Genomic DNA, 72,089 nt, shown 5'->3' on the forward strand with positions numbered 1-72,089 from the left:
AAACACTTCCTTGATCCTAGCACTACCCGTAGATGAAAAAGTTTAAGGAGTAACAACAAGTTGCTAAGTGGTTGTGAGCACTAGGTACTGTTGTGTACATTCCCACCCAACTAGTGCATAGTGCTATAAGAGGTTGAGTATATGTTGAAATTATATTCTTAATGAAATGTAAATTCTTTCTTAGTGCTTGGTCCTATAAAGGTTAAAGCGTCTTCACCTATATGATCATAGAGTGGTGCCGCTTCTAACAAAAGTTGGGTTTGCTTTTGCTTATGATCATGAATCTAGGATGGAGCATATGACCAATAATAGTGCTAAAGTATTTTGTGAATTGATTAATGTTTATAATATCATATGTGTAGTATATCTAATCTAATTTTCAAATCATGGTTTAATGCTGTATGCAACCTTGATTTTGTTAGATTTGGTGGTGTGCTTACAATAAAAGAAAAGTTTAAATCTAACGATATTTATCTATATGCATGATTTATATGTGATTGTTTATTTCATTCACAAACTAAGTGGGGCATTGTTGGAATAATTTCTAAATCAAATAGAAATTAGGCTTGTAAGAACAAAAAATCTGGTAGCTTAAGGATCTATTGGAAGCCAAAAGTTTCTGAAACATTTTTGGCATTTTCTATCCATTGAAGGGGCTTAATGTTGCCTATCAATGTCCATAAATATCCATAAACATGTGAAATAGTAGCTAAATAACTTGTGACTGTTGGGTTATCTTTACACTATAAAAATGACAAGTCTCTAACACATAAACTAACTAAAACTTTGATCCTTTCTTTGTAAAAGCAAACTTGACGTTTGCAGGAAGAGGACATGAACCAAAACCTCTATCAATAATGACAAATCTTAAGACCCGGAAGTCATTTTTAACTACAGAGACGCCGCCTACGCACAAAAGGAACACCTTGCAAGTCCATTCTTAACGCCACTCTTGTTGAAACCGACAATGCAGAGTGAGAGTCGAAAATACAGAAAGATGAAGCAATTGCACCCACTTTAGACAGAGCATCCGCCACTTGATTTCCTTCTTGAAAACAATGTGTTACTTTGGAAACAAATCCCATGAATCCCTTAATCTGTTCTATCTCCTCCAAGATTGTCTAAGGGCAAACCGCTTTCTTCGGCAAAATTCGCACCAACAAAAGAGAGTCAACCTCCACATGCAGCCTATCAAACCCATAATTTAAACATTGTTGTAGTCCAACAAGTAAAGCTTTCGCTTCAGCCTGAACACTTGACATCTCCCCAAAAGGAGCTGCAAAAGCAAAAATCATACCACCATTATCATCACAAAGGATCCCGCCACCCCCACTTCTTCCTGGGTTACCCATAAAGCATCCATCCGTATTTATCTTAACCTCCCCCACCAACGGCTTCACCTGGGAAATCAACTGAAACGAGTACTGAGAGCTTAACAAATGAACCCTATCACGGAATTCCTGCCAAGAACGCATCTTCGACAACCTATTGGGGAACCTTAAATCGAAAATAGTCTTTAGTTCCTGAAAAATCTAGATACAACTTCCTTGAAAATGCGGCTCATGCCCTTCAAAAACCTTCCTATTCCTTGCCTTCCAAATTTGCCAACAAATCAGAGTTGGCAAAATCTCAAAGACAAAAGCCAAAAACCCATTGGAGCTACGGCAAAACCACCAAGCCGCTAGCTTTGACCTCACTCCCCTTCCCAAATAGGTAATACCTGCCACCAAACCAAAAAATTGCCACAATTGTAATGCAAAATCGCCTTCCAAGAACACATGATCCAGCATCTCTGCTTGCAACTGAGCACAACAGAAACATTTTGCTGGTCCTTGGACACCAAACTTCACGACGAAAGATGCAACTAGAAGTCGATTCTTCAAAAGGTGTAGCATGAAAAAGGAGATCTTGACAGGCAAATAGGAATGCCATATTTTCGAGAAAACAAAAGAGGATGAGGAAGCAGAACGTAACTCTTGGAAACCTGCAACAAAAGAAAAACACCTGATTGGGATGTCTTCCAAATTATTCGATCGGACTGATATGACGAAGGGGGATCTTTCCTCAAAATTTTTGCTACTACTGGAGAAGGAACCCATTGCAACAAAAGTTGTTGATTCCATTGACCAGAAGACACAAAATCTTGCACCTGGTGATTCAATAGATTCTCTAGCCTTTGGCATAATGGCCCCGAGCCCAACCAATTCTTGAACCAGAAATTACTAACCCCATATCCCAATAAGCTAATCATATTCGGCTTTGCCTGCTTTTGAGTCGCTAACATTCTCCTCCAAATGTGCGAGTCTCCTCGGAACACATCTACCATACAAGGATATGCCTGGGGGCAATATTTTGCTGCCATAAACCTTGTCCAAAACGAGTCTCCCTGACGAAACTGCCACCACAACTTCATCGAAAATGCAACATAAACATGTTCCATATCTCGAAAGCCCACTCCCCCTCCATCCTGAGGCAAGCATAATTCCTTCCACCTCATCCAATGGTATCTCAAACCTCCTTCATGCATCTCCCCAGAGGAAATTGGCAAATAGCTTCTAAATCTTATTCAATACCCCCTTAGGAGGACAAGATGCTGCCAACATGTGTAGCGATAACGAGGAAAGAACATGTTTAATGAGAATAACCCTTCCACCAAATGACAAGAATCTGTTACTCCACAAAGATACCTTATTAATCACCGCTTGGACCATCACCGAAAAATAAACCCCCGTCCGCCTACCCGAGAAGAGCGAACAACCCAAATATTGCACTAGAATAACTTATGAGTAAACCCCGTGACTCGCTGCACATGACTTCTATATATCACTTATGCTTTATCATGAATCAGGAAACAACTCTTCTATTTTTATTTTGTCCAAATCGATGGCTTGAAAACCAAAAAAAAAAAAAAGAAATGCTGAAAGTTATATATGAACTTGTTTGTGATGTTTTTGAGTTGATACAAAAAGTTATTTTCATCGTTACAAAATATTTCAAGTTATCTTTACAAATATTGTAAATTATTTATAATTTTAAATATCTTAATAGTTCTTGTCCAAACCAATGATATAAAAAAATTATTAAAGAGGTCTTTCCACCCTTTATCAACTTTAAAATTTCAATTAAAGAACCAAATTGACAATTTTACAAAAATTAAGAAATACAATCAATGTATTATGACAATTAAGCATCCACAAGAAAAGGGTAAATCTAGGATGAGATTATATTTTCTTATATTATGAAATTAATAAAGTGATAAGTGTGAATGTTAATTCATCTCCCCAAGATATCTATTGAAATATTCATTCCCCTACAAGGTTCATTGGTACATTGATAAATCTTCTTGTTGTTTGTTAGTTTATTATCGATCTACTCAATTCACGTACTTGAAATACTAAATTCATGTATCTATATTAATATTGGTACATGTACTTTTGGCCTTGTATCACCTATTCATGATGCTTATGTATAACCTTGAGAACTCTAAATAAACTAGTTAACAAAAGCATAAATTTCTCTCTACTTCTCACCTAGTTTTATAATTTTTCTATATTATTCTAGTAGTTTATAATTCAGCATACAACCACTACAAACCACTGCCTACCAAATATAGATTAGCATTAGTTTTACAACATTTCTTCCAAAATGACCTTCTTTTAAGATTATAGTTTGACCCTTGAAGTGGATTGTAAAAGTATTTAAAAAAAAACCCAAAGTAGAGGAGGCAAGTGAGATTTTATAAAATTCTGAGGTGTCAAGTGATACTGTTAGAAATCTCATGGGAAGTTTCTGAATTTATTTCTTAGCCATCTCCTCCCTCGACTCTGCTTTTGATTTTCCTTTCCTCCCTCTTGTTTCCAAATTTCACCACCACCCCTGCATATGATATGAAAGCCTCCTCGTCTTCTTTGCCCTTTTATTTTTCCTTCTCCTTCTCTTGAATCTCTGCAACCCACTTGCTGTTTAGTGAAGAAGAGGCCTTCAAAGAGAGAATTTTGAGTAAAAGATTGATTTGTGCAATTTCTCATACATACGATACGGGTAAGATTTTTTTTTTTTTTTTTTTTTGTTTATATCCTAGAAGTATCTGAAAATCATGGTGAAAGCCTCCGTTCATCGATATCTGATGAGTCAATATGGTTGACTCAGTAGACTCGGCCCGAATCTTCCGAATCTTAATGAGCTTCCACCGGATCTACCGTCTCCGTGATATTGCGGGACGGAAGCTGAAGTTCCGGTGACGACTTGAACTCGGCCACAGTCTTTGAACCATGGTCTGCTATAGTATCAAGTTACTAGGTTCAGAAATTTGGGGAAATTCAATCTTTTTCCACTTTCATATGCATCTGATTGGGTTTACGTCAAGTTTTAAGTGACTGGCTGTTTGATTTAGCTATAGCAGGAATACATAATCAGGCTATTCAATAGTCAATACTAGACTGGAGCTCTGTTCAATCTTATGCTCATGAAAATTTAATCCAGGCTTGAACATGCTGTGTAGACTGATTAGGCTTGTGGACACCCTAGAGTTATTATCACATGAATTTTGCTTGTGAGTTTCAAATGGCAAAGCTCTTTTTTTTTTTGGTGTTTAACCACTTAGGGAACAAATTCTCTCTTGCTTTACCTGTTTGGCTAGCAGATTATTGTTCAGCGCTAGCTTTAATGAGATAGTTTATGTTATCTGTTTTGTTTAACCTCTTAGGGAACAAATTCTTTCTTGCTTTTCCTGTTTGGCTAGCAGATTATTGTTGAGTGCTAGCTTTTATTGAGATAATTTATGTTAGTGACCTACCAAGATATGGCCGCACTTAGTTACTGATTAATCTGGATACTGTACAGCTTTGCTCAACCAGGAAGAAATGATTATTGTTGAGTGCTAGCTTTAATGAGACAATTTATGTTAGTGACCTGCCAAGTTATAGCCCCATTTAGTTACTCTGATTAATCTGGATACTGGACAGCTTGCTCAAGCAGGAAGAAATGAGTGCTTACCAGGCTTTTAAAGCATGTGTGCCAATTGAATGGAGTGATAAGCTGTATATAACCCTTGTTAGGGGTATGCCTGGAACCAGGGAGCTCCATAGGCGGACATTAGAGGCGCTGCACCTCCGCAAATGCAACCGCACGGTTGTGCGGAAAAATACTCCTACAGTTCGTGGAATGCTTCAGCAGGTTCTCAAATTAGCTTTTGCTTCAACCACATGTTTATTTTATATGGTCAAATTCCTATCGTTGTTTGGCAACTGACAGTTGTTGAATAAGATTGAAAAATAGAATTACATGGTATTTTTGGCATAACAGGTGAAAAGATTGGTTGCGATTGAGACGAAGGAAATGTACGAGGCTCGGAAACAAAGAGAGGCTAATCAGAGAGCTCTGCGTCCACCATTGGTTATCAGTCATCATCCTGCTCCAAAGACTGATTCCTCTCAGTAATCTTAAGAGATTCTTCAAGGCATGTTTGTTTTCATTTTTTCTGCTTTAATCTCTCTCTCTCTCTCTCTCTCTCTCAGTAATCTTAGGAGATTCTTCAAGGCATGCTTGTTTTCATTTTTTCTGCTTTAACCTCTCTCTCTCTCTCTCTCTCTCTCTCCATGTGAACTACTCAGACACAGAAGCACGCATTTGAAGGTTATGATCTCTGTTCTGTAGGTACCTAGCACAGTTATTGTCTGAAATTTCCCAAGGCACTGATTGTGATTCAGATCTTTTGATAAACAGAAGTTTCATTTGTAGCTGAGCTTGTGTTAAAGCTGTAATGTCCTGGAAGATGAATAGAATTTGAGTTGTTGCAGATTTGGATTCAGGGAGCGTAGATTGCGGAGACTTAGGCGGTTAATGCTTTTTCATCAGGGGGTTTTCCTTTTGGAATGAGATCATTAGTTAGTGGATTAATGGATTTTTGCACTCCTGTTTGTAGAAATACTTTCATGTTATATTTTAGTTCATTGCTTGATGTATCTTGCTTTGATGCATCAACATATAAACAAATCCCTGCCATGAACTTTAAAAGTTGTCTAGTTGCTAATGGTCCAGTAATCTTTGATAGCTTTCTGGTTACTTGGCCTTTCCATAAGCTGGTGAAAGGGCTTCTTAAGTTAATGCTTGATCAAATTTCTGAGATCGCTCCAATGCCTAGGGATTGTTGACCAGTGGTAAAAGATTACAGAATACCTACCATGAACTGAAGGACACCTTTTGTATTTGAGTAGATCTCGCTCAATACAAGGATATTGAAGGAACCCTTTGTATAGAAAAATTTTATTCATCTTCAAATGAAATTGGAGGAAAATACAAGGACATTGAACACCAAATTTGGGCACAAGGATTTATCACTCTCTTATTCTTTGCCATTTGGTTTCGTTCTGAGTCTACAAAAGAAAACCAGATTCTTTGACTCCTCTACCGTACATGATCTCTAGCTTGAAGCAGTTAATGGAGGATAAAAAACACGTGGCTACCATTCTGTTCTAATGCATGCAATTTAGCAGAAACTCCAAACAAGAGGTGCAGTATTATAAGTGCAGGCTTCTGTCTGCTTATAATTTTCCCTTCCATCTCTAAATTGGTCCCTATTATCTGGCACACCTGCTAATGCTCCCAGCAGAACATTAGGATTCGATTCCTGGCGTCCACACCAGCTATTGCAGCCTTGGATGCATCCTCTAAATCCCTTGCTATTCCTGTAAGACTCCATGGATGGTCCTCTGTGATGCACCCTCTGAGGGTATCTTGAACCGTAGCCAACCAAGTAGCTGGTGGCCATTGGACTAGAGCTTAAGACAGAATCAACCTGTGATCTTGCAGATCCACTAATACTCCATGGCAGTTGAGGTTTTGATTGGCAGCTCAGAGATGATCAGAGTAGGACATAAGCAAAAATGTTGCGGACGAAACGTATGTTCTACATGCTTCTCCTTCATTCCAAACTGATTAAAAGAAACGTGTTGATAAATTGTAGGGAAACCATTTTAATCAGGGAAAGGTATTTTCACTTTTGTTGAAGTCTTCTTATTTAGCTGTTGAATTTAGTGCTTCATAATTCATATCATAATCACCGTTAAGTGTCATTTATAACAAGATGGGGGAAATTTTCTTATTTTCCCTAAAAGATCATTGGTTCAAATTCTTTTTTTTCCTCCCAACTTCTTAAATCTCCCACTTCCCCGTTGGAAAATGTTTAAATTCCCCCCTTAAATGCCACCCTCCCCTATTGGAAATTATTTTTCTAAATTTCCTCCTCTACTGAAAACTATTTGTTTTAAAAATGTCTATTTAACACCTTAATACTATAGATACTTATTTTAAATTTTTATTTCAAGAAATGATCATGAAGTGGTTCTTTTAGGTACCAAAGTAAGGTACGGGTACTGACTTTCGGAAAATTCGATCGGTAGGAAAGAAAAAAAAAAACACTCTTGTTCTACTATGGGCTGGTCGTTCCATTTCTGAATTGCTAATAGGAATTATCTATGGAGGTCTTTTAAAATAAAAAATTCTACATAATCTAACAGGTAAAGACTCTTGTACATATTAAATTGTTTAGATGATGCTACCAGTCCCTTTACAATCCATTTACAACATATTAGTGCTCTTAACCCTTCTCAAATCTGCAAGACAATCCTTGTTAAATGACAATTCTATTTGAAAGTGATTTATCCTTATCATGTGATTTATCCCCACACTATTGGAAGAAAGTGACAACAATTGTACTCAAGTCAATTGTTTTGTTGTGGTCGAGATGTGAATTTGGATTTGAAATGATTGTTTTCTGCATTTTTTCAGAGATGATTACTGATTACTACACATAAATGACAGAAAATAATGCCATTAGCCAACTAAAACCATGCTTTCATTGATACATATTCATATGCTAATTGTCAGCTCACTGCTGAATTAGATGTAATATGATAAATAAACCTATGCTACAGACAAAAAGGATATTATCCTTGTACGTATTGTTGTCAATAACATTCTAATCTTTCCAGCAAAATTTCTCTAATCAAACCCTAGATTGCAAGAACCCTCAAATTTCCAACGACTTAAAAGACCATCAAAACCGAGAAAGGCAAAACATGAAAATGAACAAGACAACATGACCTGCGAAAAGTCATCATAACCTTCTTAGATTTGAAATCATAAATATAATCCTAAAACTAATTGGTCATATAGATTACATCAACTTCTTGATAGTATGAGTAGAGAATCAGAAAAATTAAATAGAAAGAATACTCAAATGAAGAGAACTTGAAATTCTAAACAGAAAAATTTCTTTTCTCCAAAACTTTCGTGAACAACTTAGATCATCTTCATTCTCCTTGTATCAACACTCAAGATCGTATCAGTCAGATACAAATGCTCTTGCAACCTTCTCAACCTTTGCACAATGAAAATAGAAATTGACTCTCATATCTCTGGGGTTAACAAATGCAAAGTAGGTTGCAAAATTCTACCTTAGCTCACTATAGTCAAATCTAACAATGTAATATCATCACTGCTCCTCACTGCTCATTCCTCCTCTGTGCTCCTTTCCACCAGAAACATGAAATATACAAGTGATCTTGCAACACGTGCGCCTCCACTTCTAACAAGAAATTCATTCTGAGTAAAAAATTGAAATTGATTTACATTTAGTTCATTGTCAGAACTGTTTCTAGATTAAGGGGGAAAAACTCTAAAAGCCCGTATGATTTCTGTTTGGTTATCCGCAATATTCAAGAATCTCAAAGGAGATCTTAGCAACCGATTGAGAAAAAATAACAGGTATGGATTAGCAACTTTCCCCAAAGATGTTCGTCAACAACATTGTCAATAAATCTTTTGACAATGGCACAGAGTGAGGATTCTAATACAAATATTACTCTATTGCTCATCATAAAGTACAAGTAAAAAGACTCACCTACACCCAAAGTGGACCACTATTCTAGTACTACTACAGCTTTAGTAAATCAAACTTGAAATCTTTTTTGGATACATGCCCTAAAATTCAATTTAAGCATAGAATTTGGGGTAAATTAACAAATAACTGCAATACAGTGAAAACTTAACATAGCAGGTAGAGATAAATGCTATATTCAGCAAAACTAAAAGTTAAAAGCTATAGAAAACAAGCCAACATCGGAAACAGCAGATTATACAACATTTGAACACAAAACCTAATGAAAAGACAGGAGGAAGACAATATACTTTATCAGCAGGAAAAGGATCTCAAATTCAGAAGCCTCAGAAATATCTCTATATAATTCTGCTGTCATTTACCAGATCCCTACCTACAACATGTCCAGACCTTATAAAGGGAAAATGGCATTTGTTCAGAACATATGAAAGGGATCAAATAGTACCTAATTTCTATGTGGTTTAAAAAAACTGACAACAAATCATATAACAGTATTTATCTTTCCACATATTATCTTTGGAATAGTTGAAAAAACAGGGACAGTATTTACCTTTCCACATATCATCTTTGGAATAGTTGAAAAAACAGGGACTTTGTTCATTTGATTTTCTTTTCCGTTTATTGTTCTAGTCCAATGAGATTTACAAGATAGAAGCTGACAAAGTTCTGCTACAAAGATTTCTATTTTGACAAGAAAAGGAAACCAACTGAAAAAAATGATGGAATAAACTAAACTTCTTCAGTAAGAATAAGGCATGGAAATTAGAAGGCAAATCGAACTCCACACTTTACAACATATTTATAATCACCACTTCACCAAACTGCATGCAACAAGCCATTTTGTTCCATGAACCATCTCATAACCTAAAACTTTCCTGAAACTAAAACCTAAAAGCAAAATTCCAAGCCCTTCTCATACAAAGCATCTCCAAATAGCAACTTTAAATTTGGCATACATACTTTCCATTCAACATACATACTGGATGGTCCAAAGCCTCAACAAGAATATATAAAGCCATTTTCATTGAACACCAATGCTTGAATCAACATAAAGCAATGCAAAAATAACAGTAAATTACAATCATTACTAAGAAAAAAAACTGAAAGTGAAAAAATAAAGGGATTGAGGAGCCCGAAAGCATTTACAGATAGTACGTACTATGTTTACATTAGAGACAGAATGCTACGTTGACGGAATACAACTTAAGAAAAGAACCAGGGGATTAAGATTCATCACCATGCAGAATTATGTAAAAATACCATAAAAACATTACGTCAAAGAAAAACCCCCAAACAATTGGAAACAAAAGGTACAACAGCAATTTAGACAATTTCAATGTCACGAGAGTAGCTACAGAAAAGGGCACAAAACATTATGTGCATCTAGGAAAGACAAAAGAATAGATTGAGTACAGTATTCTTTGGCTACCATCCATTTCCTTTTCTCCTTCCAAAATTACTTGAGATTAACATCATTTGGAAACTTTTACATGAACTCCTTGATAACTAAAAAAAACCCACAAGCAGCAAAAGATAAATCTGAAGAAATCTATAATAATGATGATAATAATAATGATAATGATAATAATAATAATACTAATGATGATAATAATAATAATAATAATGATAATAAAAGTAATAGTAATAATATACAAGTTACAAAGGAAGAACACATAGCTTTGATAGAGGATTATTTGAAAAGTTTTGCAAGAATAATAGTGTAGCACTAGTTGCGATATGATCTCGATATTTGTGAGATGAAAAGGTGGTTGGGAAATAAAAAGGTGATTGGAATACTTGTTTATAATGCAATTTTTTTGCAAATAATCATCAATCCAAACATGTCTTCTTTTAAAGAAAAAAGGAATCAGGGACGGGGAAAGCAAAAAACAAAAAAACAAAAAAAACAAAAAAACAAAAAAGAAAGAAAGAAAATACAACTTTTCACTGAAGCAAACCCAAATTGGCTAACAAAAGGTTGACAAACAATTTGAGGAAGAAAGAAAAATAGAAAAAATGCACTCTTAAAATAACAAAGATTAAATGAAGTCGAAAAACTAAAGGATCAGGATGGGGGGAAAAACCCAAAAATTACCATATGTTGAATAGTAGAAGCTAGGGAAAATGAATGCTCAATATGTGTCCTTACCCCATTTAGTGTCCCAGTAGTTATAGTTCAGAGTTGATAAGCTCTTCAACAGAGTTTCTATACTTGGAAATAAGATCCCTGAAATCAGACAAATCAAAGACGAAGCTGGTAAAAAGAGAGCCAAAGGCAATAAGAACAAATATAAGGTATGTATATATTGATAACTGAATGATGGAGAAATCAGAATCTAGGCACCTTCGCTGATTCAATAACTGTTCAGTTTCCTCTAGTTTATGCTTTTGTCCCTCGACTGTCTGTCAATATTGGTACATCCTGGGCTCAGCTTTCCACATAACAAATAAAATCCAAAAGGATGCAAAATCTAAACAGAGTATAAAAATCCCCAGTGGCAGGACTTAAAAGAATGCCAAAATCGTAGAACAACACATTTAAACTCCACTTTTATCTATTTAGTTATCTTGAGGAGGAGGAGGAGGAGGAGGAAGGGGGGGGGGGGTTTGAGACTGAGGGGGTATGCCAAAATCATAGAACAACACATCTAAACTCCACTTTTATCTATTTAGTTATCTTGAGAGTTGGGGGGGGGGGGGGGGGGGGGGGAGGGGGGGTTGAGACTGAGCAAGTGTGCAAAATAAGTCTTCATGTAGCATTACAACAACAATCTAAAGAATCTGCAGAAAACTTACCATGGATCTGGAGTTGATTGAACCCGAAATTGAGTTTAGCAGCTGTTGACACTTGTCAAATTGGCTGTTCAATTCGGTAACCTTTAGAAGAAGATGGTGAAGAAGAAGAAAAATGTACACAGAAAGCGTCATCATTTATGGTTATAGAATAAAAGAAGAAGGTGGTATTAGTCTGAGGAAATTCATTATATGGATTAATTTTGATAGAATCACTCACTAGTGCATCTGAATGCTGATCTCGAGTTCCATTCTCTATAGCGTCTGCTAAGTTTTCCACTAGCTGTAAACATACAAATCAAAAGAAAAGCATATTAGAAAAAGAGAGAGCTGGGGAACCAAATATTGCTATTTTGCCAAAAGTAAATTCGGGGTTTCTGACAGAAAACCTACGTGTAGAAGATGGAAATGAGATGCAAGTGACTGGTGCTGCTGCTGCTGCTGGGAAAAACAATGTTGTTGCTGCTGTTGTTGCTGCTGATACAGCGGTGGCTGTTGTTGGAGGAAGAGGTGGTGATGATCCTGAGTGGAGGAGGGAGTAGAAGGGTTGCTACTGCTGCTGAGAGTCTGGACGTTTGGGATCATTGACCAATTTCCTCCGTAGTGATCCATTGACAATCCTCAGCCCACAGCCCTCAATGTGCTTGCTAAAATGCCTACAAAAGGTCTATATATTATGAGTACTTCCAAGCCGAGAGGGGACCCTGGGCTATTGTGTTGCTGCTGTATTATTATTGACATCAATGCAATTATGACTATAATCTTGGAAGACAATGTTTGTATTTTTCACATTAACACTGAATGCTTTGCCTTCCCTAATACAAACATGTTGTACCCTTCCTAGTCGGAGCCCTGAACAAAAAAAAGATGATTCACAGAAATATTCAACACCATGTACCTCTTAAGTTAATGAAAGATTCCTTTTATCCTCCATCTTCCCCCCCCCCCCCCCCCCCCAACAACCCAAGCCACCACCTGCCCCTCTTCCCCAACACTTAGAAATGATGCTAATATTTTCAACAAGAGGCCAAAGATCACATATATTGCCCATATAACAACATTTACCATCATCACATTACAATAACTATATATGTGCAGCAGATTCAATTAAAACTAAGAATGGTAGCATCATTTCTAGTGTTTACTGAAAAATTAGTCCAAAAATACAAGTGTTTTAACATAAAAATGTAATAAGATCATAACAATAATAATGGTAAAGCACGTTGGGAGATTCTAAGCACTAACTTAGATCTGAAACTTTTTGATAGAACAATTTGGAGGGATATTCTACCTTACTAGCACAACAATTTGATCCAATTATTTGCCTGATTGTTTTGACTAACTACAAAAACTAGGAAAAGAAACAGAATCCTGGTTGGGATATTAATACTATTACTTGTTAAGGCTTGCAACGAGACAGAATGCTACTGCTGCTGTGCTACCCGCACCCTCCTCCCCCTTCACCACCACCCCGCAACCCCACTCCCTCCCCTTCCCCTCTATCCTCCATCTCCCCCTTCCCCCGCCACCCATCCCTTTTCTCCACCACCTCCCACAGCCCCCTCCCCCCATCTTCTCCCCATTCAGCCCAACCCACCCGCTGCCACCCTCACCTCCCCCCAAACCCCGGGCAGCCCCTCTCCCCAGCTTCTCCCCCTTCAGCACAACCCACCCGTTGCCATCCTCACCTCCCCCAAAACCCCAGGCAGCCCCTCTCCTTCTCCCCTTTCCCTCCCACACTCAATTCACAAACCCAGAAATTTAAAGAAGCCCACAGACAACCATATTCAAAGACTTGAATTCACGGACCCCGATAATCACAAACTCCACAAAAACTTGAATTGATAGAAACCCAGAAATTTTACCGACAACCATATTATGCATTCTTAACAACAAAATAATTCCACAAAACAACAAAGATTCACACAAAATCCTCCCATTCAAAACTTAAGTTAAAACTTACAACCAAGAAAAACGAAGCCATAAAAAAATAACCAAAAAAAAATTCAAGCACTCAAATCAGCATAATCCTGTAATCAACAAAAAAGAAAATAAGAATAAGGAACTTCACACTGCTTTGTGGCCAAGAAATGTAGCGATATAATGGCGGTGACGCTGGTGGCAGATTCTGGCGAAGTCGAAAATCCACTCCTATCCTCTTCTCCTCTGTTCCATTTTCCTGATCGGGATTTGTTCTTGGTTTTCCAAACTGAAATCTTCAATAAAATGTTCTATCAGTTCTTGGAAGCCTTCTCGTCCAGCTGACGAAGGGAAAAAAATGATGAAAGGGGTTCTGAGTTTAGTTTTTGATATTAAATTGCGCGATAGTTAGAAGAAGAGAGAAATGGTACGTTAGCTAGTATAAGGATAAGACTTGGGTTAAACTCGCCTAATTTACAGACCTTCGGATCTCTCCTGTTTCATTAGAATCAACTCCCATTTACAACATATTCCTCGATCACAATTAGGAATTTCATGAATAGGTCTTGATTGATATAATTTAACCAAATCAGGGACGCTAAAGTGGTTCAATTTACCCCAGTTCGTAAAGTTTGTTTTTGTTTACAATATCAGCCACCAAAGTTCTTGTTTTTCCATTAACTCTTTCTCATTATAGCATTTCTGTAGCATAGAAAAAAGTCTATAGTATAAGAATCAATTTTCAAAAGTAATTATACAAGGTGATGGTCCAAAATCTTTGCTGATGCGACTAGCAACTTTTTTCACAATCCAAAATGCGATGAATCAACTACCAGACATTCCAACTTAGAGCGGTAAACGAATCGAGAATTTAACAAATATTTTAAAATTGACTTGTTAAATATTCAATTCAAGATCAATTTTCAACGAACTCAAGTTCAATTAAAATTCATTTATAGTTTTAAATTGAATTCAAACTTGTAGATATTTGACTTGTTAAAACTTAATCCGATTCGAATAATTTTTATTTTTTAAAATATTTGTATATTTTATGTAAAATTATATATGTATTATTTTATTATTTAGATATTATATGTGTAATAGTGATAATTTAATATTAAAAATTAAAAAATTAAATAAAATTTTCGAGTCTCAAATTGAGCTCGACTTTGCAGCAGATTCTATGGCATTGAACGTAGAGGCATTCATTTTCCGCTTTACAAGAGAATGCAAAAGAAAGTTCACATCTTGGGTAAGTGCATATTGAGCGAAGAAAAAAGCCTGTTTTACACAACTCTCGTGCCAAAATTTCAAGAAAAGTGCTTAGTAGTCCCTCGATTTGATTAGTAGAAATGAAAAAAAAAACAAATGTGTATGAAATAATTTCTCACAACTTAAGCTGTGAAGTCGAAGCAAATCAGTACTAAATTTCACCCTACTTCCCCACTCCTTAGGAGAACCTAGCTCCATTCACTAAATTTATGGCTGTCTTTATGTTTTTGGCCAATTCAGCCGCTGCTCCAACATAAGTTTGGGGTGTTAAATTCAAGAGCATCATCTTTGCATCTCCTGGTATATCCAGGTTCTTAATAAATTCTCTCATGCTCTCTTGGGTCACCGCTCTTCCTCTTGTTACCTCCTTTAGTTTTTCATAAGGCTCTGGGACACCATATCTTCGCATGACCTAAAGACCAAACCAAAAAGATTATCATGTGAGTCGATTCTACAAAAGCAATAAAGTTAACTGAAGATAGTGAAATGAAAACCATCCACAATCTGAAGAAACAGTAAACAGTCAGCCATTCAAAACTGCAGTGAGTTCAAAAGGTACCAAATTAATTGTGAATTAGTCACTTAAATGCTAGAAAAATTCCTCCCCACTGCCACCTTAGACCATTTCTTGTTAGGGGAAAATATCTGGATCACTTCCAAACGATAGGGACTTGTCTCTAGTACTTAATCCAACCCTCTACAGATTATCTGTTTGCCTCCACATCACGGTATCAACCTATTCAACCACCTAGCTAGGCCATCTCTCTCGAGACCAACCCACATTCACCCCTTACCCATATAAACCTCCCCAATCTTCTTCCTCTATCGAATCTTACCGGTCATCACTTCTTCAGTATTCTAGCTCTATCCATCTTGCCCAAATGAACACCAGACAATGACTTCCAAACCCAGCACTTCGCATGTAAAAATCAAACTACAAATCAGATTAAGCATACCCTGAACCAAGTAAAAGAAGAACTTAAAAAATGAAAGACACTTCCACAAATCCTTCAGGTCTCTATATGTTAGTGAAGAGGGAGTTCCCTGCTTTTCTATTACATGTCGGTGTTCTAGAGGATGCATAATATTTTGGGCTCGTGTGTCATGAAAGTAAAATTGAACAACTGAGTGCAAGTTCATCATTGGCAGCTTTTAGGAGTGTGCTTTTATCGTCTATGTAAAGAGCTCAGGAATCCTCTTACTAGATAAGCTATTGGACTGATTCTGCTCACAGAAATTACTCAAATTTAGCAGAGAATCCTGTTGCTCCTGTTGCTGTAGAAAGGCCAGTTCTTCCATCCTCAGAGGGATGGAAGGCAGCTGTCAATGTGTTCTTAGTGTGTGCTACGTAGTTCAGTCTTTTATGTTTATTTATATAAAGAACTAAAATTTTCCTTTCCAAATCTTCCTTGAGTTGTCTTCTTCATTTTCTTCCTTTTGCTTGCACTCTTCCTAGTTTGAAAAACTGCGAGTCAATCAATTATATGTTATAGCTCAAAGCATTTAAAAGAGTTCCTATAATAAATATTTTTCCTTTCAGGTAGACAATAACCATAGCCATGAAGACAGTACAGGAGTCCCTATTAATTGACCTCAGGGAAAATGATCTAATTATATATTTCTTTTTCAAATCTGAAGGTGTTAACAGTTATATAGAACTCATTAAAGATGTCTAAATGTAATAAGAAATTAAATTCGTACTAGAATCTTTCCCGTTAACTCTTTTGCCCATTTAACTTGGGATCTTTCCATCACAGACATTATAAGACTTTGTCAAGTTATATACCAACATCTTGCTAGGAGGAGAAATTATGGGACTAAAACTACACAGTTTTTCTGCCCAGCATGCCAAATAATACCAACATCTCATCAATATGCCAAGTTACTGAGTACCAACTCCTCAAACATGCAACAAAGAAAGTAGACACCAAGTAACTGAAAGCACAAATTCAATATCAATTTATTTAGAAGATATCAAATGAAGATATTCACGCACAGTTTGTATTGGTTCTGCAAGCACCTCCCACGTGTGGTCCAATTCTTCACTCAGGGAAGCTTCATTGACCTACAATAAAACAAAACCAGCCAAATTAGAAGCAACAAAAATGATGCCCAATTACCAGTTTTGCAAAGTTCTTAATATTTAAATAAAGATAAAACTGCTTTGATTCTTTCATCTGAGAAAAGAAAAAATAGAAAAAGAAAATATATGGAAAAGAGTACATGGCTTCCTTCTAGAATGGATTCGTCAGGGGAAAAGACAGTGAATTTGCCACAAGAAGCTATTATTCCAGTATTGTCAGAAATGCATTTCTAGTACAGATGTGAGATGCATTAGAGGCCACCAATTGCCAGCTGAGGTAGCCGACAAAAATCAACAAACTACAACTTTTTAGAATAATAAAAATAAAACTTTTTAACAGGGTTTGATTGAGAAGGAAGAATGGAAGAAAACAAGGAATAGAGACACTGATAATCAAAGCGTCAGACCAAGATGACACATATCCATGGCCTATATCCGATTCTCAAACAACTTTCGCCTTCTGATAAGCCCTACCTAAAATACTAAAGCAACCCAACAGTTTTCAATAAACTATGTTCTACAATTGGCCTGTGAAAGCCACCACAAAGACTACTCTAACTGAAGACCCTAAGAATCTTACCATGCTATTCCCTCTGAACTAGTAATCATGAAAAACCGATTACTGAGAAAACTGGTTGAGCAACTTCACAAAGTATAAAGCTTACTAACAACTATTCCCTGTGAATAGATCCCAAGACATCATCTCTTTGACTAGTTATTCCCCCTTCATTTCCTAATCAGCCATACCACACCAATGAAGCAACATGAGCATGAGACTACTAATTCCACACAAGCGTCTTTCTTATATACAATACTCAACATTCAATACCCCTCTGGTACTCATATTTCTTGACCATCAATGAGAGAACTATTGTGGAATACCTGAAGCTTCCCAATGCCCATTAACGTACTCCTGTAGGCTAGCAGAGAATGTCCTAAGCCTACACCCATGTTTCTCAGAACAGTAGAATCAGTCAAGTCCCTCTGCAAATGACAAGCACAGAAATCAATAAGTAACTTTAAACAGATAAAAGTGCAACTACAAAAATAAAGCACAAGCCAAAGTAATTACACATACATATCAAGCACAACCTTGGGATCTATCTAAAACAGTGTCTAATCAACTTTGTTTAAATAGAGTAACAACATCCCTAGCCAGGGTAAAAACTTCCAAGTACAATGATGAAATGGATATTTGCATAGAGCTGAAGATGACACAATTGAGAAGGAAAAAATATTGCACATTTACCTGCCAGCGTGAAATAGGTAACTTCATGCTTAAATGGGACAACCCTGCATTAGCCACTCCAAGATTTCCTTCGCTATTTTCAAAATCAATTGGGTTAACCTTGTGAGGCATTGTAGAAGACCCAATCTCACCAGCTTTAGTTATCTGCTCAAAAGCATGTACAAACACCAATCTTTCATCAAGAGACAACACGTATGTAAACATGAAACACGTGTACATATATATAAATGAGAAAAGTGTTCATATAAGAACATAGACAAAAATTGAAAACAAAAGATTTAAAACAACAAAAAACAGCACTGACCTGCTTGAAGTAACCTAAAGAGATATATCCCCAGATGTCTCTATCAAAATCAACTAGAATGTTGTTGAACTGGATTATAGAATGAAAAAGTTTGCCCATGTAGTCATGAGGTTCAATCTGCATTGCAGAATAATTAAATCAAAACCATGAAGTATCGCATAGTGTCATTATGTCAAAGACATAAACCATGATACTTATTTTCATGAAATTGTCATCAAACCAGAAGATCAGTCATTGGGAACCAGTATTAAAACTTTCAAATGAGGCAAGACCAATTGGTAATTCTAATAGTCAAGTGGCAACTCAAAGCACTGGGTGGCCTAATGCATGACTCAAATACCTCTGAAGAATAAGCTTCTAAATCTGCCAAAACCAAGCCTTTAGGATCAAACATGACAAGGATCCCATAATATATTTTAATAAACTAGTCAAGGACAAAAAATAAGGGACAAGAAATGAGAAAATTTGAGCCAGAACATGATTAGTTTAGGAAAAGTACTTGAGGCACATAGGGATTGAAATCAATTCCAAGAGATGTCACAAATTCCTCCGCAACTTGCGGCCAATTGATATCAGGATACGCCGCAAGATGTGCATTATAGTTGCCAACAGCACCAGCAAACTTCCCAAGTATTTTAACTTTTGAAATATCCTGCTTTTCCCAACTTAACCTGAATGCGAAAATTGCCATTTCCTTTCCCAAGGTTGTAGGTGAAGCTGGCTGCAAAGAAATGGCAGATGTGAACAATTCATTCGAGTTTTCAGCTGTTTGAACAGTAAAGAATCAGCAACAGATCCAGCAATAAGTGTCATAAAATATATTGGAGATTCATTGTGCCTTAAAAGGGTAGAATAACTCTGGTTGTATTCCCACGCCCAATCCCCGAACCTCCTCAGGCTCAAAGAAAAAAAAATTAAAATAATAAGAAAGAACAAGTGATTGTTACCTGTCCATGGGTGCGAGAAAGCATAGGAATGTGAGCATTTTCCATAGCCATGTCACTTATGGCTGAAATCACTTCATCCATAGCAGGTAACATCACCATAGAAAGAGCTTCTTTCAGCATAAGTGCATGAGAAAGATTGTTAATGTCTTCAGACGTACAGGCAAAGTGGAAAAACTCAAGCACCTAGACAAGCGACAAGAAAAATACTGAACATATGCAAAACATGCACAGATATTATTTTGGGTTCCATAATTCTTTGGAAACATCATGCAGGGAAATCAAAAGAACTGAGAGTCCTAATGAGGCCATCATGTCATGTCTATAGAATAGAGTAGAAGGAAGGATGACATTTCCATTCAGCTAACATCAAGGTTCCAAACTGATACCTTTCCTATCTCTGGGTGTGACTGGCACCTTTGCTTCAAAAAGTATTCCACTGCCTTAACATCGTGGTTAGTCACTTTCTCAATTTTCTTGACTTCCATGGCATCATCCAAGCTAAATCCATCAATCAAGCCTTGCAGATAAGTCTCAGCATCTTTAGAGAAGCTTGGAACCTCAGGAATTTCAGGAACTTGAGAAAGTTTTAACAACCATTTCACCTACAAAAAAAGGGTTTCTGGCTATGATTTTGTTTGAAATTCATGAAGGCAGAGGCGACAGCAAGGCAAAGAAAGAAATAAAGGACATGAAACACTCATGATCATCGGTGAGATGTTAAGTGTTAAAACTGCTCATCCAAATTCAAAGAATAAGCATGATCAAGTTAGCATGAGAATTTTGAGTTGCAAAGTAATTTATTAGATTGGCACAGTAAACTTGGAAGTGTGTACATAGCTCACCTCACCATATTCACACACAATATATATGACTGAAGAGCAAAGGGTCCCCTCTAAGAGATCTCTGCTCGTGAACTGAACCATCTATCCCACCACATAGATAAACCAACACACTTTGCCAACAGCCCTTGTACAGATCTCAAGTTAGGATGGCCAGAATTTCATGTCATGCCACATTTGCAGATACAGGAAGTAAAACTCCTCTGTGGATTGTTAGATGACAATTTATGTTTTGGACACCACTTGCATGTTGGCAGCATTTTGAAGCCTCACGACATGATAAAAACCACAAATTGATAATACTATCCAGATCCAGCACTATCTAACATCATTCCACCATTGCAGTCTCCATCAACATACAGAGTGTAATATAATATGACAAACTAATCTCTCTTTTTCCTTGTTAGAATATTTCTGCTGCATGATCAATAACTGTTTAAGTTTCAAATTCAGATTTCTAGAGAAACTTTGGTACTTTCCTTCCTCGTAACAGCATTTTGTGGTAGGAATCACTACTACTCTTAAAATTCCCGAAGTACAGCTTCAGCAGCCAAATTCAGCATGACTAACAACACAAGGATCAAATTTTAATAATTCCATTTCCTTCCAATCTTACAGAATTGTGGGACAGACTAAAATAAAACTTCCAGCAAATGCCAAAAAAAATTCAAAAAAAAAAATATGATTTCTGTGCTCTGAAGTTCAAAATCAAGATAGTACAGAAAGTAAAGCTCCAAAAAATTTAAAGTCAGTCATGTCATGTATCTGCTAGTCCACCCCTTTTGCCCTTTTTCCTCTTACTTTATTTGAAGCCGACACTAATTAGATAAGTTACTTCCAACAAGAATGCGAAATCAGGAGACCAACAATTTTCATTATGCTCTGAAAACTCAAACAGTACATTTCAGATGGTTTGCAGCAAGAATTATCTATAAGTCAGGGAAGCAATTTAGCAATATTACCAGTTAAAGAATTGCAGTATTAGAAACATACCTCAACTAAAACCCTAAAGCGAATTAAACCATATTCACTCATAAAAAAAGCTAGCTCCTTGACCTTAGCCCAATAACGTCCATCAAGAGGACACAGAGCTGTTAAGCTTGAGAGCTTTAAATCATGTGAATCATCAGCAGACATCTTCCTTCCCTATAAAAAAAATTCACAAAAACCCAATAAAATTTCACTAACGAAACTCCATAATAAGAACACAAAAATTTATTTGAAAAAAAAAAATTCCAAGTTCCACCTGCCCTTTTTAAAAAAAAAAAACACACACAAAAGAACTGTAATTGCGACAAGGAAGAAGTTAAATAAACATGATGTTATCAAAGTTTCATCAAATTAGAAAAGAAAAAAAAGTAGCCATTACTTTTTCTACAGCTTTGGTACTGCTCTCTTTTGCAGCGGCTTTGCAGCAGCAGTTTTTGAGTGTGTAAAATGAAGCATTTGAGAGGTGGGGAAGACGGTGATGGTAGGGAAAATGGAGGTTTAAGGTTCGATAATTGCAGATTGGATTGCAATACGGCGCCACTTGGCAATGAATACGAGATACCACCCTAAAACTAGCCTCCACTTCCATCAGGCCAGACTTCTTCCCTGAATGAAATGACTAAGGGGATGCTTGGTTGAAGCTTCAGAATCCTAATTGTAATTGGAATTATCCTAGGTGAGTTGCCCTCACGCAACGCATGAGGCTGCCCTGATCTTGATGCTATGCTGCAATGTAGTAGCACAAAGACGATAAGATGATAATTTTCAGGCTTGCCCAGAAATGTCCAATTATTCAAATTGGGATATTAAATATAAAAGTTACATAAAGGTGCACCAAAATCTTTGCAATTATTTTTTGCAATTTTATTAAGCAATGAAAAGAAGCCACAATTTCAACCAGGTTGCTAAATGACACAGTCATTTTTGTTTTGCTGACTAATTGGACAGCAATGGCAATGTCATTAGTTTGAAACTAATACATCACCGCATAATGCTGCCTTACATTCTCTATGTACACCAAAAATGTGTTGCTCATGAACAAATTCAACAGGAATTTATAAACAACACTAAAATATGTTGGGCCAGAAATCCATATAATTGTAAAATATAGGAATGGCTGCAGCATAGCAAGAGATATAGGACTCAAAACGATAAGGATTGGAGAATTGTATATGCTTTCTTGTCTATGATAAGATAAACAAGCCATTATCTCATACTTAGAATCTTCTCAACACAACATATGCCATTTAATTTTTGTACCAGCAACTCTTAGCATCATAGAAAATAAACATAAAATCTTACAGACTAAAAAGAGAGAGGGAAGAACACCCCCAAACAAAAAACTAAGATTAATTAAATAACAAAAAGTTAATTGAGATTAAGCATTACGGACTCAGATTGTATGCAATCTGAGCACAATAATAGTAGAAAGGTCCACAAGTGCAATAGCATGGCAGTTCCGTTTTTTTTTTCAATCCAACCAAATCAAACTAACTTTCACTAAATATGATAACTCAAGCCAATCCCCTGGGAACAAAATCAACAAAAAATGTAATGAAAGAACCATACTCTAGCAAAAGAAAAAGGACAAGCAAGATTTATGTAAAGACATGAGCAAAGGACATCAATTATACCCGTTTATTTTGTCACAAAACGGTGTCTTCAGAGTTCAAACTATTGTTTTATCAAATGGAATAAAAAAGTAAAGTTCACTACATTGACAAAATATACATCCAGTCTAACATGAAAACTTCATGAAGAAATGTCATTGAAGTTGGCAATATCAAACTACATCCCCTAATAAACAACTAAAAAGTTGTGAAATTTGCTTGATTGATGGCTTGATTGATGTTCTTTAAGGATCATCATCATCACAAATATAAGCTTAAAAAATAGCTTCATTAGCAGTGGCACTGGTAACTAACCAGGTTGGCATTCCCAACCAAAATAAATTTCAACAAAAGGCAAACTACAAATTGCCTAAGAAAACTAATTAGTTTATTTTCCTTGCCAATATTGAGTTCATAAACAAAAGAAAAGCAAATCTTGCAACCCATCAATAAGATTGACAAATAACCAAAATCTAAAAAACAAGGCTAACATCTATAGACAAAGGGAATGAGCAAAACTACAAGTTGAACAGCAAATGTACAACGAATAATATGGCCGAGTTGAATTCTGGAAAGAGTAAATTGAACTTTAGGTCCTGGCAGTGTATGATTCCCAAAAGAAAAACTCGAAACAGTAAAAATGGAATAAGTAAAGCAAGAAAGTAAAAGAAAATAAATTTGGATCTAAAGGAAATAGGATGCCATCACAAATTTTCATCTTCACTTTTCTAAAGACTAATAACAGGGTAAAGAGAGCAGAAAGCTACAGTAACTGCAGGTGGAGAAATCTGTTTCACACACAAAAAAGGGCATTAAAACATACCGTCATGGCTTAATGAAGAAAAGTAACCTCTTTTGTTTTTTCTTCCTTCATCTAACAAAGACTTAGAATAAACAACGCTGGCAAGAGCAAATTTATTAGGAAAAAAAGGAAGACGAAACCTTGGATCTGCACTAAACAAATTAACATTTTTTTTGTTGTTCAGAAAAAAAAGCCCCTAAATAAAATTCACCTTGAGAAAACAACTTCTACAATCCTTTTCTACTATGGTGCAAATCTTAATATCTCAACCTGTAACAAACATTTGGAATTTTCTAGAAAATAAAGATAGTTATAATTCTTATGTTACACCATGAAATCTAGCATAGCATATGTAAGATCACAAAAGGAAGTAAAACAATAGGAACGAAGCACTAAGCACCTGAATGTTTTTTCAAAGTTTTACATCTAGATCACACTCAATGTAATTAGTCATCTCTACAGAAGGAAATTGAACCTGAGAAAGTACCTTAAAGTAAAAGCCTTTAACACTTACTAAGTCATTCAAGCCATGTGTGTTTCTCATTCAGGTTTTAACTTCCTAAGCTTGTCCTGCATGACAGTACCATGTGCTTTGAATGAAAGTCTTATGTACTTTATTCAGTAATGGACAAAGTCAAAAGGAACATGTTGGGCTTCCAGTGGGTCCAAATAAAGAAATTGAGGTAATTAGGTATGAGCGCCTTGATTACTAACTCATACTATTACCCAGATAGCATTTTGAATATCCTATGTTCTTTTTCAATGAATCTATTTACTGGAAAGAGTTCATCTTTTTTTTTTTTCAGATAAACCCTAATAAATTCATCCTCTTCATACAAAAGCAATAGCAAGACAAAAAGAAAAAATTCAAAGGATTTAAGAGTTGAGATAAAGAAATCAAAAGAACAACATTATTATCAACCAAAAAAAGGAAAAATAAAAAAAAAATCAAAAGAATGTATCCCTGGAGAACAGAAGATACTGATGTTGTCATCTTTCTTCGTGCAAAGGCAATAACATAAAAATGCAAAATCAGATAAACAAAAAATCGGTGACACAAAAATACTTTCTTGAGATGCAAAAGATTTAACGAACAAAGGTCTTATTAATTGAAAAAAAAGAAAAAAAGAAAAAGAAACCATGGGTCATTAAATCTAATAAACATAATCCACCAGTTGAAGGATGAGGGATAAATCACAAAAGGGACCATAACTCTCAACTTCGGGCTAAATCTACCTCAATAATACCTCAAACATAAGCCAAATATTCAAAAAAGAAAGCACAAAACAAACTTATTAGCTTGGCATTGAAATGTACCAAAACACAATTAAGTACAAGAGAGAGCAACAGACCTTCTCTAATTTATACAGAAAGATCAGCACTGAGAATTGTGAGGATGGCAATTCTAAAGGACATGAAAATCAGGATTGTCGTCCAATACCCTCTCCTGCAACAAAATTGAAAAGAAAACTGTTTATCATTTAAAATCAAAACATTTGAAGATGAGGGTGTAAAAAGTATTCAAAATAAGACTCACCTGAATAAAATTTCTACAAGCTCCAAAAACCTACCACTGTTCTTTAATAATCAACAGAAACTTAATCATTTTCTCATAATCAACAGAAACTTAATCGACAGAGATATCTACTAATTATTAGCATACACGCACATCCATTTGACTAAGATATTTTTCTAAATAAAGTGTAACAGCTTACCTGTCCAAAGCTGAACTATGCTAAAAGTCCAAGGCTTAGACCGACTGGTACTAAACAAACCATTACCCCTATAAAATTCAACCCGAAAGTGAACAACAATAAATAGGAGGAAAAATAAATTGTTCATATGCAAAATGGAAACAAATGAGAAAAAAAGAAGGTTATAAAATGTTACACAAAAATAATCACCAAGTTTTTAGCCAAAGACATTGTGCTAAAATTTGAACAACCCATGAATCCAAAACAACCAAAAAATACACCAAGCAATTTTCCCATACAGAATGGAAAATCACATAAGTTTGTATAGGTGCTGTAGAAGGCCAGGAAAAAAAGGACAAATAACTAACATGAGAACTATTAAAAATGCGTGCAAAAAATAAAAAATAATAGTGAAAAACCCGATATCTGGAAGACTGAAACTCAAAGAAGCAAAATCACATACAATTTTTCTTGGTAATGATCTTCTCTTGACAGCCTCTGTGTCCTGAGAAAGCATGGATAGAAAATCAGGCATAGTATATGTGAAATTTTAGATGGTAACCATGAGCACACGTTGAGGAAACAATCAAGAAATATTGAAAGGAAATAAAACTAAGAGGCAATAAAGAACATGAAGTCTAGAGTTAGATTCTTCAAACTTCCTTGTTTTTGGATTTAATTCTTTCAACCGTACTCTTTGTTCGGGAGAGCGAGAAGGGATCGGCCAGAGAGGCAGACGGCGGCTCTCTGGGATTTGGAGGGGGGGATGTCATGATAGGGGCTGTGCGTGTGTGGGGGGTAATTTTGCCAATTCAAATAACTAAAACTACTAAATCAAGAAAACCAAAAAGGTTAATTTTTTGGTGTTTAGCTGATAAGAGTACTAATTTGCTATTCCGGGTACAAAATGCTATACTTATGGTGCATTTACTGTTTTATCTCGTGCACAGCTGATTTGCCATTAGGTGTGGCAATAGGGCAGGGGTGGCAATAGGGCGGGGGTGGGGCAGGGGATCCTTCCCGCGTCCCCCGCCCCATTGTCAAATAACTCCCCCCTCCCCCACCCCTTGCCTCCCACCCCCCGCCCCACCCCCGCCCCGTTTCCCACGCGGTCCCCCGGTAGAAGAAAGTGCCATCAACAAAAGAAGGAAACCACTGGTTCAGTGAAATGCCTCTGAGCCTTTTCTCGTTTGGCAGCGAAATTTGGCAGTGAAATGCAAGCAGAAAATTAACGGAAAATCTGCGAAAGAGTGGCAAGAGATAAAAAAAAAAATATCCCACTACACCACAGCCCACAGGAATAATGATGTAAGAAAGACTATAATGTATCCTCGCGCAAAAGAAGTTGACAGGAAAATCAGTGCTTTCCACAGAAATGCTCTTCTAACTTGCTACTAAACCAGAAATTCAGTTCACTTGCGATACCCAACCCTCCCCTCCAACCCACACAATCATGCGCAAACTGCTGCAACTATTACGATCAGTAAGCAAGAAATATTAGCATTACAAACAAAAGACCTACAACACCTAGTCGTCACAGCAGCTAGCCACAGGCAAATGAAATGCGATAACCCCAATAATTCAAGTTAATTAGCCAGCCCAAAAGCTTTGATTTAACGAATATTGATTGGAAACTCAGAAACCTAGAACCAGAAACAGAAACAGACCCGTTCCCTCCTAATTATCAAACAATTTAAGCGCACAAGGAAAACAAAGACGAAGATATCAGCAAGAAAAAGATGAAGATTTACCTCCGATCACTTGCCGGCCAAATTCATCCTCGCTCGATCTGGGATTCTGGGTTGGGTAAAATTTTAGGAGGATTTAGACAGAGAGGATGGGTTTAGTTGAGTAGTGATTAGAACTGAGGGGAATGGGAGGCGACAGCGGTGGCTGCGAAGGAGGGAACGAAACCGGTGAAAACGAGGGAGCACCTGTGGTAAATTTCATCGGTTAATCACAGAAAGGTTATAAGTTCCTCGCAAAATCAGGTCGCATCGAGACAAACAAAAGGGTTAATTCCACTTTGTTCCCCCCAAACTTTGAACGATTATTCACTTCAGTCCCTAAATTTTAAAATGGAACACTTAAGTCCTTAAACTTATAAATATCTTCCACTTAAATCCCTAAAATTATAAAATACGACACTTAAATCCTTAAACCCTTATAAAATGGGACACTTCGACCACCAACGTCATTCAAGATTTATTAATAATTTTTCTTAAGTGGAAGGTATTTATAAGTTTAAGGACTTAAGTGTTCTATTTTAAAATTTAAGGATTGAAGTGGATAATCATTTAAAGTTTAGAGGGATAAAGTGGAATTAACCCCAAATGTGGGTTGAACGGCAATCAAAGGCAGATGAACAAAGGTGCGGCAGATGACCAACTTTAGCCTTTGTAAATTGTAAGTGAAGGTGTAGCTTTAGGAAATTTAGGATTGTTATATATATATATATATATATATATATATATATATATTATGCCCCTGTCCAGTTTTAAGGCGAGGGGGAATATTTTGCCCCTGCCCCGCCCCGCTCCCGCTCCCGCTCCGCTCATCCCCCGTCTCATTTCTATTTCAGCAGGTGCTCGCCCTCATTGCCAACCGTATTTGTTATAGTACAAAAGGATAGCTACATATTTTGCATTTACAAATAATTAAACTACTAAATAGAGATTTTTTTTAAAAAAAATATAGTGCATTCCTTTTTAATTGAGGGCGCAACTTTGCTAGTATTTGGCAATACAAAATTGTTTATAAGTATATGCTTTTATCAAGTAAAAAAAAGGTCTAAATATGTTATAGACTTTATTTTTTAGAGCAATTAGTTATGATAAAAGCTTCCAATTAAAACGATGTCTTAATTTTATGGGTTTCAATACCTAAGCTAGGGATGACAAGTTATTCAATCAGCGTAATGCATTCTCTATTTGAATAACATTACAATTTTGCTTTTGAGATTGCAAAAGTAGAGGCCAAAGTTTTACAGTTTGTCAGGAAAACTTGTTCTTGACAATACATTTACTTTTATCACGTAAAATTTGTTAGAACATTTTCCTTTTCATACAATTGCTTGGTGCAAAATATTTTTGAATGGTAAAAGATTGAGTAGGTTTGCAAATTTGAATACTCAAATTAATTTATCCAAAAAATAAGTAATTATTTTTTCAACTCATAATTTCTTGGTCATAGAGAGTCACTATACAACTGTTCCTTAATACAAAATGGCATGCTAACAGTCACTTACTTTTGTTTAATAAAAGTGGTCCAAATTTTTATTTTCATTTTCAAACAAATTCTTAGCAAAAAAAAGAAAGAAAGAAAGAAGTTCTTAAATAGAGAAATATACACTAATTAGCAGGTACAGATAATTGAAGGTATTAAATTGTGAAAGAAAAGTTATTTTCTTTAGGATAAGAAAAGTTATTTTCTTTAGTTGAGTGCATTCCATTTTTGGTGGTGCTATAATTTTTTGGATTAATCTTCTATGTAGTAAAGGTGTATGCATTGTCAAACTAGATGCATGATAACTAATTTAATTTTGAATTTGAAATCCAAATTTTTCATGTGTCATGCATCCAACTATATTAGTGTATACATGATTAGTGTATATAGTATTTACTTTAATTTTTTTACTATCGGTAGTGAAAATGGATTATTGCCAATATTTTTTTTTATCAAGTAAAATTCTTGGAGCTCATTAAAATTTCATTACTATGTGAATGGTTTGCTAAAAAGCCTTTCAAATAGCTACAGATACAAATAAAAAATTGTTAAATCAAGAAGTGATATTACTTTTTTCTGTAATATATTCCTTAAAAATGAAAATAAAATTAAGTAAATAGTCTGAACTGTTCTAATTTTTATTTTTTATGCAATTGGTTAGTTTAAAAAATCTCAAGTAGCCAAAAATCTCAAGTTCTAATTAATTTGGTGTGTGCAAATAAACTTTTAAATAGACTAAGGAAAAGGTTGTTTCCCCCCTATTGAGTGCATTCCTTTCTAATAAAAGAATAACTTTGCAATTCAGCAACACAAAAATAGCTTCCAGTTAGTATGTTTACTTTTGTCAAGTAAATATGATTTAAATGATTCTAATCTTTATTGTCATACAATTGGTAGTGGACAAGGCTTCTAAGTAAAAAGATATACTAATTTTATGGGTACAAAAAATCACATTGTGAAATTGACGAATGAAAAGTTATTTATATAGTGCACAGTTGTAGTGCATCCCTTATTTGAAAAACAATACAATTTTGCTATTCAATATGGGAAAAAGACTTCATATTCAAACATTGACTTTTATCAACTTTTATCAAGTAAACATTACCCAAATCATTTTAATTTTTTTTTGTACAATAATTAGTGACAGATAAAAGTAATTTTGTGAGTACGCATGATTGAAACAGTTGAATTTTTTAGGCAAAACTTGCTCCAACATATAAGTTACTTAATGTAATATAGACTCAAATTAAATATATCAAATTTAGTACTTAACAATTTAATAACAGTTTAAGTTATTCAAGTTTTAATATTTTTAGAGGTATTGAATAACAAAAAATAAAACATCTAAATTAAATGAGTAACATTGAATTTTTTTGGCACAATTTACTTCAAAAAATAATTAATGAGCTATTCATTTATCAATAACTTAATATGCATTCACTGCAATATATCAAATTTAAAACTTAATGATTGAATAACTTAAAATATTGGGAAAGATTTTAGATTTCAAACTTTTAAACTTGTTAATTAAACGCACCCTTACACTCTTCTCCAAATCCTTTAATCCACTCGTAACCAAGAGGCGAAATCCAACACTCAACAAATACATCGCCATACATCACCACCAAATTTAATTATTTACGCAAACACATTTAGTAATGCGAGGCAATGGTGGATTTTATTCAAATTTAATATCTCAAACAAGGGGAATCTATTTTCCAGAGTTTTTGTAAAAAAATTCGTCAGGCTTTTGTAAAAGAATGTACTATAGTAATTTGATGTACGTGAGATAAAAAAATGATTGAAAAATTTATTCATAAAAAACATAAAAATTTTTTTTTAGAGAAAATTAGCTTTCCAAACAAGGTAGACTCTCTGACTTTGAGGCCATAGTCCTCCATTGCATATATTTGGACATTCCTAACAAAACACATTGCCTGATCCCTGCAAATCATACATATAAAGCTGACATTGATAGCAATTAGCATCGGAGTAAATTTACTTTTGTCCATCAAACCTAGGATTAATGTCTCCAATACTCGTACTAAAGATTCTTCTACATTTAGCAGAGCTAAATAACTCTAAATGATGATTAGGACATATATGCTAGAGGTATGCCTACTTTTAAATTTGTTTTTTCCTACTTTTAAACTTCTAATTCTTGCGAGAATTTGAACCTAAGATTTCTAATTCCTGAGATCTCAACCTTAACCACGAGACCATAGCCACCTCCCCGCTCGTAGGTATGCCTAATGGTAATAGTTCATCATCTTAAGAGCGTTTACGCAAGTGTAGCTTGAAAATGACACAAAAAGCTTCCGAAACCTGCATTGGCAATTAAGATGAGACAAATGAGAATACACAAAAGATTATTGAAGCCAGTTAGAGGAAAAAACAGAAAAACAATAAATGTAAATATACCCAAAAAAAATCTCTTCTAAGGAAAATCATGTAAGATCTTGCAAGGAAAAAAAGATATTAATCTGTTCTACCTCCAATTAGATGTGAACTAGTTTATTTGGACCTCACGCGTTGCATGACGGTGCCCAGAAAAAGTATAATCTATGCAAGTATACATGGTCAAAAACTGTAATAATTCTCCAGGCATTCTCATCAAATTCTTTGAACACACAGATATGGTATCTTGTCTCAAGAAACTACCCAAAACTCCAGCATTTGTTCATGCCGTCAACATATAGACGTCAGATTTCAAACTCCAGCATTTCTTTTAGTGCATTAAAAGCATAAATGCACCATTGTAACTTCATGTATTGCCACACCGACTGATCTTGAAGATGACATGCTACAAACGATTGCAGTTGGTGCACAGGTAAAATCAGTATCAATACATGCTGGCACATGTACGGGCTTGTAGCATAGATGGAAGCAAATTGGGGTCATAAAGGAGCAAAACACAAACTTCAACAAATTTTATTCACAAAAAGTCACTTCAGAGAATTATAATTACAAACTTCGAGTAATTAATAAATGACATTTTGAACATGCATCACATATGTGGAGCACATGCATTACCAATCACTTCATTATTTAATCCATAAATATCATATTGATGGTGTTCATTATCTTCGCAACTATTAAGCATTCCTGGAACTACATTCCTTTGAGCTTCAACGGTGACAAGAGACCCTAAGGTAGGGGGTGAGACCACCCAACTAATAGCTTTCCAATCAAGCCTTTTTAAACAATTAGCATGCAGTAAGTGGATACAAATCAAAGAGCTCCCTCTATATTATCAAACAACAGAAACATAAGAGTATAAGGAAAATTTATCCTTTGACTTGAACTAAGTCATGCAAAATGACTATTATGTAAGAGGTTCAGTTCCTTGGAAGATGGGGAATGATGCAATCCTTTTAAGGAAAACTGGTTAAGAATGATAGTATATACCTGCAAAATTTCAAGCTACTATGCAGTTTCTTTTGATAGTTTGCCAAGTTCCATCCTAAATTTCGACTAATAAGAAAGCACTAAATGTGGGAGAAAGAGAAACAGCAAATAAACTACAGAATGCAAATGAAATGCTGAAAACAGAGACAAAATTTCAAGTTTACCAAAATGCAATGGAAGAACTTCTTGGACTCATCGTTATGTCTGAAGGCCTCAAAAGCAGAAATCCAGCAAAAGATTAAAAACATATTTGGCTCTAAAGACACAAAATACTTGAACCCAACCAACCAAATAAGGCAGGCAAAGTAAAGAAGAAAGCAGCTTCCAAGGGTGGATAAAAATTTGACCGAAAATAATTAAGAACCTGACATAAGCATTATCTTCCAGGTTCAAATTTAGAGCATATAAACGATCGAAAATTTGTAATAAAAACTAATCAAAAAAATCCAAAACAATAGGTACTTGAAAATAGTGTGTGCTGTGAAAACAATACGCATTGGGGAATTGCCCCAAAATCACCCCAATGGCCCTATCTTCCCTACTATCAGTACTAGAGCAGTAATTGGACCCAGCAATAAATCAGAAATATGCATGCAAAGAATGCTAGAAGAATCCAATGAACATCTTAGGAGCAGAAGAACAACTGGAAAAGCCTGAAACTTGGTATAATTTAAATGCCTTAACAAAAGGATAAACATAAACGCATCAAATAGAAAGAAAAAAGAGTTTTACCGGAGGTGAGAGAAAACAAACTTGGCCATTTCACATTCAATACGTTTCTGAGCTTGAAGAACACGGAGATTTCAATGCTTCCTTATCTCCTGAAGCTTTATTCTTCTGTCAAAGCACTCATATGCACATTTGAAATAAGCTTGTTGCAATATCAAATACCCACAATTTGAACCATTTATAATCTAAACTACTTTAAGAACAATGAAGGAAAAAAGAGGGTAAAAAGAAATGAGTGCCAAAGAAGATGATTTGAAAGCTTTGAAAGGATTTTGGACAGAAGAGAGTTGGGACTAAGTAACGGAGGAGTCAAATGGAGGGAAGACGGAACATGTAGTTTGGAGGGTATTGGAATTTCTGTTTGACAATTGAAACATCTTGGGAGTATTGAGCTTTGTATACACCAATTGCTATCCATGTGGGGAGTCAATCTTTTAACTGAATTGCCTCTAAATTTTCTGCATAATTCGGTTGGTTTTAGATTTCATAGATGATGGAGAAGTTCCTGGACTTATTTACGATAGGGTTGGAACAGAAGATGGAGCAGCCAATAGCACTGATGGATCTCAATCTAGCATCCAACTGTAGCATTATGAAAAGACCCAATAGCCAAGCCTACAAGCTCACATCAATAACTAGTTAAAGGGTAAAATTGGGAGATAAGGGTTAGCTAGTAAAATCATATTGTCACATCACCTACCAGCCGCACATCCCAACTCAGTCCTAGTCCCAACAAATCAAATGTTCACCTGATATTCCATATTCAGTCACCTAGTCCAGGTGTCCATAGGGGACCATGACTACTGTTCATAAACCAACTCTCCTTTTTATTCCTTTTAGGATTTAGGATATAGTAGCACGCATACCATATCCATTGGTTGGGCCATTGCAGCATAGCTTTTAAAGGGACTTTCATTCAGCAAAGACTGCATTTCTCTGTTTAGACATTGCCTGGCTAATAAAATGGACAACCAAATATCTACTGGTCAACTGTATTTGTGCAATATGTTGTTACTGACCTGGGTATTCCAACAACAAAACCCATGATTTAAGGTTGTAGAAGCTATAGAAAATGAAACTAAAATAAAATGCCCTGTCACTTCCTTAGGACAAATCTTAAGAGGAAAGTGAGAAACAGGAAGGAATTTACGACAAAAGGTCTAATAACAGATGGAGGACCTTGACAAACTCATGGTCAAATGCACAAGATGCTAAGATCACTAGTGTCTTGTTCAACTGGTGAGAATGAAAATAGCTGAATAGCTACAGCTTATATGTATGTTCATATGTTCCAAGTAACAAATAAAACACTTCCACACAGAAAATAAAAATATAGATTCTGTTGCCCAGCCACCACCAGCAAATCTAAACCTAATGACAGACTACTCCCAAATCCCATTCATCCCTATGTCTCACACTCTATTTTCAAACTGCACCTCCCAGAAGCTAAGCATTAACAATGGAATAAAATCAGAAGAAAATGCATATGATCTAAGCTTCCATGGGAAGCACACGTAAAAGATCAGACCAGAAGATAAAACCAACATCAATCCAAAATCATAGCAGGGAAAAAGAAGTGAAAGGGGTGACTGTCCAGTGGATGGAAACAATTGTGACTGTGCATGGGAAGAAAAAGGAGGAATCAGGGAGGGCCAAGAGGCAAGGCTGAAGGACATAGGAGAAAATAATAAATAGAAACATTTTGCAAGATGAGGTTTCCTGAAGGAAGTTAAGAGAGAAGGAGCAAAAATTCTTTCAAAATTGCATGTCATAATAACATACTTAAGTACAAGACTAGGTCACTCTACTGTGACAAACAAGGCCTCTGATTCTATTTGCTATTCTTGGTACAAATAAGTCATAGTTGGAGCAGCTCATGAATAATTTAACAACCATCAAAGAAATAAATTCTCCGCTACCACAAGAAAGATATTGTAACTTACAAGTTCCCAGGCTTCAACTTGCTGGGAAGAATTTTGCCAAAGGTTTCTGTTATAAAAAACCAAAATTCAGACTTCGTAATCAACAAATTATGGTAACAGGACAAATAAGTCTCGAGCTACTTAGCACTCTTTGATGTAGATCACAGTGATTACAATGACCAAAAACACCATAATTGTCAAAAGTTATTATCTGAGAAGCCAAAAGGAGAGTGAAATGAGTATTAATCTCTAGATAACTTAGAATTAACCATTTACATTACTAGGTACACTGGGGCACTCATAAGCATGAAAACGGATCATGCCACAAAATTTCACAAAGTAGTAAACAAGCTAGAAGTTAAGAAGTTGGCCAATAAAATAGATGAAAGCTTACCACATCAATGGCATTAGAATCAACTTCCTCCTTAATAATCGTTTCTACTGAAGATATGTGATTATAGAAAGATTTACTATTGTAAATATTAGAAAAGATTAGATTTATTTTGTTTTGATTATAGTATCAGATATTAATTAGGCAATAGATTGATTTAGGCTAGCATGATTTTAGGATCTAAATTATGTTACACTTGTGTATATATATATATATATATATATATATATATATATATATATTTGTACATTGTGTAGTCCAGAAATATGAATAAGAGTATTTTCTCTTCCTTTTTTCTTAGTTTTCATGGTATCAGAACTTTAGGTTCTGTTATCAGTTTGTTTTTTGACGTGACCCTATTGAGTCACTTTTAGTTTTTTCTTGTGTGAATTATAATAGCAGATATGAAAGGTAGTAGTAGAGAGATGAAAACAGTAATTTCTGATATTATTGTTACAACATCAAAGATTACTGAACACAAATTGAGTGGAAAAATTTTTTTGGATTGAAGTAAAACTATTCGGATATATCTGCGCAGCATTGATAGAGATGATCATCTCACTGATAACCCATCCTGTTAATGGGGAAGAAAAGAAGGTTTGGCTAAGGGAAAATGCAAAATTATTTTTGCAGATCCGAAACTCTATTGATAATGAGATAGTCAGTCTTATCAATCATTGTGAGTTTGTTAAAGAGCTTATGGATTGTGAGTTTGTTAAAGATATTATTGTTACAACATCAAAGATTACTGAACACAAACTGAGTGAAAAAAATTTTTTGGATTGAAGTAAAACTATTCGGATATATTTGCGCAGTATTGATAGAGATGATTATCTCACTGATGACCCACCCGTTAATGGGGAAGAAAAGAAGGTTTGGCTAAGGGAAAATGCAAAATTATTTTTGCAGATCCGAAACTCTATTGATAATGAGATAGTCAGTTTCATCAATCATTGTGAGTTTGTTAAAGATCTTATGGATTATTTGGCCTTTTTGTATTCTGGTAAGGGTAATTTAAATCATACATATGATGTTTGCAAGGAATTTTACCGTTCGAAAAAACAGTAAAGATCCCTTACAGAATATTTTATGGATTTTAAACGTGTGTATGAGGAATTGAATTCTCTCCTTCCTTTTAGTACTGATGTAAAAGCTCAACAGTCTCAACGGGAACAAATGGCTATAATGAGTTTTCTTGCAGGATTACCAGTGGAGTTTGATGCTGCTCGAACACAAATTCTCTCTAACCCAGAGATTGTTTCCCTCCATGACATTTTCACGCGAGTGTTGAGAACCGAGCGATCTTTGTTTACTTCCAATGTTACTAGTGTTCTCGTGAGTCGCAGTGGAGCTGGTCGAGAAAATAATGGTAAAAACAATGGCAAAAATGGGACTGGTGGAATTGTTGGTCATGGACAATACAACTCAAATCAACGAGTTTGTTATCACCATAAGAAATCAGGCCATACCATACGTACGTGTTGGGACCTTCATGGTAGACCTCAACAGCAGCCCCCGTTTGCAAATTTCGCAACCCAGGAAAATAATTATGTGCCTTCTGACAAATCCATACTCATCTCTGCTGATAAGTTTGCCCGCTTTACTGAGTTTCAGGCCTCACAAAAATCTGCTAACCCATCTTCTAGTACCAATTCTCCTTCTATTGATCACTCAGGTAAACCTACTACATGCCTTGTGTCATCTTCTAACAAATGGGTCATTGATTCCAATGCAACAGATCATATGACCAGTAATAAAGATATCCTCTCCTCTTTTAATCCTAACAAAGATCATCTGAATGTTACTTTGGCTGATGGGTCAGGTGCTTCAGTTGTGGGTTCTGGTGTAGCAATTCCTATGTCATCTATCTCCTTATATTCAGTTTTATGTTTACTTACTTTTATTTTAATCTACTTTCAGTCAGTAAAATTACAAAAGCTCTCAAGAGCTCTGTCTCATTCTTTCCTGAATATTGTGTTTTTTAGGATCTTATGATGGGGAAGATTGTTGGTAAATGACGTGAGTCTGGCGGCCTGTATACACTTGAAACCCCTTCATCGAAAGTGCCAAAACCTATTGCATGTTCCTCTACCTTGACTCCTCTTGAAATTCACTGTCGTTTGGATCATCCATTTCTACCCATCTTGAAGAAGTTGTGTCCAAATTTTCAGAATTTATCCTATTTAGATTGTGAGTCATGCCAATTTGCCAAGCATCATCGTTTGCCCTACTTGCCTACAGTCAATAAACGGGCTACATCTCCTTTTGAATTAGTGCACTTTGATATTTGGGGCCCTTGTCCAATAGTATCTAAGTCTGATTTTAAATATTTTGTCACTTTTGTTGATGACTACTCTCATATTACTTGGTTATATTTAATGAGAAGTCGTTCAGATTTATTTAGTATCTTTTGTTCCTTTTGTACTGAAATAAAAACACAATTCAATGTGCGTGTCCACATTTTGCGAAGTGATAATGCAAAAGAGTACTTTTCTAAACTCTTTAATTCGTATATGTCAGAAAATGGAATCCTTCATCAATTTTCATGTTCTGATACACTACCACAAAATGATATTGCTGAAAGGAAAAATAAGCACTTATTAGAAGTTGCTAGAGCCCTTCTATTTCATATGAAGGTTTCTAATCAATTTTGAGCAGATGTTGTTTCAACAACTTATTTTTTTATTAATCGCATGCCATCTTTTGTGCTTGCTGGTGAGATTCCTTATTCAATTTTGTTTCCAACCCAATCTTTATTTCCCATTGAACCACGTATATTTGGGTGTACTTGTTTTGTTCGTGATATCTGTCCTCAGGTGTCTAAATTAGATCCCAAATCTCTCAAGTGTGTGTTTTTGGTTATTCACGTCTTCAAAAGGGTATATATGTTATTCTCCAAATTTAGATCGTTATTTAATCTCTGCTGATGTTACATGTTTTGAAATACATTCATTTTTTCTTGAGTCTAATGTCCATAGTAGTTAGGAGGAGGAAGATGATATTCTAGTCTACACTGTTACAACAACTGTTCCTACCAGACCACCGATCACTCAAGTGTATTCTCGTCGTCCTCAACACATAGACTCACATCCTCCACCATCTTCTCTGTCTACAGATCCGAGTCCTGATCCATCGCTTCTTCAGTCTCTAGATTCCAGTCTTGATTTGCCTATTGCTTTAAGGAAAGGTAAAAGACAGTGCACTTACCCAGTTTCATCATTTGCTTTATATGATCATTTGTCTCCCTCTTTGCGTTGTTTTACTGCTTCTTTAGATTCAATATCTCTTCCTCAACGCTTATCTGAGGCTTTGGAACATCCTGATTGACGGGCTGCTATGCAGGAAGAAATGATGGCTCTAGATAATAATGGGTACCTGGGACTTGGTTCATCTACCAACAGGTAAGAAACCTATTGGTTGTAAATGGATGTTTGCTGTTAAAGTCAATCCTAATGGTTCTGTTGCTCGCCTCAAAACTCGTCTTGTTGCAAAAGGGTATGCTCAGACATACGGGACGGATTACTCAGACACGTTTTTTCCAGTAGCAAAACTTACCTCTGTTCGATTATTTATTTTCCTTGTTGCTACTAATAATTGGCCTTTGTACCAGTTAGATGTTAAGAATGCATTCTTTCATGGAAATTTGCAAGAGAAAGTTTATATAGAGCAACCATCTGAATTTGTTGCTCAGGGGGAGTTTGGTAAGGTTTGTAGACCTCGAAAGTCATTATATGGTTTAAAATAGAGTTCTTGTGCTTGGTTTGGGAGATTCAATGAGGTGGTTCAAGAGTTTGACATGAAGAAGTGTAATTCTGATCATTTTATCTTTTATCAGTAATCTAAAATTGGTATTATTCTATTAGTGGTTTATATTGATGATATTGTTATTACTGATAGTAACAATGCAGGTATTGCAGTTCTTAAAAATTTTCTTCAATCGCGCTTCTAGACAAAAGATTTGGGTATGTTGAAATACTTTTTAGGCATTGAACTTACAAGGTGTAAACAATGTATCTTCTTATGCCAAAGGAAGTATGTCCTTAATCTTTTGAAAGCAACGAGAAAGTTAGGTGCTAAGCCATGTAGTGCACCAATGATTCTCAACATGCAACTTACAACATATGGTGGGGAGTTATTCTCAGATCTTGAAATGTATCGGAGGTTAGTCGAAAAATTGAACTATCTTACTGTGACTCATCCGAACATTGCATATCCGTTTAGTATTGTGAGTCAATTTATGTTCTCACCAAGAACCACCTATTGAGCAATTTTAGAGTAAATCTTATGTTATCTTAAAGGAGCTCCGGGATGTAGTAATCATGGCCATTCTCATATTGAATGCTTCTCAGATGCGGATTGAGCAGGTTCTAAAATTGATCGAAAATCTACAACTGGATATTGTGTTTTCGCTGGAGGTAATTTGGTATCGTGAAAAAATAAGAAATAAAATGTAGTATCTCGCTCTAGTGCAGAATCTGAATACCGGTCTATGGCACAATCCACTTGTGAGCTTATATGGATACATCAATTATTGTGGGAGGTGGGAATCAATAATTCACTTCCAATGAAATTATGGTGTAACAATCAAACTGCCCTTCATATAGCATCAAATCCAGTTATGGTAATCATGGCCATTCTCATGTTGAATGCTTCTTAGATGCGGATTGGGCAGGTTCTAAAATTGATCGAAGATTTATAACTGGATATTGTGTCTTCGTTGGAGGTAATTTGGTATCGTGAAAAAATAAGAAACAAAATGTAGTATCTTGCTCTAGTGCAGAGTCTGAATACCGGTCTATGGCGCAATCCACTTGTGAGTTTATATGGATACACCAATTATTGTATGAGGTGGGAATCAATAATTCACTTCCAATGAAGTTATGGTGTGACAATCAAGCTGCTCTTCATATAGCATCAAATCCAGTTTTTCATGAGAGAATAAAGCATATCGAAATTGATTGCCACTTTGTTCGTGAAAAAATTCAGCAAAACTTGATCTCAACCAGTCATGTGAGAACTGGAGAGCAGTTAGCTGATATTTTCACTAAATCTCTAAATGGTCCGAGAATTGATTATATTTGTAGCAAGATGGGCATGATTAACATCTATGCTCTATCTTGAGGGGAGTGTTGAAGATATGTGATTATAGAAAGATTTGCTATTGTAAATATTAGAAAAGATTAGATAACCATCCTACATGCAGAAACCAAATTCTATTAAATCTTTGGCATAATATGTCACAAGGAAAATAATAGACCAATATCAAATCTTCTAAAGATACTTCAGACAAGTACCTGCAAATCTGAGTGGTCCACAACCTTCACTTATGGGATGGCACCTGCAATGCATAAAATACTTCCAATTAGTTAGAAGACCAAAGCCCAAGTAAAATATCAACCATGGAACTGTACATCTAGATAGTATGTAGAATGCTAATATTAATCTGGTGACAATAGAAATCTAACATAGTACTACAGACCCCAAAAATAAAGTGGCTAGTATGGATGTAAGAGATCTCTAGTCCGGCCACCCAGCTACATACTGAAGCCAAAGTAATAGGATTTCCAATTCAACATCAAAATACCTTCAAGATAGCATCTCGGTATAGCTCTTCTTTCTTGATGTTCCCAAAACCGTCTGCATTACCTACAAAAGTGACAACTTTTGAAACCTTTATAGTGGAAAAACCAACTACTAATAACAGTGTCAAGACTACTGAACTTCCAAGGCCATCTTATACAGAAGACTAGTTACCACATTAAAAGAACTTCAAAATGGACTCAGACTACAGCCAATGTAATTAGAAAAATCATACAATTAGAAACATATACCCATCCCCATTATCAAGGAGACAAATCAATTAAAAATTTTTGCATCTGCAAGCTACAACCTTTTGTACTGCAAAGCGATTGCCTGGTTCAGGACACGACCAGAAAATCATTCCCCATGTAGTAAGATTACACATCTAGTCAAATCAGAACTTTGTCTTTGCTAGTACACTCAGCCTTGTTTATCATTATATGCCTAGCCAGTTTAACCACCCTAACTGAAACATGAGCCATGGCAGAGGAGACAAAAGAAGTTTCTTGGCTCAATTAAATGTCCTAGTTATATAAGCAACTAGGAAGTTACAAGTCTGTAGTAGTGCATTACCAGTTGAGAAGCACAGAATATACACATCATGGCCTCTTGAAGTCAGGTAATTAATTGTTGGCGAAAAGAACGTGCATAGATATTAAGTACTGTTACAAGCATATAGTAAACCCACAATCTTGTGATTCTTAATATTTGAATAAAAAAGAAAGGAAACTATTCTATACATTATACAAAGAAAAAAATTCCCTTGCACTATTGCATTCCTTATTTAGGGAATGTTGCCAGCGTATAACCTAACAAATTTTATACATGAGATCAAAGTCAGCCAATGCTCAGAATGTTCTCTACCATAAATTTATTCAGTGTAACGATTCAATCTCTATCATGTATCCAATAAACCATTTTAAGCAAAGCACAAGTTTTTGGAAAAGAATAGCACTTTAAAATCTAGAGCATGCTACACAAATCCTATCCAACACAAGCTTGTAGTCCAAATAAAATAATTTCAGTGAAAAGTAAAGCACATGAATTTTGTTTCTCAACCTCACATTGTCTCGTCATCAAGGTGTGCAATAACCAACAAGACATTTTTCCTCGAAGGCACCCTAGAACCTAAAATTGCAAAAACCAAAACCAAGTATTAAAAGCTCACTCACTCCTCAAATACACAATAATTCAAAGACACAGACAAATTATTTGTCTATGCTGAGAACCAACTCTTTACAGATTAAAAAGTGATCTTACTTCCATTATCATTCAGAAAGGTGGTCTTGGAATTTAAGGACGAACCCAAGTGTATTTTTGCCTAAAGAAACTGCCCAGAGTAATATCAACAAGCCACAAATCACTAGCCACACCATCTGGCAATTCTCCCAAGACAATGCAATTTCACCAAAAGGAGACTAAAAATGCCCAAAATTTCTAGTAGGGAAAGAGGTGGTCATTCTAAATATTCAGTCAAAATCAGCAATACAGCTATCTGGTGTTTTTCATCTTCAATATATACCCAATTGGTAAAACCAAAAAATGGCATAAAACTGAAGATCATTTGTCTGCCTTGGAGGTTGAGCGACCCCCAAGCATTGGCTTTTTTGAATAGTGAAATTAAGTAGGGAAAGTGTCTGTACGCAACAGTGCAATAAATGTAACTGTATGAATGAAAAATTTGTTGCATTAACACTGGTCAGAAAAATCCGAACAAAATCCGTTTAGATTAGCTATTTTTTGGGGTGTTTTTAAAAAAATTTACTGTAGTAGAGTTTTTAGATTATATTTTGGAATATTTTTAGAAAATATTTTGGGATATTTAAGAATAGAAGAGTTTCTAAAATATATTTTGAGATATTTTTTAAAATTTTAAAAAATTTAAACTAATTTTTAGATTATCTTTTAGAGTACTTTTTAAAAATTTTATTGTATTTAAAAAACTAGTTTTTGAAAAACACTCCCATTCTTTTTTGTAAAACCACAATATATAATTAATTTGTTCTCTCTTTACTTTCCCTTATGCCCATTAAATAATAAAGAACCCAAGAAAGAAAAAAGGAAAGGAAATCTATTCAAAAATCATGCTACCTTTGCAAAAATAATAGTATACTAATTTACACCAATGTGGCTGAAATGGGCTTCCCATAATTCAAGAAAATTTCTTGCTTACCTATGATTAAAATACTCGAAAGTACTAACTAGCCAATAATGTGGCTGAAAGGTTTTGTAGCTAAGGACTAGAGTGTCCTGACAAGCCACATTCCATGATAAAAATGAAAAAGAAGGCAGCTAAAGGCAAATGAAAAACCAGCAGGGCTTTTTTTGTCATAGGGGAAAGGGCACGGAGACGAAAATTAGGAGCATAAGAAAGTCAAACGGGCTACTGGTAATAACCTCCAAAATGGTTTCTTGAGTACATTTTTTTGCAGCAATTGGTTGGACAATGGAGTTTAGTGGGTCCCCCTTAGATGATTGATTTTCAAGCATTATTGAAAAGAGTATGTTTTTTTAGCTTGGCATATAAGATTTTTTGAATGCGTGTGTTCACTCTATAATCTAAGAATATTTTAGTCCTCGTTGTAAAGGTTGGGACACTTTTGTTTGTTCTACAAGTGCCAGAGGAGTAGTTACATTGTGAGATAGACTCAGTCAGTTGCTTGTTGTACTAATTTCCATATTTATGAATTCTCTACTGAAGAAAACCTAGAAAAAAGAAAGTTCAATAAATTTCTTAAAAAATAATTTATATAAATATATATATATATATATATATATAATAAAACATGTAATGGATTAATTTAAAACTTTATATGATGAAAAGTTTAATATTTTCAAAGAACTCAAATTTTCACAAATAAAAATTTTAAATTATAAGTTGCAACAAATAAATTTCATTTCATTCTCAATTGTATCTATCAAAAAATAATCTTAAATCTAATCCAAAAATACGACAATATTCTCAAAATTATACAAAATTCACGACCATGAAAATTAGACATGTGAGTTTAAATTTTTAATTCACGTTTTTTAGATTTAGAGATTGCAACTTAAAAAAAAAAGTTTGGAGTTTGGACTTTAGAGAAAGTCAGGAAAATATAAAATAGAGATGCAAACCTGATAAGAGGCAAAAAAATGAGAAGAAAATGAGTGGATGTGGTATTTAATAATTAGTCTTTAGGGTTAAAAAAACTTATTTTTTGATATATATAATTTTTTCAATTTAATAGACAAAAATAAAAAATTTGTTGGTTCAACGGTTCAATTCGGTTCGTAAGGTGCAAACGATTATTATCGATTTTTAAGTCCTATCAATTCGAGGTTTGAATCGGATTGAAATTATGATCGGTTCATGGTCCGATTGATCAAACCGATCAGTCCGGTTCGATTTTCAAAACCATGCAAAAAGGCAAATGTGTAGTGCAACTTTTCAACAAAACTGCAGTAGCGCTGCTTAATTACGGCAATATAGCCTTATGATGCCACATACAAAGTGCAGCCATAGGCGCACAAGTGCTATATACTCATTCGCTACCCCTCTAGATACCCATTCTTATATGTAACGTAACAACCACAATGTAAGGAGCTAGATTGTCATAAAAAGAGTTCAGCCTGGCAAATATGACTTTCAAATTTAAGGTTGGCCGATAACAAAACTAAAATAATTATAGTAGTTATACTAAGGATTAATTGAACCACATAGTTGGCCAATAATTCCATCTATATTCATTGTATATGGCAGCAAATGAAAATACTACTGTAATACCATGGTCATAGTGCAATTAAGTATGAAGTTTATATTACATCAGTAATATTGTTTAATTATCATCCTGCCTACTGTCAGGCACAGGGACTTAATTGCAATTAGATCGAAAGTTTAGAGGGCATTAGTGTAATTACGCATATGGAGCCAATTTGTTAAAAGTTAGTTATAACTGATTTTGCTGAAAGAGTAGTTAGTTGCACGGAAATTCTTGCCAATAAGATTATGTTTAATCATTGAATGTGTATAAATCCAGGCAATGTAATAGATTTGGGGACAGGAAGTTAATCACATTTATTTCCCCTCAAATTCTCTGTCTCTCCCATCCACTTTCTCTCTCTCTCTCTTTTCCGTCTCATTTCTCTTCTTCTACATTCAAACCTTTCCACGCCTGCTGGTCTCAACTCTCCTACTATCACATTGCCAAGGGTCTGACAAATTGGTATCAGAGTTGACTGATCCTTGGCCAGCTACTGAAATCCAAATGGCAGAAAGCACTCGATTCAAGATTTTGGAGGATCATCTCAAGAAGCAAGAACAGAAGCTGCAGGAAGTCATGGAGGACGTCAGAAGTGTACAACAGCAAGTGAAAGAGGAAATGAAAGGTAGAGATCAACGTATGGATTCAATTGTGATTGGAATGGAACAGAAATTCGAAGCACTCAGTTCGATAATGAAGACACTGTTAATCAAGGAGAAGAGTACAGGTGATGAGGCTAAGATGGGGAGAGATCGAACACCATTGCTGCCAACACCACCTAGTCACCAGAGGTTGAATTTGGAAGCAGGAACTGAGGCGAAGGACTGTGAATTCTTAGGTAAGATCTCAGGCCATTCCCTTCCTAAACTTGAATTGCACCGGTTCGGGGAGAGAATCCACATGAGTGGATCAGGAAATGCAACAAATATTTCATGTTGCATAGAATCCAGGAGGAACATAAGCTACTGGTGGTGGAGATGTTTTTGGAAGGGAAGGCTGATATGTGGTTTCAGGGGGTCAAATTGGAGAAACCACGGTTAACATGGAGAGAATTCAAGGGGACCTGTTGTAGGGAAATTGTGGAGGAATTCAACAAATTGCAGCAAACCAACACAGTGGAGGCTTATCAGGAGAAGTTTGAGGAATTGAAGACATTGATGTTGATTCAAAATCCCAACTTGAGTGAAGAATACTTCATTTCTAGCTTTACAAGTGGCCTCAAGGAGGAAATTAAGCCTATGGTACGAATGCTCAAGCCAAACACTCCCTCAGGAGTCATAGAGATAGCTCATTTGCAGGAACAGACTATTAAGTTGCAAGGAAGGACAGTAAAGGAAGGTAACAAAGTGATGGCTGAACCAAGGTTTGGAATGTACAGGCATCCTACAGCTATGAATGGGGGAGTCAGCACTTACAAATTACACTAATGCCCTCTAAACTTTCGATCCAATTGCAATTAAGCCCCTGTGCCTGACACCTACGTCATGCATGACCTAAACTTTGCCGAAGTTAATCTAATAAAGTAGATAAGCTCAAGTTGTTTGAGGATTAATATATCTAAGTTTGCAATTATATTGATTGTTCCGGAAACAGAGAGATTATTCGGGTTATATCTCAGGCGAAATAGAACATGGTACATTCCATTTTGGTGTAACTAAGGGGATTAACAAGCTAGGAGTGAAGGCTCCATACAAAAATTATGCCAGATGACCAAATGTTTTCCTCACAGTTCAAGACTCAGGCAAGTCCTCGTTACTGCCACATTTGGCAAAAGAAAAAGATCCTAATAAAGAGTCCATTTGGTTCGACAGAAAATATTCATTTTCCTGGAAAATCACTTCCTTTTCCATAATTTTCCGGTGTTTGGTTATTTAGTGAAAATACTTTCCAAATTCCTTTTTTCATAATTTTTCGGTATTTGGTTTGTCAGTGAAAATAGTTTTTGACTTCCTTATCTATTGTTTGTTCATATATTGCAAACATTTTCCTATTTTCAAAGCATTCATCTCATTACAAGTTATTTTTAATTTCTATCCATTATAATCATATTTATAAAATATTTATTCAAATTACACCACGAATTCTTAAATGAAATTATTAATGACACTGATGAATTGGTTTTTGATCTTCCTTTAAAAAAAAAAAATCATTAAAAGGTGAACCGTCTCTTTTATCAAATTGGATACCACAACATTTTCTTTAATGTCTCAAATCAGTGATACAAGAAAAAATTAGGTAACCTCTACACTAGAGGCAACATCTTTCGTGAAATGCACAAATTTTAAAACTAATCAACTAGGCACCTATTGCTATCAAAAGAGTTATGTGCCACAATTCCACATATCATATAAATCTATTGATGAAATTATCCAGAAATTCAACATTTATTAGTGCAACAAAAAGTTTACTAGCTTATTCTTTGGATTGAAATTTCATTTTCATTAGGTCTGCAGAAAATTTAAAAGGAAAAAAAATTCAGTACGAATCAATTGAACTCATAAATAATCTCAATGAATTAGCTCATAATTTGAATCGTATAATGATTCGTTATTCAACAATTATTCTTTTACGCTAACAATCGCAGTGCTAATGAACTCCTACAACTACCAGAAAGTAGCTTAAAATTTCAATGAATAAAGATATTTCAACCAAATGTTTTAGCCAAATGGAAACTGCGGGTCTTATTATCCAAAAGAAACATATATCAGATTATTAAAGAAAAATGACATAAACCACCAACAGATCAGTGCACAGGCTAAGTATCAACAAAACGACACACTGCAGCGCTGCAAAGGAATTTTGCCATCATCATCTCTAAACTTGCTGGCTGATGACCATCGCACCACTTCAAGAGCAATGGAATTTTGCCACAAACAGCTGTAAAGCAGTTTAACAATCTTAAAATGGCTACTTGGCTGTTAATCTCACTACTTTATAACAAAAACGGGTGCAAAGGAATTGGTATATTACTTTAAGCTGAATTCTGGAAACCTAGTACTTCCAAAACAAGGCAAGTGGTTTTCCTATAAATACAAAAGATAATGACAAAAAAAAAAAAAAAACACTATGCAGCTCAAGAGACTTTCCAAGAATGTGATGCTTGCTTATAACACAGTTTCTGTTGCTTCCTCTCTCAAATAAATTCATGGCAATAAACGATCCTCGCTGCCATCACATAGTAAGTACTGCATTCGACACCCCAATATTTCTTGAATCTCTCGAGAAAAATCAAACGAAGTCTTTGACCCTTTGCCATAAATGCTTTTCCCAGCTTCTCATTTTGCACTAAATGATCGAATACCAAGTCCACAAATTCTTCGCAATAACCTTCTATCTTCATAATCTGCCAACACATATTTTTGGTTTGGGCAGCATTCCTGCAATGGGTAAGCATTCAAACCAAGCTCAGAGTTATGTTCATGATTAAAACATACAGAACAAGTAGTAAGAGACGTCAACAGTCATGTTGTTCAGAAAAACAGTGGGTACAAGAAGGCTGAAGACTGGAATATATTGGAGTACTCATACTCAAGTGAATTTCAACCTAAAATTGGGGAAAAAAAAGCAATAAGAAATTTATTAAATTATCCGAAGTTAATTGCTAGGTTATCAATTTACGGCCAGCACATGTTAGTAAATATTAACTAAATTGACAAATAAAATGGTTGCATGGTTACATAACACAGAAGAATCTCAACCAAATTCATCCGCCAGTTCAACTGTCTAAAAGATGCACTATTCCAAGGTACAAGGGATTAGAATACCATGCCAACAACGATCTTCAATCTGCAAATCATGATCAGATATTTCCAAAGTCTTACCATAAAGTCTATAATACATATGGTAGTAGATAATTTTCCACTATATTGAAATGGCACTTAAGAGGGGCGTTAAGCATGATTCCTGAACTACCAAAAGCTGAATACTGAAGAGTTGACTGACAATCATGACCCAAGAAAGAATGTCCACAAATCCAAAGCTTAGACCACTCAGTCAGTCAAATGTTAAATGATGCACGCATCTATAACCAACTTGTAGAAGTCAAAAGCATAAGGAGGACTCTATATTACTTAATAGCAAGTAGCATATCAAACACAAAGATCAGTTCCCAAATGCAAAATAACATAACAAGCAATTTAGCCAGTCAAGCTTTTGCTTTTGCCAGTTGCTATATTCTCGGAAAGTAATTTTGTTAACCAGACACCAAAAAGATGCAACTGTAAAAAGCTTTATTTCTGGATATGTAAAGACTAATCCAAGAAATTTAGAAGGTGACTTTCATGGTCCAAGTATACAAAACTTGAGTTCTTCAAGTGCTGCACCATCCTCTCCAAAACCCAAAACTTAGGAAGCTGTGCAATTTTCTCTCCAAATCAACCTTTATTTATGCTGTATAAACTAGAATCCAAAAATAAGTTTTGCCACAAAATGTGCAGCCAGGTCATCAAACAACTTGATATTTGGTATCAGGTAACGAAAACTAATTATCATCTTCTTTAAGGACCAACTTAAGCAACAAGCCAAGCAGAATACCACAAAACATGCAGTCATTTAAGACACAAAATTGAAGAAAGAATAATTCGTCTTTGATGTAAGCAGATAATCAACTTAAGTAACAAGCCAAGGAGAATACCTCAGTATAACCATTACCAATACCCACACCTTTTGAATCAGAAAATAATCATAACTGAAACCTTTATCCTAGGAATTTACATCAATACACAACTTGCAGCAACACCAACACCGCTATTGCCAACATTACGCAGTTAGGTCTGCAACATTGATTCTAACAACTATGTCTTCTTTCGACAACTTCCACACAAAAAAAACAGAGCACTCTCCAAGGATCAGTTTCCACCAAGAGAAAATTGCTTAGTGTCTTTAAATAGTCACAATCAACATCTTGTTCATCTGATCATACTACAAGCAATAACCACTGATTACAACAAAAACAAGAATGTAAGCTTAATGAAACAGTCCAAGCTCCCATGTCCATTGTGCAGCTTCGTAAAAATCATTAAAGGACATTGCTCTAAACAAACTAGTATACAACACTAGAACACCAGCAAATGCCAACAATTGAAATCCACAAGAAGCTTAGGAGGACAAAATGATAATCCATCAACAACAGTAACAAACATATTCAATTACAACTCCCTCAATAGTCCATATCCTAAAGAACAAAATCTGCTCCAAATGAACAAACTGAATGCCTAAGTCAAGCAACTCTCCACCCAAAATCTTTAAAGATAGTCAGAATTGCAAGTTCAAGTTCCCAATAGATAAAAGCCAGTGAAATTAATAATCAGATTCCAAGAATCATAAAACCCCCAAAACTCAGCAGCCAAATTAATTCATTAGCATCAATCAAATCAAATGTAACCCTAATCAGGTAAGAAATAACTAAAACAAAAGCAACCCACAAAAATTCATTCCAATCCAACTTCAAGAATCTACACCAGTAATTCTAGACAATTTTTCAAAGGAAAAGGGAGGGAAAAAAAAACTAATAAGAAACCATTATACCTCTGAAAATACTTAAGGAGTCTTTGCCCTTGTTGGAGATGCTGTTGCAGGAACGGAGATGCTGGGCAACCGGACACCACTCCCGAAAATGCTAGTAGGCTGCTTGGCCCAGCCCATCTACAGAATTTAGGTTTTGTTGTACTATATTGGCCCATCTACTTGGAAGCTGCCGTTGACTTTTCAGCCTCAAGATTGCACCCGCTTTGTTTACTATTAAACTAAATTTTCCATGTCATTCAAATCCTAAATTTCTTGGAGTAAATCAATCTAAAGACCACTAAGTGCTATCCATAAGCAAGAGGAAGCTCGACACCATCCATTGGCTAATGAGGAAAGAATATTAGATGCTTCATTTTCAGTGTTTGATATTGTCACGTGATATACTAGTACCAATTATTGATCACCAAATAATGGTGACAGGCCACTATTATTACTTGATAATTAAGGATTGCTATTAGTGGATTAATAGCTGCAAATGGAACACGCAATACCCTCTCATAACACACCAAAAAAATTAGTGTACATGGAGCATCAGTGTAATATCTTTAATTCAAAAAAGTGCAAATATGTACAAATAACAAAGCAAAAACTGAGAAAATTTGGAATAATTTGTTTGTCAATGTAAATCGCATATACACCATCCCAAAGTTACCAATAATTTCACCACCAATACTTCACCAACTCAAAAAACCATCACTCTCTAAAAAGAGAGAAATATGAATATCCAATTAACATGATAAGAACGCAGAATTAACTTGCTAACAAAACAAATAAGTAAATTATAGGTGTTAGGAATGAAAAGATGTTATGAGAATTGTACAAAGCGATTCGGTTAGAGGGGCTCAAAACATATATTGCAAGTAACCAAAGCAGACTTGTAGCACTTGCACTACTGCTTCAAAGCTCTCAAAACCTGAATCCGCTCATGTCCTGACGATAAATAGATAAAATTCCTCTTACAAACGACATGATGAATTTGAAACACTGTAGGTTGAGACCCACAAAGTATACCACTCTACCACGCGACCTTGTCGACAAACTAATAGAGCAGGATATCCGCCAGATAGGACATTTGCTCTTTCAGCAAGAAACAGTACAACACAATTCATCTTATGCTTCAATTTTTTGAGGTTGAATTGTCATCTTCACGTTTGTCGTCCAAAGATTTTGGTCTAGAGCTAAAGATTCAAGTCTTTTGAAAACTTTCTGGCATGAGATGCCTAGCTTCTAACCCTTTACACAAACTGGTTGCCACTTCTTCTTTGCCATCTTTACAAAGTCCATTGCAAAGCTCTGATAAAGTACCTGGATCAGGGGAAATGGATCTCTCAAGCATCTCCCTCAAAACCATAGCAGCTCCATCATAATCCTCATTCTCAATGAAAGTGGATATCAGCATCCCCAGTGTTGCTTTGTTTGGATGACAACCAGTCCTTATCATGCTTCTGTAGAGTTGAAGAGCACGCTCAGAGTTCTTTCTAACACATTGCCCAGTTATAATAGCAGAGAAGGTAGAAGAGTTTGGAACAAATTTTTCTCTATCCAGCTCTTTCACCAGATATGCAGCTTTCCTTGTCTTTCCCTCTTTACATAGTCCCAAAATCAATGCATTGTAAGTGATTATATCTGCCTTAATACCATTTACTGACATCTCCTCAAAAAGACGACCAGCCATCTCACTGTTCTCCGCTTGGCTGTAACCGTCAATCAATATATTGTAGGATATAGTATTAGGAGCAACATCCATGGTTTTCATTTCCTTGAAAAGCTTACCAGCTTCGTGCAACTTCCCTGCCTTGCAAAAAGCATTCATGAGGGTGTTGTACGTAACCTCATTTGGACGGAGCACATTCTTCTCCATGAGCTTCTTGAGCTTCAGACTAGTGCTCAGAAGACCTTGACTACAGTATCCTGCAATCAATGTATTATACGATGCGACAGTTGGACTAATATTCATCTTCTCCATCTCCTTAAACACCTTAACTGCCTTTTCTGTATTCCCCAATTTGGTGAAAGCACCAATCACCATGTTAAGAGTATAAACATTTGGGGAAATATGGGACCTTTGCATTTCTTTGTAAAATGATAATGCAATATCAGACCTATTCAAACTAATCAACGAGCTCAAGTATGCATTGCAAGACTCAATTGTAGGCAAGAACCCGTATTCCTTCATAAGACTAAATGTGTCTGTGGCATTCCTAAACTTCTTCAGATGTGCATAAGTCTTGAACAATGCATCAAAAACACGGGGTGAAGAATCACAAATTCGATAGGAATACACTAAGGCCTCAAACAATTTAGAAGGAAGATCCAATGAACCCAAACTCAATTGAATGACTCTCCTAAGGATTGTCTCAGCAGACTTAAATTTCCTATTTTTAGTAAGAATATGCAGAATGATGGAATGTGTTTGAAGGGTAATTGAGCTCGAGTTCTTGAGTTCAACCCACTTGAAAAATTCAAGTGAAAGAACGTAATCCTTTTGCGTTCTCAACAATAAATGCTTAACTCGAAATGGGGTCAAACCAGAGGCCAATTTATCAAGCTTACACCAATCAAAATGTATAAGATGACTATGAGCAACGTTCACATAATCAAGGTCTTGGCCTTTAGGTTCAGGGATGGTTCCATGTGGCAGAGGAATTGGATTCCACTTCCTTTCTATCAATTTCGCCACATTTGTTAATTCCATAGAAGTTCTTGGGGTTGAAATTTTCTGAAATGGGATCTTTGGGGACTTCATCATTGGCTAAAATCACTTCCAAATGATTCTCGGACAAGCCCGATGAAAACTAATTGAAAGAAAGTAAACTGACAGAGCATGCAAACTCTTGTCACAAAACAATCCACTATCAATCGTTCCGAGAGAGAGGAGTTAATAGCCTGGCAAATGGAGAAGGGTCCCACTTTGCAGCCCACAACACACACCAAGCCATGGCTCTTTTCACAATCACCACATATTTTGATTATTGGAGGAGCCCAGAAAATTGCGCAGAATTTTCATCACAAGACACGAGATAAATACTCATTGAGACTTTTGACAAGCACCTCACAGACATACAGAGCATACCACCGTGCCACAGACTTTTTTGACTGCCGAAGCCACATTTCCAACGCTCACCCACCCAACCACTGACCCTTCAAAAAATTCGAGTCATAGAACACTTGAAACCGCAACAGTGGGAGGCCCTCAACAGTCAAAATAACCTCATTCTACCTTAGCTGTAGTGAAGCAACAAAAGGCATAACATGAGACTTTTGAGTTTTGTAGGTCTATTTCAACTAATTCACCATTTCTGTGTCTTCCGTTGCTGAAATTTATCCAAAAGATGCATGTATTTCAATTCCAAGCACTAAATTTTAGGGGTATGGGAAGGGGAGGTAAAAATAAGAATAATAATAACAATAATAATCTCGCTTCATTCGAGTACACCGACCAAAACAAATGGGGGGAAGGGCATGTTTCCTAGTGCAGGTTTCCCGGGTCCCCTTGACCGTTTTCGAGGCGGGCATATTTATTCTTCTAACCAATGTTTTAAAAACCAGACCGTTAATTGAATCGGTGAAGTGAAAGGATCGAGGTTCAACCGGTCGAACCGGTTCAATCTCGATTCAATGAATTTTTTTAAAAATTATTTATATAAATATATATATGTACAAAATAAGACATGTAATGGATTAATTTAATACTTTATATGATGAAAGGTTTACTATTTTTTAATAACTTGGATTTTTTAAAAATAAATTTTTTAAATTATAAGTTAAAACAAATAAATTTCATCTCGATTTCAATTATGTCTAAATCCAATCCAAAAATATCACAATATTTTAAAATTATACAAAATTCACGTCTATGAGAATTTAGATAATGTGAACTTAAATTTTAATTTACGTTTTAGATATTGCAATTTAAAAAATGAAGTTTGGAGTTCGAAGGAAGTGAAGAAAATTGAAAATAGAAATGTAAACTTGATAAAAAACAAAAAATGAGATAAAAGTGAGTGGTTGTAGCATTAAATAATTTGGGTTAAAAAAATAATTCTTTCTTAACTTTTTTCAATTTAATGGACAAAAACCAAATTCAAAGATGGAAGAAAACATCAATAAATTAAAAATAAAGAGGTTTGATTAAAAAGGGAGTGACAAAAAAAAAAGAGGATAGAGAGAGAGAGAGAGAGTTGAAAATTAAAAAGAAAGAGCCATGAGAGGATGAGATTTTGTAAGAAAAATGGAAAAAAGAAATATAAGTGTTTGCTTTATATAAATAAGTTATCAAAAAAAACTAATAAGATGTGACGGTGCAACGGTTAATACATTGGTCTTCTATTACAAAGATCTTGAGTTCGAATCTTGATAGCTGCATTTTACAAAAAAAAAAAAAAAAGAAAAAGAGGAAGGTTGAAAAGCGGTTCAATCGCGGTTTTTACGGTTCGACCGGTTCTTGACCGGTTTTCTGACAAAGTCAACTATGGCATTGAACCGGACCGGTGCCATGGCCGGTTCGCGGTTCAACCGGCCGGTCCGGTCCGGTTTTCAAAACATTGCTTCTAACCCATTACCACTTATTCTCCTGCTTTTAGAGCTGACTCGGCACAAAGAGTCATTACATGTTTCAGATCATATGACAAGATCACAATAGGTAGGTAGAATTCATTTAATTACAGGGCTAATTCATTATTCTGAAGAATTCATTTACTTCATTGAACAGTATCACTCAGGTAGTGGCAGTGCCATCATTGTTCGATTTTTCAGCTTTAGTCAGGGCTGTGAGACCAAGTATGCTGGCAGAGATTCTAATCTAAAAGCTTAAAAGTTAAAAATGGGATATTTGGTTTGTAACTTCAGTAATAGCTGAAATTAAATTGAAGACAGATTATGTGGTATCTTTGATTTTGCTTCCTGGATTTTTCTGAGTGAACTTTTTAGAAGCTCTAAAAGCAATGTTTGTCATGGTGGACAGTCATTTGCCTACTAGAAAAGGAGGGTAAAGGCTGGGGTATTCGCAAAGAATGGAAATTGATTTCAGAAGTGAAAGAGAGTGCAACTATAAAAGAATGGCCCAAGTGCAGGTCCCAATTCACACACTTTTGAAGGCATGGTAATAAGTAAAATGCTCTCAATCGAAAGTTTCAGGGACTTGGCACTATACCAAAAGGTTGATATCATGATTTTCAATATTATTGCATTTTACTGAGATCAAGAACTCCATGGCAAGGTATTTGAAGGAACTCAATGTATTTGTGTGGTGCATTAGTTTGTGAATTGTTACTAACTTTTACATATGATTGCCAATTAGTCAAGTAATCAACATCAGACACTGCTTTACATGATGGTTCGTAATTGGAATACTTCTTCAAGTGTATGAATTCATTTCCATATTCTGTGCTAACATGAGATTAGAAGTGAATAAGCAACTAGCAGCTCTAATCCAAAATAAACAACTGTTGGTAATAAGTAAAATGCTCTCAATCGAAAGTTTCAGGGACTTGGCACTATACCAAAAGGTTGATATCATGATTTTCAATATTATTGCATTTTACTGAGATCAAGAACTCCATGGCAAGGTATTTGAAGGAACTCAATGTATTTGTGTGGTGCATTAGTTTGTGAATTGTTACTAACTTTTACATATGATTGCCAATTAGTCAAGTAATCAACATCAGACACTGCTTTACATGATGGTTCGTAATTGGAATACTTCTTCAAGTGTATGAATTCATTTCCATATTCTGTGCTAACATGAGATTAGAAGTGAATAAGCAACTAGCAGCTCTAATCCAAAATAAACAACTGTTGGTAGTGCAATGCACTATCACAAAGGTCTTTTTTAGGGTCAAATACTTTTAGAAAGGGAGGAGAAGTCTTTTAGAAGGAGGTGATTCAAAAAGTGCAATCCAAGTATGTTGAAAGAGGAAGGATGCATGAATCTCAACTTATTATTCAATGAATATCTCATATATCAATGTTTATACATACCTCACTTGCATATTGAAGTAAAACACATAAGACAGATAAATAAAATAACAACAATAGCAACAAGAATGAAAATCATGACAGCCCATCTAATTTTAGCCCTCCACAATCAATCTTCTGTAAATGAATAATGTGACAGCCCATCTAATTCTAGCATTCTAGAACTCATTTTCTGTACACAAAAGATGTAAGATTTTGTCAAGCAAAAACTGGTTTAGACCTATATAACAACATGTAGCATGTAGTGTTCTTTTGAAGTTTTAATTACGCAGGCTTTTGCATCAGAGCAACTATTTATGAAGATAAATCCATTCAGGCATGAAAGCCCCATGGATAGAAATTAGAACCTGGCTCAGTTCCAGCTTTCCACAATGTGAAAAGAACATCTGAAAGCTAGTGTTTCTTGATGTCACTGGAATATCAAGTGCTCTCTCTCATTGTTTGTCCTGGCCTAAAAGTTCTAGACTTATTATTTTTAATGTCTAAACAATGTGACTTTAAATTTACATGCTTCCAAAATTAGGGACATAACCTCAGCTAAATGTGTACAAGTATAACTCCTTAGAAAAACAAAAACTTTTAACTTGAAAATGCCAAAATGGGACCAGAATAAGGTTTTTTTCCTGATATTCTAGAAGCTGGAACTTGGCACTTGGAAATAAAGTCAAGTGATGAAGCAAGCAGAATACATGTGATAAATGATAAGATTAAATGATTTAGGACAGATAGAGATATCATCAGAAACAGGGAAAGGTGCTCCAACATTTCCAAATCATCTAGACGTTTTAGAGAACTACGAAGCCTAGCCTTGACAGTGAATGAAGACTTTGAAATTTGCCAACAAGAACTCCATCAATATATTCATTGCTCGAGAAAAGGACCAAAGGAATTCATGAGTCTATCTGAAATTAAACGCTGATAAGTACTGCTATAAATAAAAGATTTGTGCAGCCCTTACAGAAGCTACCATTGCTTAACAACCCAACAAGATAAACCCAGCAAGTACCTTTTTCTGTTTTGGTGATATTGTCCCCAGTTCCCCAGGATGTATATGGACTATGTCCTGTGTAAGTCCGGTTTTACTTCTCGCTGCATCTTCTTTATTGGAGTACTTATTTGTGGTTTCTTGTATTTGCCAAGACGACAAACCTGAGTGATCATTTTACAACAGAGTCGTCATTGCCATTGGGTGATTCTCTTGCTGCTATGTCAAAACATTCATTGATTTGGGAATATATCCAAAGCCTTCTGTGTTTCCACGGTTATATTAAGTTAATGGAACTGAAAAGTTTAAGGCTGATCCGATAGAATTGGAGGAAGGATCTTTTTTTGGTTTCAAAGTTTTGCCTTATATTATTAATTAACCCCTTTTCAATCAAGCAGCTATGGCAAGAATCAGCCCATGGCTTCACAAACTCAATGAATGCACTAAAATGGTCTCACCAGATTGTAAGAAAAACACTACCCTACCCTAGATTCCTAGAATCATAAAACCGCCAAAACTCAGCAGCCAAATTAATTCACATTAGCATCAAACAAATCAAATGTAACCCTAATCAGGTAAGAACAAACTAAAACAAAAGCAACCCACAAAAATTCATTCCAATCTGACTTCAAGAATCTACACCAGTAATTGTAGACAATTTTTCAAAGGAAAAGGGAGGAAAAAAACCTAATAAGAGACCATCATACCTCTGAAAATACCTTCACCTTGTTGGAGATGGTGTTGCAGGAACGGGGATGTGATGTCGCTGTTAGAGTGGGGATGAGCCGTTGATATTGGCTGCTTTTAAAGGAAAAAAAATGAGAGAGAGAGAGAGAGAGAGAGATATGATAATTGCAGCTGATTTTTAAAAGGAGAATAACCTAATTGGAAGAGTAGCTTACCTCTGAAAATGGGTCTTCGCTGGAGCTGGAGATGCCGCCGACAAAGAAGGAATTGGTTTGCCGATGAGATGTCGCTGCCGATAGTCTTTTATTGATGGTTTCAGTCGTCTCAAAGTTTTTCATAGTCTTTTATTGATGGTTTCAGTTGTCTCAAAGTTTTTCATTGAAGGCTGTGAAAAGAAGAGGCTGTGATTTTACGAAGGGAAAATAACTTCACAATGATAGATAAGGGAGTTATTTTCCTTCTCTCAGTGTAACTTATTTTCCATCAGAAATCATTTTCCCAAATTAGATTGTGTCCAAACAGTGGAAAATTTGGAAAACATTTTCCCGTCCAACCAAACAGACCCAAAAGCTATATAGTTATCCGCTACCACTCTAATATACTTCTTATATACTCATTTGCTTCTATATACCCATTCTTATATGTAACTACCACAATATAAGGAGCTAGATTGTCATAAAAAGAGTTCAGCCTGGCAAATATGACTTTCAAATTTAAGGTCAGCTAATAACAAAACTAAAATAATTATAGTAGTTATACTAAGGATTAATTGAACCACATAGTTGGCCAATAATTCCAGCTATATTCATTGTATATGGCAGCAAATGAAAATACTATTGTAATACCATGGTCATAGTGCAATTAAGTATGAAGTTTATATTACATCAGTAAAATTGTTTAATTATCATCCTGCCTACGTCATGAATGACCTAAACTTTGCCAAAGTTAATCTAATAAAGTAGATAAGCTCAAGTTGCTTGAGGATTAATATATCTAAGTTTGCAATTATATCGATGGTTCTGGAAACAGAGAGATTATACGGGTTATATCTCAGGCGAAATAGAACATAGTACATTCCATTTTGATGAAACTAGGGGGATTAACAAGCTAGGAGTGAAGACTCCATAAAAAATTATGCCAGATGACCAAATGTTTTCCTCACAGTTCAAGAATCAGGCAAGTCCTCGTTACTGCCACATTTGGCAAAAGACAAAGATTGTAATAAAATCCATATAGTTATCCACTAACACACTAATATACTTCTTATTCCATTTAACAACCACAATCCGTCAGCAAATAGGTAATGCAAACTAAAACTCAACCAGTAGCAAAAGAATTGGGCAAAAATTTTCATCTAAAATAAAAATTAGAGCAACAAAACTTAGGAAAAATCGAAACAATTAGTCATCTAAATAATGAAACCAGGGATCATTGCACCCAAAACTCAAACAACTCCAAAAGAATTTAGGCAGGAATTTTCAGAAAAAAAAAAAGGAATATTAGGGCAAAAATATTTGGGAAGAAAATTAGGGAGAAACAAGAGAGAGAAAGAACCTACCTGTCCTACGGAAAATTGGTGAAAACACTTCCCCTCCCGCACCGGAGAGTCATGGTAGATCATGGATTTCACGTAGAGGCCAGAGACTGAGAGATAAAAGTGAAGGATAGAAATGAGAAAGGGGCAATAAATCCCAGCGTGGTTTTGCGAGAGACGTCAGGTGATAAAAGCAGCAAGAGATAAAGCGGGCACTTGGGCATTTGTGTGTGTGTGTGTGTGTGCATTTTTTTTTTTTCTTGGCATTTTCAGCCAAAAATATTTTCACTCTATCACGCCACTTTTTTTGGCCTTGGGTTTCAACAAATTTTTTATTTCACCAATTCCAATATTTTTTTAATGAAATTTGTACTATTTTCAATTTTGTTCGTAAGTATATATTTATGAAATTTGTACTATTTTTCAATTTTACTCATGTATTATAATTCATTATTTTCACTCTATCTGCCACTTTTTTCGCCTTTGGTTTGAACAAAATTTTGATTTCACTATTTCCTTCCTTAAGCCAAAATTTTTTGTGAATTTTTTTAAACTATTTTTCAGTTTTATTTGAAGTACAAGATTTTACTGATATATTATAACTCCTTAATTTTAACATAAAAAAGAAAAATCTTAATCATGTGTTGGCAAATTTTTTTAAATTCATACAAGTGGAAAAAAAATACTTTTATTCAACTTCTAATCATTCATACAAATGCTACTACCAGTATCTCGAGATTGCAAAACAAGAATATTGCATTTAATTTGGATAGGAGAAAATTTTGTTAGTTTCACCTAATAGTAGAGTATGGTTTTAGCTGTTTTAAACTAAAGAATCATGCATGTTATATGCTAAATTTGCATGAAGTTATAGTAGTAGTTCTAATTTGTTAGAGAAATGTGTATTAGCTTTGACTTTTAGCAAATCAACATTCATTTTTCAAGAAATAATAGTAATTAGTAGTCCTAATATGATTAATTATCTTTATACTATGACTTGAATAGTACTAATTTCATCACAATGAGTGATCCAATATATAATGTAGTAGAAAGTACTTGACAGTCAAATAATTTTATTGTTTCAACCACGGATCAACTAGATTTGAGGAAACCTTAATTTAGTGACCAATGTTGAGATACTAGGATTTAGACATCTTGAGTTCTAATCCTCCTTTTTTTCTTTCTTGCTTTTTAAATTCCACCCTTTCTTTGTTAAATTTTTTTTTTGGAAAAAAGATCAATTAGATGGGAAATTTTTTTTTCCAAAAATAATGTTTTTACTATTAGTCAAACATAAAACTTCACACTTAATTTATTACCTTGGAATAAAAAAATGCATAATTAAAGCAATGTAACTAAAGAGTTAAGAGCTTATCTACTTTAATAACTCGTTCAATTTAAAAGGTCTTGCAGGCTGACAATTTCTAGGTATTGATAAGTAACTACATATTTCTTAGTTTTTTAATAAATCATTCTAATTCAAGCATATTAATATGACTAATTTGACTAAAATAGTTAAATTTTCAAATTTACATGAAAACCAAGAGGCTTAAAATTGTAGGATAGTCAAATAGTTTCATTAGAAACAAATCAACATAAATAGTAATATATCATCAAAGTTGTAAAACTTTTAAGATATTTCAATGTTGACATATAATTATCAATAAGACTATTCACCATTGCAGTGAAAAGAAGGTACAAAGATTCAGTGACAACATAGTAAAGTTGTCAACAAAAAAGAGATAGTAATAGCGATGATGTGACGTCCCCACCTCTCCCTAGGGTGAACCCTAGAGTATCAACGGGACACCTGCCCAACTCTTGTCAAAACTCACGCACTCATTTAAGTTTAATAAAGAACCACAAGTCAATCATCGACTTAATTTAAAAATATTTTGAATATACAAGTCCCAAAACTCCCAAGTATACCATTTACAAATACAATTCAAAATATCCAAGTATAACAAAATTTGCACTTTAATGGTCTCCAATAACATACAAAAGTATACTAGTTTCAACCAAAAGTCACTAGTTTAGAATCACTAACTTCCACCTTCAAGTCCTGTTAAGCAAAACAAACTTAAAGAAATGAGTTAACACTTAATGAGGCCAAGAAAATCAAACAAGCAAGCAAGTAGCACCAATCAATCAAATAATATACTTGAAAGTAACATTCAAATTAAATTTCATTTGAGTGCACAAGTAGGAATTAAATACACATTGAAGGATACAGGAACTCTCAGGAACTATTTCCACGTCTCGACCGATTCACGCCATTTGGGGTTAACTCTCCGTCAACTTAAGAAGTAACATGACCGTAGCGCTCCACTTACTTTCTCAATCCAACATAACACCCACTCGAATCCGGAACCAAACATTCATGTAGTGGCGATACTATTCAAGTATGCCAAGCGAGATTTCAAAAGATCAAACTACATAATTTCTTAAGATTCACCAAACTTCTCGACCAAACCCTTGCCAGCTCGAGTTACGAGATTAGCCAATGAGTTGGAGCGTTCCCACAAGTATAGTTGGTTGATGAGACAATGCTCCAATCAACTTAGAATTGTTCATAGCTCTGAGCCGGTATGAGAGGCGCCTCCTACCCGATTAGGGTGTGGTACATGCTGCCGCTCAGAGAATCGATCATAGCATTGAATCGGTATGAGAGGCACCTCCCACCCGAATAGGGTGTGATACATGCTGCCGCTCATTGTTCACGAGTTAAAACATATTCAAGTACAAGTGCAAGTCATATACATTCATTTAACAAGTATCATTTAATCAAGAGAGAGAGAGAGAGGATAAGAGCGATAAAGTACACTCTCGTCTCGGTAAATTCACATATCATATAGCACTTGTACAAATATCATTTCAATCATAGTAACATTGAACGTGCACTTGATACTTACCAAAAGTCAAGGGTAAAACAACAGTAAAAGCAAGAGGTCAGACAAGCTCCTCGGCGTCCATGTGACCACCTGAGACATGTACAATCACGATTATCTAGATACTCGACCAAAGCTAATAAGAAAAATATTTTCTTACTACTCACTCTCAAGGTTACAAGTCCAACTCAAGTTAAAGGAGTCTTTTTCACTAAATCATTGAAATAATACTAAAAGGAAACTCAAAAGTCATTTTCGAGTCAAGTCTTGGCAAGAACCCTCAGTTCTAAAAGAAAGTATCATATTTACTTTCGACACGAAAATCGAAAAAAAGGAATATGGTTTCATCTCTCAAAACTTCTAGTCCTACGCCCAAGATTTAGAATATAAGGAGCGTTCACATTTTCTAAACTAATGGAGTCAGAATTCATCAAAACTCTATTCATTTCCATAGTAAATTTTAAAGTTAAAGGTTCTAAATTTCGAATATAAACTAGTGAAATTTTCCAAAAATTACTCTAGTTAAAAAAATCCATTTTTAGAGTTCAACATTATGGAAATCAAGGGTACAAGACTAGGGGTTGAAATCCATTTTTCAAGTATGAATTGAGGTGCAATTAACCAAGAAAGTTAGGCAACCAAGAAAACGCATCAAGAGAGGTTTAATCCTTTAGGAACCAAGATTTAAAATGAAGGTCTAATGTTCAAAAAGACCTTGTATCCATCCATGAAATCAAACTTAAAATGAACTAACAATCTCAGAGGAAAGTTGAGAGTTCTTAAAAGAGCATTTTGTTTGAAACCAGAAAATTTCAGTTTTATGCAACACAGCTTGGAAAAATCATATCTCGAGTTCCGTCAGTCTAAAAATTGAAAACTTTATACTTTGGAAACTAGATTTAATATACAAAAAATCTCTAGAAGACACTTTTCCTAGATTCAAATCCGAAATCATTCAAATTTTAGCTCCAACTCACTGTTCTAGCAAGGACAAAGCAAAACAGTTTTGCATTTTCAGTAAACTTTGAAAATTTGGCAAAGTTCATAAAAATAGAATCAACCCTTGAAATTTATACCACTGATAGAACTCCAAATTTAGTTTCAAACGCAATAAATAAAACTCAATTTGGACCTTTTTACACCAAGTTACAATAGTTTTAGAAAAGCTGATTTTTAGAACCTGATTCACGGAATTTTCAGTTTTGGAGCACCTGACACAGTTTCAAAATCTGGCCATAACTAAAGTTACACAACTCAAAATTTCATGTGGTTTGTGGTGTTGAAAATAGACTCAAAATGCCAAAATTCACTAGAAGAAACTGTTTTAAAATTTATTTTATAAGAGATGAGTGAAAATGAGCTACAAACTGTAGCTATACTTGTTTTTCGAATGAAAATAGTGAGAAAAATCAGTCAAATTTACCTGTTCACTACGGCTCATAGAAAATGAATTAGAAGGTACATTTTATACTGTTGGAAAGCACTCGGATTCTAGTTTTAGATGCCACAAACGGTACTTGATTTTGAATCCTAGACGAAAAGTTATAGGCTGATACGTACACACTAGTCTGGTATCCTGATCAGAAATTTTCCAGATTTGCATTCTCACTTTAACCCAACTTTAACTCAACCAAATGAAATACTTTTTGAGAGATAATTGACACACATAAACACCAACATATAACAAGCATTTTGTCGCCAAATAACCACAAAATTCAAAATTAACATGAAGGAAATAACCAGCAAAATTTTGGACAGCATGCTCCCTTTTTCTCTTCAACTTTTCTTTTCAACTTTTCCAACCAAAACTAAGCCATAATTCATCAAAACAAGCATTAAACGCACAATAATTTCTCAACGTCACGTAAGAAGCCACCTCAAGACATCTACATAGAGTCAAGGTTCATTGAACCCATCAACAACCCAATACTTAACTAGTTAAAACTAACTAAACTAATCATAAGTTGGAAGGAAAAATGAGAGCTTTGGGGTGTTACCTTACTTCCAAGAGATGAAGATCAAACCACTAGAGTTTAAGCTCTAAACCATCAAGGTTCTTTCCTCCTTCAAGTCTCCCTTCAACCTTCAGTGATGTTCCAAGAAAAGGAGCAAGTTTGGATGTGTTTTGGAGCAAAAATGGAAGAAAAGAAGCTGAAATTTTGGCAACAAATGGTGAAGGGTGGCTGGCCAAGAGGAGAGGGGAAAGAAAAGGTTTGAGTGAGTTGTTGGTGAAGTGATGGAATGAAAGGAAGAAATGACTTAAAAGTACTTTGGTATAAAAAGTAAATAGCTCGTTCTATATAAAAAGATTTATATAGAGTAAATCCTGATACTAACAATGTTGCAATATTTCTTTCTTGAATATTTTTTAGCTTATAAGCTAGTCTAACCATTCCCATTTCTTGTAAAGTATTCAATACTTCATATTCTGCTCTTCCATCTATATTCCATTCATAAATTGAATCTCCGTCATATTTTGTAGTATGAAATTTTGATCTTTCTTTATATTGAATGTCTGAGGGATTAGATCTTGGATAACAATTTCTAGTACTTACCATCTGCCAATCTTTTTTATTACCTTTAAAAGGTTTTCTTCTTCTTATTCTGTTTATTTGGTTATCTCCTTCTTCTTTAAATTGATCTTCTATAGGTGAAATTATATCTTCATTATTTTTTGAATAACTTGATTCTTCTAATGATATTTCTTCATTTATTCCATTATCTAATGTACTTATTCTAGGGGTTTGAGTTTGAGCTTGTGCTTTTGTTGTTAAACTTTGTAATGTTTGAGATATTCTATTTAATATATTGTCTGTATTATTTACTCTTTGAATATTAACACTTTGAATTAATTCTTGTTCTCTTTCTCTAATCAAACTTTTAGGTTGAAAATGAGGTGCTGAAATATCATTAGAAAATTTTGTAACTGGTTTTTGAATGCAATCTATTTTTGTACCTATTACTTCTATATGTTGTGATATCGTATGAAGAATTTGATTTGTATAATTATTTTATTGATATAATTTTTTAATATCATCTAAATTTACAGTACTACTACTTGATTTTGCTTCTCTTCCTTTTTTAAAAGGGGATGCAATTATGTCTCCTTGTCCTATATTAATTATTACTTCTTGTAATGGAGGATGAATTGATATTACTACTTGATCATTTTTTAATTTTCATTTTTTATATAAATTAGTTTAAACATTTATTTGTGGAGTATTATATACATCATTTATTCCCATTTTTGAAACATAAAATGATAACCAAGAGAAAAAAGGAAAATCAAATTTTCTATTTTCTAACTCATTCTTCCATTCTAATATTAATTTTTCTTTACATTTAGATGATAATTGAAAAAATCAAATTCTTTTTTCTGTATTTTCTTCATCATCAAAATCTTCTTGTAAATATTTATGACTTATTTTATATTCTTTATTTCTTACATTTATTTCGCCTTTCATTTGAGAATGGGTTGGAGAATATTCTGATTGATTTTGATTAACTACTTCTGGAACAGGAGTTTTGAACTTAAATATCGAAGAACTTTCTATAGGAAAACCTGTATCAATTGATTCATAACTAGAACGTCTAGGTGGTATCCAAGAATGGCTTGAAGTTGAGGGTCTTTCTCTAAATGAAGAAAATCTCATTAAAACTTTTCCATCAGGTTCTTCTATTATATCTTCTGGATTTGTTTGTTCAATGTTTCTTGGTACTTGTGGATTTTGAATTATAAATTCGCTAGGAATAGTAATTTCATTCCATTTTAGTCTTTTTGGAGTATAAGTTGTAGGTCTATCGGCATCAACTTGTAGTAGTGTGGTTTCTTCTTTCAATGTTGGAGTCATGATGAATTTTGGATTTAATTGTGAAGACAATGGTCTATAGTACATTCTGTATATTACAGCGAAATTCTTCGTATGTTTTTCAAATTCATCTCCTTGTCAATGAATATCTAATATTACTGAATTTAAAATATGAGGATCAGTTAAATCTATTGAAAAATTTGGAGCACAGTTAAAGTAAATTGGTCCATTACATACATTTATTTGAATCATAGATAAGAGAGAGGTTTAATATCTTTTGAGTCTCGTATCTCTTAAGGCTAAATATATAGGAGCATCTACCCCAAGATGGAATAAGGGTTTTACCGCAACTTGAATTAAACCTATATGAATATATCTATATCCTTTGCTAAGATATTTTTGGATTGTATTATGATTCAATAATGGAATAGATTGATATTCTTCTTGAATAGAAATTGTTTCTTCATGAGTTTTAACTGATAGTGCTGTTTTGAAATCTAAAGGGCCTATTCTATAAATATGTTCTATTTTTTCTTCGAGAATAGTCCAATCTGAATTATTTACTGGCATATGATATTCATGACTTTGTACTATATTTGCTTGTTTTGAATTAGATCCTATCTTCAATTGTCTAAGAAATGCGGCCATGTTTGATATCTTATTTAGTCTTTTATCTTAACAGGAACAACCGAGCCTATGCGTGGAACATCTTTTCCTAGACTTACCAGCCGACTTACAAAGTTTCTAAGTCTTGTCAATGCTAAGATAAAGTCTTAAATTAGATATATAACATGAAAGCATGAATTAGAAATTTAAATGTAGAATTTAATTCAAAATTAGCAATAACTATGGTCTGGCTCTGATACCAGAACCAACCCAGGCATATGATGAAAGCATATAAAATTAAGATAAAATTGAGACATCTACATAGAGTCAAGGTTCATTGAACCCATCAACAACCCAATACTTAACTAGTTAAAACTAACTAAACTAACCATAAGTTGGAAGGAAAAATGAGAGCTTTGGGGTGTTACCTTACTTCCAAGAGATGAAGACCAAACCACTAGAGTTTAATCTCTAAACCATCAAGGTTCTTTCCTCCTTCAAGTCTCCCTTCAACCTTCAGTGATGTTCCAAGAAAAAGAGCAAGTTTGGAGTGTGTTTTGGAGCAAAAATGGAAGAAAAGAAGCTGAAATTTTTGGCAAGAAATGGTGAAGGGTGGCCGGCCAAGAGGGGAGGGGAAAGAAAAGGTTTGAGTGAGTTGTTGGTGAAGTGATGGAATGAAAGGAAGAAATGACATAAAGGTGCTTTGGTATAAAAAGTCCACAAATGTATAGTGGACAATTAGTGCTTCTAATTGAGTTTAATTTAACTCACTCACCTCTAATATCTCAATTAACTTTTCTTAGTCTACTATTAATCATCCTTATTTCTCCAAGACCACTGTACTTTCGAATCGAATTTTGCCTCGAAAAACGTGTATTCACTATTTCTCACTAAACGGGCCACAAAAAATTAAATTTACTAGCAAACATTTTTAAAATATAAAATGAGACAGTGTTCCATGCAAATGTAATTAAAAAGGATGAAATAATTTAATTGGAGCAAATGAATAAATAAATAATTAATTAAACCAGTAAAATAAAATAAAAGTAAGTAAAATAAAATTCGGGTCCTCATAGATGACATTCACCAAGTCATCACCAAAGTATTCCATTAACTCCGGCTCTCTCAAATTCTGTTGGTAGGAATATATTTGTGACGACAAATCCAAAATGTGACAGATTAGTTAGCTTGTATAAGCCAGTTGTAAAGACTTTCAAAGTTGTGGGTAAAGGACCTCATTCTGTGACAACTTTTTATCATCACTGAAAAATGTTGTCATTGATGACCAGAATTCTTGTAGTGTACAGAAAGGAATCTAAGATAACATGAATATCCTGACATTAGGAGTTCTCATAGTTGTCCTTTTTATGCGTGCCTATAGTCTAAGTAGAATGCAATATCCTATCTAAATAAAATATTTCTTTTAAGTGTAGATAAACATTTTCTATACAATATGTTTAATAGGACTACTGAATTAGCTTATTTTTGAAAAGAAAAGGCTAGCATGAGAATCAGTTGATACGGTGACGGAGAAGAGTATCATAAGCTATAAGCTTCTCCAGAACATGTATTGGATTTTTTATAGACCCACTAACCATACACTTGGACTTAAGCAAGAATAAACCAATGAAAGAAACAACTTCAACAATGCTAGGACCACTAACAAGGTTGAAAGGGTTTGTGTAATTCTCAACTCTTTCATTAGAGTAGGCATTCTACAAGCCCTCCCACCTATTTAAGAGAATAAAAATCCATCCCTATAGAACTCTCTATTCAAAACCAAAAATTAGTGCATATCATCCTAGCAGCTCAATTAACCAAGACCCCATAATATTAATCCACGAAGCAGAGTCAACATAAATCATTCTAGTATTTCAAGCAATGCAAGCAAAGATTATCATAGGTCAAAGGACAATTTATTGCTATATACTAGAGAAATTTCTTCAATTCTTCTAATTGTCTGGCTTTCGAACATCACTCACGGGCTCCGACCAACTTTGGACTGGTCAAAGTTCCCCTCTCCATACACATACAAATTCAAAAGATTCACCCAGTTAATACAAAATTTAGGTTGGGGCCTTTTCACAAGTAGATTATGGGTAAAGAAAACTCAACCAAGTTCTAGTTTAACATCAGTAAACATTAGTCAAGATTTCCATAGAGCAAACAAATTTAACCATTAATAGCTATAATATGATTAAAAAAACACATAAGCAAACTAATTCAAGAGAAAATAAGAGAAATTAGATACAACTAACATAACTTTTAGAAATCATCAAATAGGGAGGCTTAAGAAGGATGGGAGGCAAGCTTTATAGTGCTATTTCGTTGGAGAATTTGATGGTGGCATTGGCATAATCTGACAATGGTGACGGCAGCGGCAACTTCCCTGCTCCTTAGCCTTGTTCAAGGATTTTTCTTCCTAGCCACCCACAAGTAAATTCCCAAAGTATGAAACAAGCCTTCAGTTCAGTGGCAAGATGAGGGGCTTTAAAATAAATATGCAGAAAATTTATGAGGGACATGTACACAACAAAACAAAAAGCATGTTGTACATAATGAATCCCTCTCTTTTACCCTTGTCGCTTAAACCTTCAAGATTTTTCTCTCAAATTTCCAACTTTTAATCCCTCTCTTTCACCGATGTCTCTTAAACCTTCCAAAATTTTCTCTCAAATTGCTTACTTTTTTTAACAGCCATTCACCTACTTGGTTTCCCTCAAAAATCTTCCTGAATAATAATATATATTACTCCCTCAGTCCCAAATTGTTTATCACATTTTGGGTTTCCAACTTTTTAAAAATAGTGATTTAATAATAATATTAGTGGATTTGTTTTCAAAGTTACCTTCAAAATTTCAAATTTGAATTAAAATCATAGATAAAGGTAAGGATAACATTGGAAAAAGAAATGAAAAGTAAACCCGATTTTAATATGATACATACATTTTTAGATATTTCAAAATGAAAAATATGATATTTTCAACAGGACGAAGAGAGTAATTCTTACGATATTGATTATACTTTCTCATATCAACATAAAAAATACTTCTACAACATTTTATACGAGGCATACCAAAATGAGCTTTATTATCTTTTTCTTTAACTATCAGTGCCATTAATCTTTTAAGTATGTAAAATACAAATAAAAATAAAATTGGGATATACTTGGTGTAATAAAAAATTCAAAAAACATAATAGGCAATCTTTCATTGTTAAAACATGTGTAACAATCTTTTCATATGACACATCACTTTCATCAATAATTAATAATTGAGCATGAGTAAAAATTTCTTAAATTATTAGTTAAAATTCTATTCTCATAATTTTCTCCTATTACTTTTTAATTTTATTGCAGATATTGCAAAATGCTTCAAAAAATAAAAATATAGTTATCGTACTATTATCAAAGCTGATATAATAATTGAACATTGGATATCATACTGAATTACTGCTATATACTTGATCCTTAACTATATGCGACAACTTTGCTCCCTGCTTCAAATACTTGACCCTTCTAGCATAATTGCACTTTAGTGTTATTAAACTCACACTAGCACCTTTTTTCTATTTAACTGTATATGTTTTAATACTGTCTCCGTATTCATGCGTTCATTTCAATTGATACAGTTTCTTACAATTTGATATTTCCCACATTATTAGAGGAGAAGAATTTAAGGTGGTAAATACACCAACGTACATATTTTCCTTACATTTGTCTATTATTTTTGAAACCATGCAAATATCTATCAATTTTTAAAATTTTTTTACACTTCATATTTTGTCATATTTTTTTAATATTACATGCTTAATTTTAGTCGCCCCACCATAAGTAAAAATCCTATTTGTATATATACTTTTGTTTCATATTATTATTCTAATTTAATTATATAATGGTTTGTACTTTTGTTTTCTCCTATACAATTGAACATTGGATATCATATTGAATTACTACTATATACTAGATCTTTAACTATATGCGACAGCTTTGCTCCCTACTTCAAATACTAGACCCTTCTAGCATAATTGCACTTCAGTGTTATTAAACTCACATTGGCACCTTTTTCTATTTAACTGTGTATGTTTTCATACTGTCTCCATATTCATGCATGCATTTCAATTGATACAGTTTCTTACAATTTGATATTTCTCGCATTATTAGAGGAGAAGAATTTAGGGTGGTAAATACACCAACTCACGTATTTTCCTTACATTTTGTCCATTATTTTTGAAACCATGCAAATATCTTTCAATTTTTTAATTTTATTACACTTCATATTTTGTCATATTGTTTTAATATTACATGCTTAATTTTAGTTGCCCCACCATAAGTAAAAATCCTGTTTGTATATATACTTTTGTTTCATATTATTATTCTAATTTAATTATTTAATGGTTTGTACTTTTGTTTTCTCCTATACAATTTGTGCCCAAGCACAAGTTTTCACTATATTGCTGCAATTTTGTATTGATTTTCCATGTACAATCATTGACCCATTTCAGTCTCAACGTCACTTTTTAATGTCTCCCCTATATTTTTACTTCGTCTCTCCAGCTTCAAGGTAATAACTGATAGGCATGAGGTGTCTCTGTAAAAATAAATTTTTTGTCACATTTATAAATTTCTAAATATTTCACACATTTCAGCAAGTATATAGGCCATGTTTGAATATAGGGTATTAAGGGTCGATCTCCTCAAAGAAGATTGATCAACTACTGATGCTCTTTAAATTCCTGTGCTATTTAGACTATCAACAAATTAGAGAAAAGTAAAACTGTGTTAAAAATATGCAAAAAAAATAACAGTGGAAAGCTCTCAGTTCAAGGTTGTGCAAACTATCAATCAAGTGTAGTATTCGGATTATTCAGCGCTACTATCTCGGCTAACTATGGCGCAATTTTCTAAAGTATGTGATACCTATTTTCACTGGTGTATCATCCCTATCTTTAGTTAATCTATATCTATATTTGTGATTATAAAATCAACTGAATCAACTACAACCCCATTAGATTCTATGAAATTACTATAAAATAAGCCATAAAGGTGCACCTCCCCTTTCATGAGTGAACTCCCTTGGTTTAGCATTTCTTTAAATTAGTGTTAAATTCCAATTCTCATTACAAGCTTAACGTCTTGAAACTATCATAATTAATGGCCAGTTAATCTGATTGGATAAGCAAAAGTGCTAAATAACTTGTTTAAAATAACAGTATCAAATAACCAAAAAATCTCACAAACAATTCATAGATAGTTCAATCAAAATCCAAGGCATGAAACTTTAGCAACACGTAAAACAAATGAAAATCAAGATCCAAACTTGTATATTAACTAAATATGGGAATCAAATATAAGAATAAAGAGTTAGAAAGAAGAAACCTATGTCACTTGAGCTTCCAGTCTCTCTTTCTTCATCATTTAGTTTCATTGTTGTTGAGCCAAATACAAGAAAGGAACTAATCTAAGCCTACACTACCATAATCTAACCTAAGAACTAAGTTCTAGCCAAGATTTACATTTCTTTTGGTGGTTTATCTCCTCCTTTTCTTCTACAAAATCGTCCTCAAAAAGGCCTTTTTATAGAGAAGAGAAAAGAGTGAATTATTGCGCAAGTCGTAACTTTCTACAGACATGAATCCAACCATAGAATCCGCCAAAGGATTGTCTACAACTCGGCCAG

At 34.7% G+C, this 72,089-nt stretch overlaps 4 protein-coding genes and 1 long non-coding RNA gene across 28 annotated transcripts; 1 reads left to right on the forward strand and 4 right to left on the reverse strand.

Annotated features, from left to right (window-relative positions):
- The first annotated feature begins 3,759 nt into the window (after positions 1-3,759).
- Positions 3,760-6,063, forward strand: LOC113690955 (uncharacterized). 4 transcript variants are annotated; one of them, XM_027209104.2, is made up of 5 exons: positions 3,760-4,041; positions 4,965-5,175; positions 5,305-5,458; positions 5,613-5,634; positions 5,725-6,063. In XM_027209104.2, the coding sequence occupies exons 2-3, from the start codon at positions 4,984-4,986 to the stop codon at positions 5,437-5,439; spliced, it is 327 nt and encodes a 108-aa protein (XP_027064905.1). In that variant the 5' UTR covers positions 3,760-4,041; positions 4,965-4,983; the 3' UTR covers positions 5,440-5,458; positions 5,613-5,634; positions 5,725-6,063. The 4 variants fall into 4 exon arrangements, with proteins under 4 accessions (XP_027064905.1, XP_071906849.1, XP_027064903.1 ...); XM_072050748.1 differs by lacking the exon at positions 5,613-5,634; XM_027209102.2 differs by having other exon boundaries at positions 3,761-4,041; positions 5,613-6,063.
- A 2,041-nt stretch (positions 6,064-8,104) lies between these two features.
- LOC113690745 (mediator of RNA polymerase II transcription subunit 9) lies at positions 8,105-14,230 on the reverse strand. Of its 8 annotated transcripts, none has more exons than XR_003448477.2 (8): positions 13,764-14,037; positions 12,086-12,348; positions 11,913-11,975; positions 11,696-11,776; positions 11,244-11,302; positions 11,049-11,126; positions 8,457-8,604; positions 8,105-8,380 (listed from the first exon to the last, which is right to left on the reverse strand). XR_003448477.2 is itself a non-coding variant. In XM_072050746.1 (8 exons), exons 3-7 carry the CDS (start codon positions 12,302-12,304, stop codon positions 11,069-11,071), a joined length of 480 nt encoding a protein of 159 aa, XP_071906847.1. In that variant the 5' UTR covers positions 12,305-12,348; positions 13,764-13,953; positions 14,095-14,230; the 3' UTR covers positions 8,105-8,604; positions 11,049-11,068. The 8 variants fall into 8 exon arrangements, 6 of the variants coding, with proteins under 6 accessions (XP_071906847.1, XP_071906848.1, XP_027064572.1 ...); XR_011815053.1 differs by adding an exon at positions 9,190-9,272 and having other exon boundaries at positions 8,105-8,604; XM_072050746.1 differs by adding an exon at positions 14,095-14,230 and having other exon boundaries at positions 8,105-8,604; positions 13,764-13,953.
- A 690-nt stretch (positions 14,231-14,920) lies between these two features.
- On the reverse strand, positions 14,921-27,401 carry LOC113690634 (uncharacterized). Of its 14 annotated transcripts, none has more exons than XM_027208627.2 (17): positions 27,154-27,401; positions 25,866-25,907; positions 25,424-25,491; positions 25,246-25,286; positions 25,061-25,155; positions 23,920-23,978; positions 21,676-22,022; positions 21,300-21,452; positions 19,854-20,069; positions 19,468-19,650; positions 19,020-19,241; positions 18,521-18,637; positions 18,217-18,360; positions 17,850-17,951; positions 17,108-17,197; positions 16,881-16,949; positions 14,921-15,296 (listed from the first exon to the last, which is right to left on the reverse strand). In XM_027208627.2, the coding sequence occupies exons 7-17, from the start codon at positions 21,883-21,885 to the stop codon at positions 15,063-15,065; spliced, it is 1,740 nt and encodes a 579-aa protein (XP_027064428.2). In that variant the 5' UTR covers positions 21,886-22,022; positions 23,920-23,978; positions 25,061-25,155; positions 25,246-25,286; positions 25,424-25,491; positions 25,866-25,907; positions 27,154-27,401; the 3' UTR covers positions 14,921-15,062. The 14 variants fall into 14 exon arrangements, with proteins under 14 accessions (XP_027064428.2, XP_071906850.1, XP_071906854.1 ...); XM_072050749.1 differs by lacking the exon at positions 23,920-23,978 and adding an exon at positions 24,223-24,278; XM_072050753.1 differs by lacking the exon at positions 25,246-25,286.
- A 3,167-nt stretch (positions 27,402-30,568) lies between these two features.
- Positions 30,569-33,328, reverse strand: LOC113689275 (uncharacterized). The gene is made up of 2 exons (XR_011815054.1): positions 32,768-33,328; positions 30,569-30,952 (listed from the first exon to the last, which is right to left on the reverse strand). It is a non-coding gene; the product is annotated as an uncharacterized lncRNA (long non-coding RNA).
- Positions 33,329-47,311: 13,983 nt separating this feature from the next.
- LOC113690397 (uncharacterized) lies at positions 47,312-59,327 on the reverse strand. Its single transcript, XM_072050760.1, has 5 exons — positions 59,133-59,327; positions 57,790-57,959; positions 57,595-57,685; positions 49,927-57,051; positions 47,312-47,777 (listed from the first exon to the last, which is right to left on the reverse strand). Exon 4 carries the CDS (start codon positions 52,673-52,675, stop codon positions 51,113-51,115), a length of 1,563 nt encoding a protein of 520 aa, XP_071906861.1. The 5' UTR covers positions 52,676-57,051; positions 57,595-57,685; positions 57,790-57,959; positions 59,133-59,327; the 3' UTR covers positions 47,312-47,777; positions 49,927-51,112.
- Between the last annotated feature and the right edge of the window lie 12,762 nt (positions 59,328-72,089).

This window comes from Coffea arabica, chromosome 5c (assembly GCF_036785885.1).
Source record: "Coffea arabica cultivar ET-39 chromosome 5c, Coffea Arabica ET-39 HiFi, whole genome shotgun sequence".
Taxonomy (NCBI): Eukaryota; Viridiplantae; Streptophyta; class Magnoliopsida; order Gentianales; family Rubiaceae; genus Coffea; species Coffea arabica.

What these genes read in the sequence shown, in the direction of transcription:
- LOC113690955 (XM_027209104.2), top strand. Translation starts at nt 4,984, where the DNA reads ATGAGTGCTTACCAGGCTTTTAAAGCATGTGTGCCAATTGAATGGAGT. An exon ending in TTCGTGGAATGCTTCAGCAG is followed by an intron (nt 5,176 to 5,304) that starts GTTCTCAAATTA and finishes TTGGCATAACAG; the next exon opens with GTGAAAAGATTGGTTGCGAT.
- LOC113690745 (XM_072050746.1), bottom strand. Translation starts at nt 12,304, where the DNA reads ATGGATCACTACGGAGGAAATTGGTCAATGATCCCAAACGTCCAGACT. An exon ending in CTCATTTCCATCTTCTACAC is followed by an intron (nt 11,976 to 12,085) that starts GTAGGTTTTCTG and finishes GTATGTTTACAG; the next exon opens with CTAGTGGAAAACTTAGCAGA. An exon ending in CAATCAACTCCAGATCCATG is followed by an intron (nt 11,303 to 11,695) that starts GTAAGTTTTCTG and finishes CAATATTGACAG; the next exon opens with ACAGTCGAGGGACAAAAGCA.
- LOC113690397 (XM_072050760.1), bottom strand. Translation starts at nt 52,675, where the DNA reads ATGATGAAGTCCCCAAAGATCCCATTTCAGAAAATTTCAACCCCAAGA.
- LOC113690634 (XM_072050754.1), bottom strand. Translation starts at nt 21,885, where the DNA reads ATGGAAGTGGAGGCTAGTTTTAGGGTGGTATCTCGTATTCATTGCCAA. An exon ending in CACACCCAGAGATAGGAAAG is followed by an intron (nt 19,651 to 19,853) that starts GTATCAGTTTGG and finishes TCGCTTGTCTAG; the next exon opens with GTGCTTGAGTTTTTCCACTT. An exon ending in TACCTATTTCACGCTGGCAG is followed by an intron (nt 17,952 to 18,216) that starts GTAAATGTGCAA and finishes TGTCATTTGCAG; the next exon opens with AGGGACTTGACTGATTCTAC.